This window comes from Schistocerca piceifrons, unplaced genomic scaffold, assembly GCF_021461385.2.
Source record: "Schistocerca piceifrons isolate TAMUIC-IGC-003096 unplaced genomic scaffold, iqSchPice1.1 HiC_scaffold_2340, whole genome shotgun sequence".
Lineage (NCBI taxonomy): Eukaryota > Metazoa > Arthropoda > Insecta > Orthoptera > Acrididae > Schistocerca > Schistocerca piceifrons.
In genome coordinates, this window is record NW_025728274.1 from 5,538,553 (window position 1) to 5,610,641 (window position 72,089).

The window sequence follows — 72,089 nt, forward strand, 5'->3', positions numbered from 1 at the left end:
CAAACCTACGTTTCTAGCATTTGTAGACTTAGAGAAAGCTTTTGACAACGTTAACTGGAATACTCTCTTTCAAATTCTGAAGGTGGTAGGGGTAAAATACAGTGAGCGAAAGGCTGTTTACAATTTGTACAGAAACCAGATGGCAGTTATAAGAGTCGAGGGGCATGAAAGGGAAGCAGTGGTTGGGAAGGGAGTGAGACAGGGTTGTAGCCTCTCCCCGATGTTATTCAATCTGTATATTGAGCAAGCAGTAAAGGAAACAAAAGAAAGATTCGGAGTAGGTATTAAAATTCATGGAGAAGAAGTAAAACTTTGAGGTTTCCCGATGACATTGTAATTCTGTCAGAGACAGCAAAGGACTTAGAAGAGCAGTTGAACGGAATGGACAGTGTCTTGAAAGGAGGATGTAAGATGAACATCAACAAAAGCAAAACGAGGATAATGGAATGTAGTCGAATTAAATCGGGTGATGCTGAGGGAATTAGATTAGGAAATGAGACACTTAAAGTAGTAAAGGAGTTTTGCTATTTAGGGAGTAAAATAACTGATGATGGTCAAAGTAGAGAGGATATAAAATGTAGACTGGCAAGTCGTTTCTGAAAGTATTTGTATGGAGTGTAGCCATGTATGGAAGTGAAACATTTACGATAACTAGTTTGGACAAGAAGAGAATAGAAGCTTTCGAAATGCGGTGCTACAGACGAATGCTGAAGATAAGGTGGGTAGATCACGTAACTAATGAGGAGGTATTGAATAGGATTGGGGAGAACAGAAGTTTGTGGCACAACTTGACTAGAAGAAGGGATCGGTTGGTAGGACATGTTTTGAGGCATCAAGGGATCACAAATTTAGCTTTGGAGGGCAGCGTGGAGGGTAAAAATCGTAGAGGGAGACCAAGAGATGAATACACTAAGCAGATTCAGAAGGATGTAGGTTGCAGTAGGTACTGGGAGATGAAGAAGCTTGCACAGGATAGAGTAGCATGGAGAGCTGCATCAAACCAGTCTCAGGACTGAAGACCACAACAACAACAACAACAACATGTTTCATGCGTCAAGCATCTGCCCCAATACCAGCCAGTGTGACTAGCGGCTCTCCCCAAGGGTGCTACATAGCCAAACCGAGGTCTGTCTAGCACAGCGGCCATTGGCAGGAGTTGTGATGCTCCAAGAGCACAAGCAACCACTCCTTGGCGTACATGGGGAGTGAACAACTCAGGAATCAGGAGAGTGCTTCCTGTGTTGTCAGGGGACTCAGCCCGATGGGTACATAACACCCCCATCACACAGACTGGCTATGTGTGCCGGTGACCTAGCTGGGCAGAAGGTGGCTACCCGGGGGAAGGGAGACGGAATCCTCACTGCAGACGCCAGGGAGGGAGTCATTCCCCAAATGGCTCACACTAAAAAGAGGAAATTTTGAAGTTGAGGTCAAAACTCAAGTGGGGACCTAAAACCAAACAGGATGAATGTACAGGCAGAAAGAACACAATTGCAAACAATAAAGAAAACCAGGTGGATTGCCATGTCCATTTTTTTTTTTTTTTTTTTTTGAGTGTTTAGGGCACTCACCTACGAAGGTCATTAGCGCCCAGTCACAAACGTTAGTGCAATAATACCGTAGAAAAATTCAAGGCAGCAGTAGCAGAGAGTACTTGCAAAGACGCAGATCTGTTTGGAGATGTCTGTCAATGCAATGAAACTAAGGATATGAGCTTGACCGCAGTATCAGCAGCTTCATTCCCAGGCACCACAACGTGACCAGGAATCCACAACAGAAAGGACATGGGTGCCAGTATCAGCTAGCGACTGAGGGGACCATTGAATTCATTGCATGAGAGGGTGGTCCGAATATGAGTCCCAGAGACTCTGAATGGCGCTCAAAGAATCAGAGCAGATGGCATAGGCAGAATGACAATGGCGTAAGATATACTGAACAGCCTGATAGAGAGCAGAAAGCTCAGCTGTAAGGCTTGAACACTGGTCAAGGAGCAGATACTGAAAGGTATCATCCCCAATGACAAAGGCACATCCGACGCCAGCATTAGTCTTGGAGCCATCTGTGTAAATAAAGCCGTTATTAGTGGACCTCGAACAAAGTTCAAAAAACCTCAAGTGGTATATCGAATCCGTGATGTTCTCCTTTGGGAGCGACCCGAGTTCAAAATGAACACGAACCTGAGCCTGGAGCGAAGGTGGCATCGGGCTTTCACCCACTCGAGAAGTAGTAGGGAGGGTAAAATCAAGTTGCTGAAGCAGGTGACGAAAGTGAACTCCTGGAGGTAACAGGGCAGAGACATACAGCCCATATTGGCAATCAAAAGAGTCGTCAAAGCAGCAGAAATATGATGGGTGGTTGGGCATTGACGTAAGTCGGCAGGTGTACCGACAACGCAACATATCGTGCTGGTAGTTTAGTGGTAAAGCTGCAGCTTCGGCATTCAGACTCTCAACAGGGCTGGTGTAGAATGCTCCAGTCGCCAGACGTAACCCCCAATGGTGGATAGAGTTTAGACGGTGTAAGATGGACGGCCGGGCAGAAGAGTAGACAATGCTCACATAATCTAGCTTTGATCCGACAATGGACTGATATAAGTGAAGCAGGACCATTCGACCTGCTCCCCATGATGTACCACTGAGAACACGGAGCACATTTAGGGAATGGATACAACGAGCAGCCAAATAAGGCCCATGTGGAGACCAGCAAAGTTTCCTTTCAAATGTAAGACCTAAAAATTTGTTTCTCTCCACGAATGGGAGAGCAATGGGACTGAGATCTAATGCTGGTGGAAGAAACTGTTTGGAACTCCAGAAGTTCATACAGACCATTTTCTCACCAGAAAAATGGAAACCGTTTGCGGCACTCCAGGAATATAGACGGTTTAGACAATGCCGAAGACAGCGCTCCAGGAGACATGTTCTCTGAGCGTTGCAGTAGATTGTAAAGTCATCCACGAAAAGGGAGCCTGAAACCTCAGCTGGAAGGCAATCCATTATTGAATTGATAGCTATGGCAAAAAGGGCCACGCTCAAAATGGAGCCCTGGGGCATCCCATTCTACTGGCGAAAGGCATGTGACAAAACAGAACCCACACGTATCCTGACCATATGATCCATTAAAAATGCATTAATAAAGAGAGAGGCAACTGCGAAGGCCTAAAGTGTACATGGTGTGGAGAATTCCCGCCCTCCAACAGGTGTCATAAGCCTTCTCCAAAAAGTTGTTCATAATGAAGGTCGACAAGGTAACTAGGTGGTCAACGGCAGAGCGGTGCCTACGAAAGTCACAATGGACTGTGGCAAGAAAGTATCAAGATTCAAGGAGCTAAACCAATTGAGAATTCACCATGTGCTCCATCAACTTGCAGACGCAGCTGGTGAGGGAGATGGGATGATAACTGGAAGGAAGGTGATTGTCCTTTCCTGGTTTGGGAATGGGAAAAACAATTGCTTCACGCCAGTGCGTGGGAACATGACCTTCAGTCCAGATGCGATTACAGGAGCGAAGAAGACAGCCTTTACCTGAGCAAGAAAGGTTCTTCAGCATCTGAATACGGATACCATTGGGCCCTGGAGTATTGGATCGGGTACGGACGAGTGCACTTTCGAGTTCCCGCATGGTGAAGGTGGCATTGTAACTTTCACGATTCAAAGACTGGAAAGAAGGTGGCCGTGCCTCCTCTGCTTATTTTTAAGGGGCGGAAGGCAGGGTGGAAATGGGCAGAGCTCATAACCTCTGCGAAAAAGCGGCTGAAGGCATTTGAGATATCCTCAGCATCCACAAGGACTTCATTCGCCACAGTCACGCCAAAAATCGGAGAGTGGACCTTGGTGCCAGACAGCTGGCGCAGGCCAAACCAGACTACTGAAGAAGGGGTAAAACTGTTGGATGAGCTGGTGAAAGCCACCCAGCAAGCTGATAACACAACAACATTGTGCACAGAGTCGTTTATAACTGATACAGTTTGCCAACTTAAGATGGCGCTGGAAGGTGCGTAAAGTACGTCACTGAGCACGAATAGCGTCGCTGCATGCGGTAGTCCACCAAGGGACTGGAACTCGACATGGAGAAGAGGAAGTATGAGGGCTGGAATATTCAGCAGGAGTGAGAATAACGTCCATGAAGTATGCAACCTGACTATTACAGCTGGATAATTTTGGTCATGGAAGGTCACCAGGGAGGTGAAAAGCCCCCAGTCAGCTTTGGAGATGTTCCAGCTAGTGGAACATGGAGAAGGAGTGTGATGCAGGAGATGGATTATGCAGGGGAAAAGGTCGCTCGAGTATGTATTTGGATGAATGTTGTTCAACTGTGCAACAGTAACTTAAGCTTGCAAATTGTTAATGCATCTAATGTCAGTCCCTGTAATTAATTTGATTGATAAAATTGTTTGTTGAACCTGCCCAATTCATGTGACCTTTCCTTGTTTTGTGAACTGTGTACTTCCAATATCATGCCCTTTTCATAATGGTACAATTGCCAAAATATGGATTCTAATTAATTAAGCCTGCTAATGTTTTTACTGCGCGGCTCATGACTGTTTTAATACGCTTTTAAATTGTAATAATATGAATGTTGTTAAGCATTAAATTGTATTACATACAACAACAAATGAAAAAAATATGTGAGTCCACATTCCACTTCTTTTCCTTAAAGCTGTCCAAACACTAGTTGTGTGGTATCAATGTCTTAATGATGGAAGATGAGCAGCAATGTGACTTGCACTTCATGGAACACACAACTAAAGATTCAACAGATAGGTTCATAGTTCATCTTCCATTTCAGGAAGAGCAAAGTTTGTTATGCAATTCTTTCCACAATGCAGCAAAATGCTTCTCTCAGACTGAGCAGAAACTAACAAGACAATCAAAGCTTGCGGAAAGCTACACAGAGTTTATGAGGAAGTATGAAGGTTTACGACACGGCAGTACTAGTCATGACAGAAGCCATTTCATAGTACACACCACTTCAGTTTAACTACTAAAAGAGAGCAGCATTTGATTTTCTTGCCAAATCAAACACAAATTTGTCACTAAACAGTCTTCCAATGATATGACCAACCATTCAACATTATTTGTAATCCATAACATTATGCTTTCACATACATCGCATTGCCTTCACAGTAGACATGGAGAATATGCATTGACAAGTTCTGGTAGTAGATGAAGATCGCACTTTCCAAAGAATATTGTGGAGGAGTGATAGATCTGCACCACCTCGGGAATACGAATGAAAGGCGATCACACACAGAATGACTTGTGCGCCCTTTCTTGCAGCCAGTAATATGTTACAGTGAGCTCACAAAGAGAGTGAGCAGAGTGAGGCAGCAAACATTCTCACTAATCATTTCAATATCGACCATTGTATCTCAGGATGCAATACAGTAAGGGGTGAAATCAAGCTCCAGTAAGATCTCAGGAAGATATTGATAAGAGGTGGAGCTTCACTATGGAAATGGTACAGCAACACAGACGAACTATTCAAAAATATCCCCTCAGTGGTGCAAAAAACACAACTACTTTTACTGCTTGATAATGATGAGGATGTTAGAACTTGAGGTTTATTCTAGCATCCAGCTGTTCAACATTTTGAAACTGTGAACAATTTCAAACCAGCACCTAATATCTACAGCTTCAGCTTCACAAAATGCGCTGTACTGTGTGCCACATCATACATTTTTGATCCATTTGGATTGATCAGTCCCATTGTGATCACATTTAAGATACTTTTGCAATGTCTATGGCAGCATAAGTTAATGTGGAATGGGCCCTCGTCCTCAGAGTTGTACACCTTGTGGCAGACACTATACATTGAGATTCACATGACAGACAGCATGCATGTTGATCATATGGTCACTGCAGGAGGGACAGCTACCTGTATACAGAAGTCAGTACAAGATCTGGTTGATCATCCAAAGATTGATCATTTGATTCTGTTTCATGTATCAGAGACATACCTGAATATTACTGGAAGCAAATCCCAAACAGCTAACGTAGCTACAGAACATAGCTACACAGTTACTTTTACTTCACACAGGACAACCAGTGATAGATGAGCTACCAAACATGAAGTTAGATTTATTGAATTACTAAGCAACCCAAGATAAACTTGTGATACCCAAAGACAAGAAGACCTCTCTATGAAGTGCACGAGAAATTAATTTAATGACCATAATAATATTCTAAAAAGGGTTTTTTCAAGTTTGTCTGGCTATGATAATAGCAAGAAGAGTGACTCTATTACCATTTTACAAAGGTGATTGACGTATAATTGCAATAACTAAATATTTTAGACAATTGTAGGTGGTAATTATCATGTTTAATGAATATCAAAATTGCTGTAACCTAGCTCTGGGGTAAAGTTACATATTTTGCAATGTCTATAGTATCAATGAATGATGGTTGCTGCCATAAAGTCACATTCTAGTTCAAATAATGGGTTTAAACTTTTATTCACTTCAGGAATTTTCTCTCTTGCGCATGAAATCTGCTGCAAATGTGTGAAGAGTTTCTGCAGAGTGGGACAGCAATAGTTGCTTCATCAGGCTTCACTGTACTTGCTGATTTGAGAGTTTTATTCCATGCTATCTCATTCTCATTCAGTGAAGTGCTTTGCCCTAGATCTGTAGCACTGTGACAACACCATTATATCAGGAGACAAAATATGACGTTACGATGCCATTAGCCAGTATGCGAGTATTCTTTGATATATTTTTGTAATTGTTCAGTAGGTAATTACATTGTAATATAAGACTTGAGACAACACTTCAGTTACCAGTGCAAATAAAGTTGCAAAAGTTGTGGTGTCAGGAAAGATTGGAGTGCAAAAAATAATAAGTATGAAGTGAAGATGAATAGGATATGTAGAAAGGTGTTGATTAATTAAAATCGGGTGTGCAGGGCACCCCACAGAATGGCTAAAAACCATGGGCTGATGAAATTTGTTGGCACCCTGGAAGGTGGCCAGGAAACAGGGTGGGGGGGGGGGGGGGTTCATTACATGCCACAAAGCCAAACTTCCTTTGCTGCTATGAAACTCACCATCTCTCTGTCAGTCTCAGTGGTGCTGCTTCTACTTTCACTCACCTGAGCAATAGGACGCGGGGCTTCCCCGAAAACAGGGCCTGATTGACAAAAAAGGAAATTGTGTGTTAATATAAAAAATACTTAATCTGCAAAAGTCAAACAAACAGTTGATAAATGAAGAATGTTTCAATATGACATTATAAAGAACAGAATCAATTATTTCAATCTTTTAGAGAGCCTAGTGATCAGTGAATAACTGAGAATCTAATCTAGTCAATTATGTACAACAGTGAACATTACTAACCGAGATCCACAAAGTCAGAACTTTATTCGAGTTGCAAGCTGGCAATCTGAATACTGCCAGGGGCAAATAAACTTTTATTGTCAACATTTCAAATAATTATTAACCAAATTTTATAATTTAAAATCCTGTAGTAATCTGCTTATTAAAACATACAATTTTATGTTACAGGGTTAACTCACTGTGGCAAGTTTAACGGTTAGGAACTGTGTGTATGACTGTATATGCAGCCTCACTCACTGCAAGCATATGCTGTCATTCTATTCATCCAGTATTTGACAATGAGAGCACTTTGTGACTTGCAGAATACTTCATCAAGAATTTCAAATTATCATTAACTTTTCTCAGGGATACCCCACATAAGGTAATAGCAAAAATGTTATCACGTTCCACATTTTTGCTGTTCATGCAGTAAAATTGCACATCAAACACATACAATGTAATCCTCCTTTCTTTACTTACAGATGGATACACATAGCAAGGAGACTGTGTAGCAGATGATGTGGGTTGTTTCTCAGGTGCATTCTTCGTAAAGGTGAGGCAGGAAGAAATTTGTTGGGTATGGGAACAGGATGGAGTAGAAGACATAATAGGAATGAGGTGGAAGTGTGTGGTGTACCATATGACTGGTACCTCACAATGCTGTCTTGTGACATTCAACAGAGTGCTGCCTGTTGCTAGCATGTTAATAAACCTGAAACAAACTCAGAGCAGCTCATCTTGCCCATGACACCCATTGCATAGTTTCTGTATAGGGACCACATAACACTGGACAATTTTCCAGTATTCCTGTGCTCTTCACAGCCTTCATAGACCACTGCACAACGGCTCACCAGCCAATCCAAGTCCCAGACATTACTACTTCTGAGTGCCATGACTATATTAATAAGAATGTAGCCCACAATATTGACATCACTAGTGCAACCTACTCTTTAGATACCTACAGCAGTGCCTCTCAGTTTTTACAAACAGAGTGCTGAACTGGAGCTTCAAGAATAGTTCTCATATTATCAAACATCTTTCAGTGGATCAGGGCATTCTTTACCTTGCCTTGCTCTAACATTCCCAACTATTCCTCTGAGCACAACAAAAATGGAATCTAGGAAAACACCAGTGCAGCTTGCAGTGCTCAGCTTAGCTCATATTTGTGACAACCTTACAGCATAACAGGACTATCGTTATGTTTTTAGCACTAGGAAGCCATTTCACACGCCCAACATTATAATGTGCCTTCTGTGTTGCAATGAAGTTCTAATGTTCATGACAACCTAAGCCATTTCTCACCTTGTGTATGGATCATCTGCAACAGGTGGGATAAATGACCACGAGTGGATGACAGATGGGGAAATGCAGCTCCCTACTGGACTCCATGTAGAGAGGTGAGGCAGTAAGAGAAACAATTTCGTCTGGGAACAGACTGTAGTGAACGTCTTGATGGGAAATGTTTTTTGAGCAAAGGGACAGTGGTACTGTACGTACATTATCTTCGGATACTTATCACAAATTCTCTCCAAATGTGTGTGCACATTTCTCCTATGTTTTTCAGTTGTTTCTACTACACAATTTACTCCCAGCCTCTTCATTTCAGAGGTAATCAGCTCTCATGTGTCATATGGTAAATCATAAAAAACATTATTGCTGACTGGATTCCTCATAAACCCCCTCCTCATTAAACAAAACACAGCTCCATAAATAAATGTAAACACTTAAATTATACGAAGAAACTACTAAGACAGCCAAAACAAAATAAGGAAAACAATGCAATTGTCTCCAGTACACTATCTCATAAGGAGGAAGAAAAATAGTACATCGAAAAACAGTGTCTGTACAATTGTGATGGCTAATCTCCAACTACGGTCTGGATTTTGACAGTCATGACTAATAGATACATGCATTAATTAGCAAAGTTAGTTTGTATACTCTATTACTGCAATGCCAGACATGTCATCCAGCCATAGATACTTAGCCTTAGCTGTGGTAGCTATTTTAAATGTAAAAATGTAGCTTTAAAAATAGAAGAAGTGATCAAACCAATAACTATGCTGAACACACTAGTTACAAGACACAGACATCACTTTTCTTCAAGAATAAGTTATAGGTGAAAATATATGTCTAATAGTATATACCTAGCAAATAATGTAATAAAGATAAATAATATCTTCACTGACATTGCCACCCACAAAAAAAGCAAAATCCTTGCAGTTCTTTCTACAAAAGGAGTAAAGAAGACGTCTTGTGTTGGTGATATGAGGGCTATGTAGCACTGGAATGGAGACAGGGAATGGTCTGAATGGGTGAGAAAACTGACTAATCAAGGCTGAAGCCAGGAGGGTTACAGGAACGTAGGATATACTGCAGGGGGAGTTCCTGGCCACAGTTTATTACTGGTAATTCACGCAGACAGACAGCTTGTTGCTTGTCATTCCCATGCAGAAATCAGCACATTGGTTGAAGCTCAGCCTCTATATCAGATGACTGGTTTCACATGTAGCCCTGCCTTTGGTGGGATATATGTTGTTTGTGACCAGCCTGGAGTAGATGGTGAATGAAGGATGTATGGGACAGGTCTTGCATTTAGTTCTATTACAGTGATATGAGCCATTAAGTAAGGGTTGGGAGCAGGGATTGTGCTGGGATGGACGAGTGTATTGTGTAGGTTTGGTGGACGGAGGAATACCACTGTGGGGCAGGTGTGGAGGATAGTAGGCAGGACATTTCTGATTTCAGAGCACAATGATAGTTAGTCAGAACACTGGTAGAGGATGTAATTCAGTTGTTCCAGTCCTGGGTGGTACTGAGTTACAAGGGGAATGCTCCTCTGTGGCCAGATGGTGAGATTTTGGGGGTCGTGGGAAACTGCAAAGATAAAGCACAGAAGATTTGTTTTTGTACAAGGTTTGGAGGATAATTATTGTCTGAACACTTCATTGAGACCCCCGGTATATTTCGAGGACGGCCTCTCATCACTGCATATGTGGATAGACTGTATGGGAGGGACTTCTTGGTATGGACTGGGTAGCAGTTGTCAAAATGGAGGTATTAATTGTAGTTAGTAGGTTGGATATGGACAGAGGCAGAGATGTAGTCATCTTTGAAGTGGAGATCAACACCTAGGAACTAGGCTTGCTGGCTTGAGAAGGTCCTGGTGAGACAAAGGAGGAGAAGCTGTTGAGGTTCTGGAGGAATGCGTATAGGGTGTCCTCACTCTCGATCCAGATCACAAAGATGTCTTCAATGAATCTGAATGAGGGGAGGGGTTTTAGGATTCTGGGTGTTTAGGAAGAACTTTTAACCCATACTCATATCCCTGTAATAGACCCAGATGCAGGACCTGTCCCATACATCCTACCACCACCACCACCACCACCACCACCACCACCACCACCACCACCACCACCTTCTCCAGTCTGGTCACAAATATCACCTATCCCATTGTAGGCAGTGCTACCTGTGAAACCAGTCATGTGCTATATAAGCTAAGATGCAACCATTGTGCTGCATTATATGTGGGCATGACGACAAACAAGCTGTCTGTCCACATAAATGGCCACCTACAAGCTGTGGCAAGAAACAAGTTGATACCCTGCTGCTAAGCACGCTGCCCAACACGACATCCTTCATTTAAACTCTACTCTATAGTGAGTAGCAACTTTCTGTTTCATAATATTCTTTGTTTCAATTCACTTCTTCAGTTTTATGAGTCCTTCACCCCAGCTTCATCTAATTGTATATTGTATTTAATTTTAAATGTACTATTTCTTCTTTATAATTTCATTTGATAGATTAAAAAATCTACTTGCCAAGCAGCAGCAAAAAAACAGAAAAACACACACACACACACACACACACACACACACACACACACACACACAGAAGCACACACACACACACAGAAGCACACACACACACACACACACACACACACACACACACACACACACACGTGTGGGCAAGAAAGAATGTGATTGGTGATTAGATGTTTTTATCTATCCAATTAAATTACACTGTTCGACAAGAGTTCTATTCCTGATATCAAACTGTGTGCTTCTAACCCAGTTTACCATGGGAAATTCTAATATGTAAACAAAATATCATTGTCAGGGATACGTTTTGTGTAGTATGTATGTATATACGAGGGCGGTTCAGAAAGTAACCTCCGATCGGTCACATGTCGGGTTGTGGGGGGAGTAGCGACGCCATCTGTGCGTTCACGCACTCAACAGGTCAGTCGGCATCAAGCCGTGGTCGAGTGAACGTCGTACCTGCACTAGTTTAGTTTTTGTGGCAGTTTGAAATCGTTGCTGCAATATAAAACCCTGCCAAATGTGAAGTGCGTGCTGTCATAAGGTTTTTTTACAGCCAAAGGATATTCTGCAGCAGCTATTCATCGTGAGCTTTGTGCCATGTATGGACCAAGAGTTATGAGTGAAGGAGTTGTCCGTGAATGAGTACGTTTATTTAAAAGTGGACGAGAAAATGTTCATGATGAAGAGAGGAGTGGTAGACCATCATTGGTGACTGACGAACTCGTTCAGACAGCTGATGCAAAAGTTTGTGAAAATCGACGTTTCTCAGTGTCGGAGTTGTCTCCTGGCTTTCCACAGATTTCTAAGACTCTCTTGTACGAGATAGTGACAGCAAGATTGGGTTACCGTAAGTTCTGTGCACGATGGGTGCCCAAAATTCTTACCAACCACCACAAAACTCAAAGAATGGCCTCTGCATTAGACTTTGTGTCACGTTATGAGGACGAAGGAGAACCATTGTTAAACAGAATCGTGACCGGTAATGAAACCTGGATTAAGTACATGAACCCTGAGACAAAAGAACAATCAAAGATGTGGGCACATTCAAATTCGCCTACCAAACCAAGAAAAGCCTCGCAAGATTTTTCTGCCAGAAAACTGATGGCAACGGTGTTTTGGGATGCCAAAGGGGTGTTGTTCGTTGAATTCATGGAACGTGGTACGACCATTAATCAAGACGTGTACTGCGAAACAATAAAAAAGTTACGACGGGCTATACAGAACAAACGCCGTGGTATGCTGACTTCCGGTATTGTTTTTTTGCACGATAACGCCTGTCCTCACTCTGCCCGCAGAACAACGGCCCTTCCTGAGTCCTTCAAGTGGGACGTTATCAACCATCCACCTTACAACCCAGACCTGGCGCCAAGTGATTATCACCTCTTCATGCATTTGAAGAAATGGCTCGGGTCACAGCGGTTTGATGACGACAAAGAGCTCAAAGATGCGGTCACAGGCTGGCTCCAGGCACAAGCGAATGATTTTTATGCAGAAGGAATTTCAAAGCTTGTGAAGAGATACGATAAGCGCCTCAATCGCTTTGGAGACTATGTAGAAAAACAGTGCAAAGATGTAGTTGTAAGATGTATATATTAAAATATTTTTATTTAACTTCGTGTATTTTTTTAAATCAACCGGAGGTTACTTTCTGAACGGCCCTCGTATATATATACATATCCACAATTCATGGTAAACATAGGGACATTATAGAGAGATACAGGTATGTTGCCACATCCGTTAGTGATGGAACATAACAATTTCTTGTTCAACAGCAGGTGGGAAGAATCAGATGTCATCCAGTTATCCCCTGCCATATGTATGTCACTGAGACCACCTGCAATAGCCCATTATCTCTAACAGTGACAGCCGGTTGCTGCATCAAAACTAAGTCTCAATGGTGTTTTGCTGCATAACAGAAATAAAATACCCTTCATTTCAGTAGCTTATGCCAGCTTGACCAAAGAGAATTACCAATTTGTAGAATGGGTGTTAAATTCATTACTATACCGTGAATACAAATGGAAAATATTTGCAGATTTCAAAGTAATTGCGATGGCACAGAGAATGTAACAAGGGTACGTGGAGTATGCCTGTTTTCTTTGTGAATGGGATAGTCGAGACGGAAATTGTCACTACATGAAAAAGAAATGGAAAGTGGGCGAAAAGAATGTACAACATTAATGTCAGATAGCTCCTGGGGATATACCACTTACACCACTTCACATCAAACTTGGGCTAATGAACAATGTGCAGTGTGTCTTTGAAGATACATATGATGGACCCTCATCTGGACTACTTCATAGAGAGTTGTAGTGATGTATTGAATGAACATGGTGAAAAATACCATAAGGACATTTCTACCATAGAAAGGTGTTATGAAGGGAAGTGTGTACCTTCTATATTAGCAGATTATTGCTGGAATATCATTCAAGATAAGAAAGATTCACAATACAAGAGAAGAAAGTGATGTGCATTAGAATAGAGTGGTTCATTTTCTTGTCGATTTCCTCTTATTTCTCATATCAAATAAATGCTACAAGGTGTATCCAAAAAGATTTCTGTGTTATATGTTAGAATTCACCCTCCATTAATGTGATGAAATTATAACATCATAAATATGTGAATTTCTCTATTGAATTTCACCTCATGTTTGCTGCAATATATCAGAAACAGAAGAGAAAAAGAAAATGGTGATTATTCATAAACAATTCCTGACAAAAAAAAACTAAAAACAGTTTTGAATTCAGCTATCTAAGTACAAATAGGATCACAATGTATTTTTTTCAGAAATACAAGGGTGTTTGTAGAAGAGTGTTATTTTGGCAAAGTTGATTGTATTAACTGTTATATTATTCTATTTCTTCTTTAGATATTGTGCACTAAACCCACATTGTGATGGAGTTAAAAAAAATGCTTTCTTCAAATATTCTTGTGAATTCTATCACATTTCCCCAACAAATGTACACATTGGCAGATCTAAAACAACATTACAATTTGGTAGCCTTGCCAACAACATCCAGAAGTAACACATTTCTGATTACATCTTAAGGTGATTTACATTAAAAACCAGTATATACGATATATTTTTCATCCAATGACAGACAACAAACGAAATATTTACATTTGTAAAAATATTTCACAGGAGAATCATAAAAACGAAGAAATAAAATGACATGAAAGAAGTATGCTGATGGTTGGAAGAAAAAAAAGGTAACTTTTCTGTTCATCCATGTAATAGCCAACTTGCATTTGAGCTCTCATGTTACTTAATGTGATATTATTTCTTGGTCAAAGAGGCTTGGCATTCAGAGATTCAGCTCAGAAAATTGCAGGTTCAACTAATGAAAATTTCCTGTGAATATTCGAACTCTTCCGTTTATAACAATTGAATACATAGGCAAGGTGAGAGACCAACAATAGTCTGGAAAGCATTTGCACATGCATTATCTGTCATGTGACACTCAGAATGAACTTTTTCTAGTTCTCAAGTCAGTGGTGACATATTGCAACAGAGATAAAATCAGAAGCATTATTCATTTACTGTTGCTGCAACTCCCAGTTCAAATCATACCGAACAAACAACATTCACCCTGCATTGAATTTACTATGACAAGGGGACTGATAAATCTGAAACATGACTTGTCTTTGGAATTCAGAGATTGTAATCAGGAAATGTGAAATGCTATCCCACACTCAATGTGATCAACACTTGTGAAACATTCTGCTTCTCTTAGTGAATGCCACAGACTTGGTTACAATAGGGGAAAGAATATTATAGGGTCAAATAAAGGAACACCAACATTTTCTTCAGTGAAATCATTTTCTAAAATTTCCCCTCTATTGAGTCCCTCATGCTCATTCCATCATTGTGGAACATTTGAATGCAATGGAGAAGGTTCAACAATGAAGCATATGAGATACACAAGCCAAATGAGAAAAATTACTGGTTGGCCATATGTGCATTATCCACTTGCTTGTCATCGATTTGTGTGTGAACACCACCTATCATTCCTATCCTGCACCATTACTGATGACTAGAAAATTTGTCTTTGTGCTAATGCAAGGGAAAGAAAAGAAAGGAATGGTTTAGTCCAAACAAAGCAGTAATGCCACATAAAAAGACTTGCATGCATCCACATAAGATAGTGTTATGCATCTGGTGGAACAGTGGCCATGTGGTGTACAAAGAGTTGCTTGCATGAGGTAACTCTCCTGTTGGCATTTATTGTCATCAACAGACATCTTCCAGACGAAATCCCAGAACAACAACTAGGAAGGCTGTGTGAAGTGATGCTATTCCACAATAACAGCAACCGGAATCCTGCGACACTGGCCAGTAACACTATACAACAACTGGGTTGGGAAGTCAATCTGCAACCACCTTTTCACCTGACATTGCACCCACAGATTTCACCTTTTCTGCTCTCTGTTCAATGATCTTCACAAACTTCCCTTTGGGGTGAAAATACACTTTGAACATGGCTCTACAAGTTCTTTGCTACAAAACCACATGATTTTTACAGTTATGGATTCAGAAAGTTACCCCAACATTGGCAGACTTCAGTGATCAGTGAAGCAGATTATATTATTTTCAATGATTTAAGTCTCCATTACGTGTAGTGTGTGTTTTTGGAACTTATAGAAAATATTTGAGTCTTACGCACTAGCCTAAGATGTTTTGTTGGTCATGAAACTGTTAATGTAGAAATAAACAATCAAAGGCTAAGTCTGGAATAACATTTGTCACAGTCTGTCCCTCTGTCAGTCAGATAAATTTTCTTAAACCTGCTGGCCAACTGTATGAGGAGTTGTGGTGAACTGATTGATTGCGAATGTCACTGAGGGGATGAGTTGGAACAGGGTGTAATACACTCCTGGAAATTGAAATAAGAACACCGTGAATTCATTGTCCCAGGAAGGGGAAACTTTATTGACACATTCCTGGGGTCAGATACATCACATGATCACACTGACAGAACCACAGGCACATAGACACAGGCAACAGAGCATGCACAATGTCGGCACTAGTACAGTGTATATCCACCTTTCGCAGCAATGCAGGCTGCTATTCTCCCATGGAGATGATCGTAGAGATGCTGGATGTAGTCCTGTGGAACGGCTTGCCATGATATTTCCACCTGGCGCCTCAGTTGGACCAGCGTTCGTGCTGGACGTGCAGACCGCGTGAGACGACGCTTCATCCAGTCCCAAACATGCTCAATGGGGGACAGATCCAGAGATCTTGCTGGCCAGGGTAGTTGACTTACACCTTCTAGAGCACGTTGGGTGGCACGGGATACATGCGGACGTGCATTGTCCTGTTGGAACAGCAAGTTCCCTTGCCGGTCTAGGAATGGTAGAACGATGGGTTCGATGACAGTTTGGATGTACCGTGCACTATTCAGTGTCCCCTCGACGATCACCAGTGGTGTACGGCCAGTGTAGGAGATCGCTCCCCACACCATGATGCCGGGTGTTGGCCCTGTGTGCCTCGGTCGTATGCAGTCCTGATTGTGGCGCTCACCTGCACGGCGCCAAACACGCATACGACCATCATTGGCACCAAGGCAGAAGCGACTCTCATCGCTGAAGACGACATGTCTCCATTCGTCCCTCCATTCACGCCTGTCGCGACACCACTGGAGGCGGGCTGCACGATGTTGGGGCGTTAGCGGAAGACGGCCTAACGGTGTGCGGGACCGTAGCCCAGCTTCATGGAGACGGTTGCGAATGGTCCTCGCCGATACCCCAGGAGCAACAGTGTCCCTAATTTGCTGGGAAGTGGCGGTGCGGTCCCCTACGGCACTGCTTAGGATCCTACGGTCTTGGCGTGCATCCGTGTGTCGCTGCGGTCCGGTCCCAGGTCGACGGGCACATGCACCTTCCACCGACCACTGGTGACAACATCGATGTACTGTGGAGACCTCACGCCCCACGTGTTGAGCAATTCGGCGGTATGTCCACCCGGCCTCCCGCATGCCCACTATACGCCCACGCTCAAAGTCCGTCAACTGCACATACGGTTCACGTCCACGCTGTCGCGGCATGCTACCAGTGTTAAAGACTGCGATGGAGCTCCTTATGCCACGGCAAACTGGCTGACACTGACGGCGGCGGTGCACAAATGCTGCGCAGCTAGCGCCATTCGACGGCCAACACCGCGGTTCCTGGTGTGTCCGCTGTGCAGTTCGTGTGATCATTGCTTGTACAGCCCTCTCGCAGTGTCCGGAGCAAGTATGGTGGGTCTGACACACCGGTGTCAATGTGTTCTTTTAGCCATTTCCAGGAGTGTATAAGAGGCACAGGGACACATACAGGTACTGAGGGAAGGAGGATTGTGGAACTCAAGGATGAGCTAAGGGGAACTCCTATATGTTTAAATCAGGGAAGCTGATATGGGAGTGGAAGGGGTGACAGAATTGGAGATGGGTCTCGAGAATGTAGTACACAGGTTGTGAAGCTACGACCAAGTCAGGCATCTTGTACTCACAAGGGAACCTCCCCATCGCACCCCCCTCAGATTTAGTTATAAGTTGGCACAGTGGATAGGCCTTGATAAACTGAACACAGATCAATTGAGAAAACAGGAAGACGTTGTGTGGAACTGTGAAAAAATAAGCAAAATAAATGAACTGAGTAGTCCATGAGCCACATAAGCAACATAAAGGACTACGTAAGCTTAGGAGCGCCATGGTCCCGTGGTAGCGTGAGCAGCTGCTGAACGGGAGGTCCTTGGTTCAAGTCTTCCCTCGAATGAAAATTTTACTTTCTTTATTTTTGCATAGTTATTATCTGTCCGTTCGTTCATTGATGTCTCTGTTCACTGTAGTAAGTTTAGTGTCTGTTTTGCGACCGCACCGCAAAACCGTGCGATTAGTAGACGAAAGGACGCGCCTCACCAATGGGATCAGAAAACATTTGATCGCAAGGTCATAGGTCAGCCGATTCCTCCACAGGAAAACACATCTGATATTTTCTATATGACACTGGTGACGGCATGTGCGTCACATGACAGGAATATGTTGTCGACCCACCTAACTTGTACACTTGGCGAATGGGTAAAAAGATTCTTCTACCTTGCCCGATTTAGGTTTTCTTGTGGATGTGATAATCACTCCCAAAAATGTGATGAAAACATAAGAGTTTGTCACATAAACTGAAAATAAAAAATTAAACTTTTCACTCGATGGAAGATTTCAACCAAGGACCTTTCATTCCGCAGCTGCTCACGTTACCACGAGACCACGGCGCTCCTGCGTTCCCATCATCCTTAATGTTGCCTATCTTCCCATGAACTACTCAGTTTGTATATTTTGCTTATTTTTTCACAGTTCCACACAACTTCTTCCTGTTTTCTCAATTGATCTGTGTTCAGTTTTTCAAGGCCTATCCACTGTGCCAACTTATAACTAAATCTGAGGGGGGTGCGATGGGGAGGTCCCCTTGTCAATAGCAAGTTGTCATTGCATAGTTAATTACCCTCTTGGCAGGCGAGGGATAACGGTGGCACCAGTGTGCCCCCCCCCCCACCCTCCCCCCCCCCCCACCCTCCCCCCCCCCCCCCCCCTGCATCAGACCATCCCCTCCTCTGGTTTTAGTTTTTCATCCCAACCTGGGATGTTTATTTACCACGCACTGGAGTAAAACTTTACATATAAATTTGTGCAGCCAAATACTGAATGTTATGAATAAGTCTTCCTATTAATACTATTAATATGTTACAGTTTTCTATCATTAGAGTAAGTAAAACTTTTCACTAATGTGCCTCTACTTTTCGAATTCCCCTTGTGTATCTGTACCCGTACGTAGATGATTTTGTAAATAAGCTTTACCTATAATGTACTTTTAAAGATATAACAAGAGATGGCTTTTCTGATAGTGCATACGTGTCAATAGTGAGTTTCGGCATTAACATCTATTCATAAATAGCTGTTTAACCATGCGTAACGCCACGGTCCAAACTAGTAACATATATAATTCTACTAACCCCCTAAGACACCCCTCCCCCCCCCCCCCCATCCCACTGGTAAAAGCACAAATTGCACTCTGGGTGGCACCCAGGGTATTTCACACATCAGTCAGGTAGCAAAATACAGCTTTGGGAGAGAAGCAGGATTACAGGGACAATACTCTTCGTTTCAAAACATGATGATAAGGTTTCAAATCACTGGCCATGAATGTGGTTAACTTCATCCAGTCCCCAATAACATTGGCAATTTTCCTCTTTAAGAAGCTCAACAGTGCTGTGTGATAGTTGTATACATAAATATATTTATCTCAAGATGATGATTTTAATATGAGCCATGACTACAGAATAAGGGGACTGTGATCTAACCATTACTACTTATAGTAGTGGGCCTATTTGTAATGTTAGCTCACCTTTACAATGACTTATTTTAAAATGTCAATTTGGTAGTTAAAAATCGGCTTCTTTCTCTTTCATCACGTTTCCCTCACAATCTACCACTGTATAATTTTAAACACAACTGCATATTTGTGACCAATCCTTTGTAGTTACAAAGGCACTGCCAATTTTCAGTATGAATTATGTACCATGTAATTAACATCCAGTGTCAAATTCAAGTATAAAATTTTGAACAACTGTTTCACTGAAATAATTTAGCAAGAAAAATATGGAAAAAATACCACATAAGAAAATATTAAAGCAATAACTTTAGCATGTAATTAAGCTACTGAAGAAAGCAAAAATCTCACCTGCCAATACCTCCTCTGGGTGTACCTCTTCCTGCTCCTGCAAAAAAAATTAAAAAGCTGAATAACTTTACATGAACTGAATTTAAGCATAAATCAAACACCTTCAAATGTGTCAGTGGTATGTTATCTCACTCCACATGCTCATCTCAGTGTTAGTTAGTTGGAAAATTATATAATGACAGATTACGAATCAGGTGCAGTGACAAGTAGATACATGCGAAATTTTATTAAAGTGCAATCGAAGAAAACTGCATAATAATTCAAATTAAGAATCACAAAATATTTCTATTTCAATTGAGCTTAACTGTATGAATTCACTAGAGCTGCCAGCTGCCACATACAGCAACTGTCACAGTGCAGGACAAAAGTGCCCACAAAACACAAGTCAACATGGTGCGAATTTAGACTACACTGCTAGATCCATGAAGGCTGGTGCAAGGATAATGCCAGTGACTGAAATAGAAGTACAGAATAGTTTGCTGGAAAGAACACCCCTCAAATATGACCTGGTGGAGTAGTCTGAAGGATCATGGAAGGGGAAGTGAATAACAGACCATTATAAAATTACAGATCATAGAGATAGTGATAGGGTTTATTATGCCTATATCTGCTGCTACCACGACAGAAATTTGAAATTGATTCTTGGTCTCAGAGAGCCATCTGAGGTTGGCCCACACAACAGAAGAGGGTGTGGAACAGTTAAGAGAACTAGTAAATGGACATTTGAAAATTTGTGTCTGATGCAGCTGAATCATGTCCACACTTGCTTAGAGGCCTGTGGGAGCCACATTGGACAGGTTCTCTAACGGTTGTCTTGTCTCAGCATGTTGAGTGCTGTAATGTACTGTACAGGATTTCCGGCCTTGAGTCTGTATGATCCTTTTTGCTCATTATTCTCTTAGGGGTAGTTTGCTGCAGTTTCTTCCTTTCTTCTTCTTCTTCTTCTTCATTTTCATTTTATGAGTCAGGGATTCTTGCCCGCTCTGGTTTTACAGTTGTCTCCACAATCTCCTGGGCTGTCCTCCAACTCTTCTGCCGCTCAGTGTGTACTCCTACATTACCTGTGTAAAGTCTGGTTTTGTATCTTTTTAAATGTTTTATTACATATTGATCCTATATTTAGTCTTCCCTAATATCTTCATTTCGGATTGTATCCACCCTCACACCATCTTTAATACTCCTTTAAGACCTCATTTCCGCCGCCTGTATTTTCCTCAGTTGGTTTTGCATTTTTTTTTGTTTTGTTTTAGGGCGAAAAACTGCTATGGTCATTAGCGCCCAATCTGTGACTTAGGTAAAAGTAAAATACGAAAATGGAACCAGCAGCTAAGGGAGCGAAACTCAAAAAATTGGAGAAACTAAAAGCAGGAGTACAGCATGAAAAACCACTAGAGAAAGGGTTTGGTTGTCCCCAAAAAGGGCTTCAAATGACCGACGTCATCTCACTGGCACTAATAAACTCAAGAACGCGATCAGCTGAGCACGTTATCTGCTAAAATTGACGATATTTCAGGCGACAGCTGTAGATGGGTGCGTAACAGAGTAAAATAGGGGCACTTGAGTAAAAGGTGTCTTACTGTCCACAGCTGAGAGCAGTGGGGACAGAGTGGGGGAGGATCACCGCTTAAAAGATGTCGATGGCTAAAAACACAGTGCCCTATCCGGAGTCTAGTTAATATAACCTCCTCCTGACGACGCATTCGGGAGGAAGAGGTTTAAGCACAGGGAAAAGCTTTCATGTCCCGCAATTATGGGGAAGTGTTGACCAATGTGCATGCCATTAAAGAACAACATGATGACATAAAACACTCCATAGATCGGTGAAGGGAATCGTGTGAATAGCTGGCCGAAGAAGAGAGACTGCAGCCTTGGCTGCTATATCGGCCGCCTCATTTCCACAGATACCAACGTGTCCTGGGATCCAGAGGAACACCACCGAGACGCCCCAAAAGGGAGCAAGTGGAGGCAGTCCTGAATCCGGTGGACCAGTGGGTGGACAGGGTAGAGAGCTTGGAGACTGAGGAGAGAGCTGAGAGAATCTGTACACATAACATACTGTATCCGCTGATGGTGACGGATTTATTGGACAGCCTGGAGAACAGTGTAAAGCTCCGCAGTATAAACGGAACACTGATCGGGAAGCCGAAATCGATTTGGGGTGTCGCCAACAATATAGGCACTCCCTACACAAAATGATGTATTTGATCCATCAGTGTAAATAAATGTGGCATCCTTCATTTGTGCACATTGAGCAGAAAATGCCCGACAATAAACAAGTGAAGGGGTACCATCCTTCAGAAAATGGCCCCGGAGCTGAGCAACGGGACAGTGCAAGTGCACGTTCGAGTTCCCGCATAGTAAAGGGGGCACTATAAGTTTCCAGATTCAGCGAGTGAAAGGAAGGTCGCCGAGCCTCTTCTGCCTCTTTCCTGGGAAGGAAGGCAGGGTGGTAATGGGCGGAGCTTGAAACCTCCGCGAAAAAGCAGCCAAAAGTGTTGGAGACAGCCACAGGATCAACAAGGACCTCATTACCTGAGGTCAGGCCAGGTACCGAGGAGTGGGCCTTAATGCCCGACAGCCGGCGCAGGCCACCACAGACGATAGAAGAGGGAGTAAAACTGTTAAAGGAGCTGATGAAAGAGGCCCAACAAGCTTTTTTGCTGTCTTTGATGACTCTATTGCATTGCGCTCGGAGTCGTTAGTATCCAATACAATTCGCCAACATAGGATGGCGGCGAAAGGTGCGTAAAACACGTCGTCCAGCATGTGACGTGAAGAAGAGGTAGTACGAGGATTGGAACGTTCGGCAGCATTGATGATAACAGCCGTGAAGTATTCAACCTGACTGTCAGAACTGAGAAAATCGTGGTCCGGAAAGGTCGCCAGGGAGGAGTAAAGTCCCCAGTCAGCTTTCGGTATGTTCCTGCTCTAAGGACGTGGGGATGGGGTGTGGTGCAGGAGACGAACGACACAGGGGAAGTGGTCGCTCAAATAGGTGTCAGAAAGGACATACCACTCGAATCGACGGGCAAGAGTGGTAGAACAGATCTAGAGGTCCAAGTGGGAGTAGGTATGAGTAGAGTCCGAGAGGAAAGTCGGGGCGCCAGTATTGAGGCAGACAAGATTGAGATGGTTGAAGACATCCGCCAAGAGGGAGGTTCTCTGACAGGATGCAGGAGAGCCCCAAAGGGGACGATGGGCATTGAAGTCGCCAAACAATAAAAACGGCGGAGGAAGCTGAACAATCAGGTGCATCATGTCAGCCCGACTAACTGCGGATGACGACGAAGTGTAGACGGTACAAACAGAAAAAGTAAAGGCAGAAAGAGTAATACGGACAGCTATTGCTTGGAGTGGGGTGGTCAATGGGATGGGATGGTAATAGACATCGTCCCAAACGAGCAACATGACCCCACCATGAGCTGGAATACCGTCCACAGGGGTGAGGTCATACCACTCCGAGGTATAGTGGGTAAAAGCAATACGGTCAGTTGGGCGCAACTTGGTTTCCAGGAGACCAAGGACGAGCGGACAGTGCAGGCGGAAGAGCAGTTGTAATTCCTCCCGATTAGATCGAATACCTCTTGTGTTCCAATGTAACAAAGCCATCGCTAGTCAGAAAAAAGGGGGAATGAAACGGGGGAAGAGATGGTCACCTCGACAGCCGCAGAGGGCCAGGTTATGAGGGAACAACGCTACAACCGGCGGGAGGCGGATCCTGTTCCATCGAGTCGTCGCCAGCTGCGGCCGCTGTCCTGGGTTGCGTAGGAGGGGCAGTATCATTCGCCGACGAGAGGCCAGCTGAGCGCCTGGCAGCAGAGCGTCCCGGCCAAACTGAGGACGGCCGGGAGCAGCGACTCATGGATGGAGCGTCAGACGAAACGCGCCGGGGTGGAGAGGGGGATAAAGACTTCTTCTTGGAGGCCTTCTTGGAAGTCTGATGGGGCACGGGGATGGTATGCTGGACCCGAAGAAGGTCCTCACGCGCGGGCTCCATTTTGGAATGCCGGACCTTGGAAGCCGGGGTCTGGAACATTTGCCTGATGGGCGCCTGAGAAGAGGATCGCTTCTCAGGTGGTGGAGGGGGAGGAGGAGGAGGAAGGGTGGCCCCTGGGGCAGAGGGGGCAGGGGCCACGAGGGAGGAGGATTTGGAAGGGAGGGATTTGGGAGGCGGAGGCATAAACCCCAGATGGGGTGAGGAGGTGGAGGGGGGACAGGATAGGGGTGAGGATACTGTGCAAGGAGGCAACACGACTGAGGCCAACGATATTGCCAACGTCACGGGATGGAGGTGGTCATACTTCTTCCTGGCCTCAGAAAAAGAGAGATGATCCAAAGTTTTTAATTCTTGAATCTTCTTCTCCATCTGATACGCGGGGCAGTCTATAGATCTAGGTGAGTGGATGCCAGGACAATTGATGCACCGAGGTGGTGGAGTGCATGTATGTTCCTCACGAAGAGGACGTCCACAATCGCCACAAAGGGGCTCAGCCTCACACCGTGACGACATGTGCCCAAAGCGCAAACACCGAAAGCAGTGCATAGGAGGTGGGACGTAAGGTGGCACGTTGCACCGGTAGCACATCACCTTTACCTTCTCCGGGAGAATGTCCCCCTCGAATACGAGGATAAAGGCCCCGGTGTCAATGCAACAGTCTTTGGGGCCGCGCTGGACTCGCCGCACGAAATGCACGCCTCAGCACTCCAGGTTGGCCCTGAGCTACTCATCAGATTGCAGCAGGAGGTCCTCATGAAAAATAACCCCCTGCATCCTATTCAGTGCCAGATGCGGGACAATGGATACTGGGATGTCCCCTAGTCAGTCACATGCTGGAGTGCCGCCGACTGTGTGGCGGAGGTGGTCTTTATATGAACGGACCCCGAACGCATTTTACTGAGAGCCTCGATTTCCCCAAAGATGTCCTAGATGTGCTGGACAAAGAATATCGGCTTGGAGGTGGCGAACGTCCCCCCCCCATCTGTCCGAGAACAGACTAAATAGCGGGGGAAGTATATCGCCCCAAGCCGGCGAGCCTGTCCTTCCTCCCAGGGAGGGGCGAAGGGGGAAAGGGCACGAGTACCAGAACCAGAGACAGTACATTTCTTTTCAAAATAGTTGGCCGCAGATCGACCTGATACATTTTGACATTTCATCTACAAAACATCCGCCCCAATACCACCCACTCCAACCAGGGGCTCTCCCCACGGGCGCCACCCAGCCTCAACAAGGGCCACCTGGCAGGATGACCATTGCTGGGAGTCCTGATGCCCCAAGGAGACGGGCATCTACTCCTTGGCCGACGTGGGGAGGGTGCAGTTCAGGTATCGGCAGTACGATCCCTGTGTTGTCAGGGGGCTACAACCTAGAGGGTACATGACGACCCCACCACAATGGGCTGGCTACCGTGCTGGATTTCGGGTGCCATGGAAAGTCCATCATGATCGTAGGTGCAAATGGGGACGTGCTATGGGCATAACTTGTGCAACCCATCAGGTGTTTAGGCCAAATTTGAGGAATAGTGGGTGTGGTTACAATGCAGTTACAATGCTGAGTGCCAAGGTCTTAGTGCACTGAGGACCAGTGATACACCACGTAAGGTGTCCTTCCCCAAAAGGCTCGTACTTCTGTAGAATTTGGAAAATGGAGGTCAAACCCCAAGGGGGACCATCACATGGAAGGCCGAAATGGTTGAAACTCCTTTTAGTCGCCTCTTACGACAGGCAGGAATACCTCGGGCCTATTCTTACCGCACACCCACAGGGGGAAGACTACTTGATTGTGGGGAGTTATTACTATGTGCAGTAGCACACCAGATGTCATTCAGATTTTGGGTAAAGAGAGATTTTGCATAGATCTGCATATCCACAGTTGGAATAATGGAAGGTAATGGCAGTAAGTATCTGCTTCTCTAGCCAAACGGTCAGCCAGTCCATTCCCTGGGTTGCTCAAATGACTTGGAACCCAGAGAAAGACATCTGAACAGGTGGCACACTCATGGGCCAAGAGAAGGGCACGTATAGCAGAGACCGAAGGATGAGGTCGATGGCCAGCAGGCTGCTCGTTGGATCTGAACAGATTAAAACACTGTGGAGGGAGGCCTGAGATAAAAAAGGAGGGCTCTGTGAATTTCCAGAAACTCTGCTGTGAACACACTAATTGATCCTGACAAAAAATGGTGTTCTAAGGCAGTAGGAGACATGAAAGTGTATCCCACCTTATCTACTGCCTTAGAACTATCAGTGTGAAAAATTGTGGCACCCTAGAACACTCCAAGGATGGCACATACAAGACGGTGGAGAATTAAAGAGTTGACACGAATCTTAGGACCCTGGAATAGATCAGTCATAATTCATGGTCTAGTTACCATCCATGGGTGGGAGGGGTATGGGAGGAAAGATGTGAAGTACATTACAGCGAGTGGAGACGGGGATCCCGACATAAGGAAGTGATACGCATGCCAACCGGCAATCCCACACAAGAACGGGTGTCAGGAGGGAGACAGTCCTCAATGGCGAAGAATACAGGATACATCGGATGGTCACGGAATTGGCGAATGATGACTGATTAAGAAAGTAGTAGTTTGCTCAGTCATGTGTGTAGAGGGGGAATCCCCACTTCTGTGAGGAGACTATCAATGGGACTACTGAGAAAGCCAGCAATAGCCAGATGAACCCCACAATGGTGAAGAGGGTCAAGCAGTTTCAAAGTGGAAGGAGCTGCTGAGCCATAAACCTGACCACCACAACAGTCTGGAGAAGACCAGGCCACAGTAAAGATGGAGAAAAGTGACACAGTCTGCACCCCAAGATGCAAGGGCCAGGAGGTGGAGAGCATTAAGCTTCCATATACATACAGTATTTAGGTGGCAAATGAAGGGCAGCCATGTAAGCTGGTTATCAAAAGTAAGGCCCAAGAAACAGGACTGTGCTACAACATCGAGAAGCTGTTCACCTAAATAAAATTCTGAGTTGGGGTGTACTGTGAATCAGCGATAAAAATGCATTACCCACATTTTTTTGGGAGAATCCAGGAACCAATAGGAGGTGGCCCATGCAGAGGCCCATGGGATGGCATCTTAGAGCAGACACTCACCAGATGCTACTTAGTGGGAGCTGCATCATATGCAAAAATCATCGACGTACAATGCCAGAGTAACCAGAGGCCCAATAGGGGTCACAAGCCCGTGGACTGCTAGGAGGAAGAGTGTGACACTTACCACAGAACCATGTGGGATACCATTCTGCAGAATTCCAGGGGTGCTGAGGGAAGTTCCAACTTGGAACCGGAAGAGCCGCTCAGAGGAAAACTCATGGATAAAAATCATGGATAAAAAAAAGGGGCACATGGAAGCCTCAGAAATGGTTGGTAACTAAAATGTGATGGCACCAAGCCATGTTGTGTGCCACATGTAGGTAAAAAGAAGACCACAACTAGGCACTGGTGGTGAGTAAAAGCCTGTTGCGTAACTTTTTCCAACCCAAGTAAATGATCAGTTGGAGATCATTTCACTTGGAAGCCACAGAGATATAGGGACAAAAGGTCTGGAGATTCTAGTACACAACATAATGTGTAGCTAACTATCCTCTCGAGAAGTTTACGTAGTACATTTGTCTGGTTAATTGGGTGGTAGCTGTCGAGGCCATTGGGTTCTTTGTGGCCTTAAGGACAGGGAGAACTATACTGTTTCATGATTGTGACAGAAAAGCAGCTGTGAACCTAATGCAGTTGAAGATAATATACCATCTGGTTGCGGACAGAATATGGGCCAGCTGCCATGTCCCATGAAGAGGTAAGAGCCTGCTTGACTATAGCACTCACTTAGTGTTGTGTGTTATGAACAGATTGGTTTGGCGGGGGGGGGGGGGGGGGCATAGTGAACACTGCATTTCTGCTGGAGAAATGTAGGAGGACAGGAAGATGATGCCAATACCGTCCCAAAGTGTCGTGTAGCAAGGTGTTCTGCGAGGACCGATGGATCAGTGCACAAATCACCGTTAAGGTTAAGGCAATGGAATACTGACTGTCACTGGCAGCCAAGAACAGTACGGAGCTTGGACTGAACCTGCAATGAAGAGGCGTATGTCCCCGGAGGGGCACATATTTCTCCCAGCATTCCTTTTTACACTACTTAATAAGGTAATGAGCCTTCGCATGAACACACTTAAAAGCGAAGAGGTTCGTCTTTGAAATGTGTTGCTTAAAATGCTGCAGTGCATGTCAGCAGTTATAGACAGTGACTGTGACATCCTTGGCCCACCAAAGTACCCATCAACGATGAGGGGACATGTTGATGGGGGGGGGGGGGGCGGCAGCAGTGTGAAGAACAGTGGCAGAGATGCCTTGCAGACTGCATCAATGCAATTCGACAGGGAGGTGTAGAGGTGCACAGCAGATGTATACAAAGGGCAATTGGCCCTGCGGAATTCGTAACTTGGGGGCCTGTCTGCCTGGCGGCAGCAGGGGAACAATAGAACCACTGGAAAGTGGTCACTGTCACAAACATCATCATGGGCTGACAAATGTAGGGAAGCAATGAGAGCAGGAGAGGTGATCGTGAGATTGATAGTGGTAAAGGTGCCATTAAGAGCATTGAATTGGGTAGGGGATCCCTCATTGAGGAGACACAAATTCAGGTCCGTAATAAGCTGGTCAATTAGGAGACCCCTACCCATTGAAGTGTCACTCTCCCACACTGGGTGGTGGCTATTGAAGTCCCAAGGATGAGAAACGGGGTGTGAATTGCTGGATTAAGGTAGACAGTGCAAAGTAAGGAATTATTGTACCTGGAGGGAGGTCGACACTGCAAATGGTGATTGCCAGAGACATATGCACTCTAAACACTATAGCTTCCAGGTAGGTACTTAGTGGGATCCGGTGACTACGACATTGGAGTGAACCAAAGTGCAGATCCCACCAGATGCTTCCCTGGGGCCAGTACAGTTCCGACAGAAGGTTGCATTTCTGGTAGGTGAGGATAGTAACTTTGGCTATTTCAGTGGATGACTGTGTGGCCAGAATCCCGATTACACAAAAAAAAAAAAATGAGGATACCATGTCACTTGGTCAGTGGCCTTCACCTACAAGGGTGAGGTGACATCCGTAAATAAGATAAGATCTCAGGCACAGGTTGCAAGGCAGGAGGTGGCATTACTGGGGACAGCGGTTGAGGGGGGGGGGGGGGCACCTTGTCTTAGGATTTATGTTTCTTCCTGTCCGTTTTCTCCTCCTCCTATTCCTATTTCAGAGCTGGAGGAGGGTAGAGCACAGTGGGAGTACAGGTGACTGAAAGAGAGCGGGTGACCTTTGGATGAACAAACGCACTGTGAGTGATGGTAGGAGTCTTCCAGCCTGAACTGACCTGGGCAAAGGGGCCTTGTAAGGGAGCCCAATCACTGACAGGTGCCAGAGAAGGGGCACACTTCTTCAGCTGGAGAGAGGGAGCAGACCCAGACAGGAGGTTGTGGCAACTGCATGGGTAAGGGGAGGGAGAGGGGATAGGTGGATGGGGCTGGGCAAGGGAGAGGTAGGAGGAGGAAATGAAGTAAAAGAGAGATAAGTTGAAGATAGTGACACTGGATGGAGTATCTCATACTTTTGGTAACCCTCAGTATAAGACAAGCGATTCGATGACTTGTATTCTTGGATCTCCTTCCTCTCTTATACGCCTGGCAAATTTGGCGAGTGAGGAGAGTGACTTTCAGTACATTTGTCACACACAGGTGTCAGAACACAGGGGCTTCCCTCATGGAATGGTTGTCCACAGTGAGTGTACAGAGGGTCTACCATTCACCAGGAAAACATATGCCCAAATTGCAGCCACCAGAAGCACCGCGTAGGTGGTTGGGTGTATGGCTTCACATCACAACTTCGGCACATAACCTTGACTTTCTCTGGGAGGGTATCCCCCAAAAAAGCTAGAATGAAGGCACCAGTATGGATGCGGTTGTCTTTGTGGCCCTTCTCCACATGCCAAACCAAATTCACACCTCTCCAGATTAGCCCAGAGTTCCTAATCCTTTTGCAGGGTGAGATCCCAATGAAAAATCACTCTCTACACCATATTCAGAGATTAGTGAGGGATAAAAGAAACTGGGACATTGCCAATATGATCACAGGTGCAAAGAGCTGCCGATTGGGTGGCAGAAGATGCTCTGATCAAGAAAGTTTTCCTCAATATTTTCCACAAAAACAATGGCATTGTGGCAATGAATGTGTCCCCGTCTGTCCTCGTACAGATGAGGTAATGGGGGAAGTGTATCATACAAAGATGGCTAGCCTGGCCATCCTCCCATGGTGTATCCAGGGAAGCAGAGGTTGCTGGGTAACATGAAGCACCATTCAATGATTGTTCACCATTCAAAGAAGCAGCCGTTTGAGATCGGCCAGATCTTTGCAGCTCCATACGCTTCATGCATCAAGCATCCCCCAAATACCAGCCATTCTGACCATGGGCTCTCCCGAAGGGTGCCACCCACCCAAACCAAGGGCCATCTAGCACGGTGGCTATAGGTGGGAGTTCTGATGCTCCAAGAAGACAAGCAACCACTCCTTGGCATACATGGGGAGTGAACAATTCAGGAATCAGGAGAGTGATTCCTGTGTTGTCAGGGATCTCAGCCAGATGGGTACATAACAGACCCATCACACAGACTGGCTATGTGTGCTGGTGACCTAGCTGGGTTGAAGGGGGCAACAGGGGGAAGGCAAGAGGAATCCACACCGCAGATGCCAGGGAGCGAGTTGTTCCCCAAACGGCTCACATTAAACAAAAACAGGAAATTTTGAAGTGGAGGTAAAACTCAATTGGGGACGTAAAAACCAAAAAACATGAATGAACAGGCAGAGGAAAGCAAATTGTAAACAATAAAGGAAACCAGGTGGATAGCCATGTCAAGATGAATCAGAGCACCAAGAAAGGGGTAGGAGAGGGTAACTGGGAGTGAGCAAGGATAGGGAGGGAGGGCAGGGTGACAAATGCGGACAGTAAGGAAGAATAGGCTGCATTAGCTCAGAGCCACATGTGCACCACGCATGAACTAACACGAAGGAACCGTAACCCCCTTGGGAAGGGGGTGGGGGGGGGGGGGGCTATTGTCTGCCTAGAGGGAATCAGAATGTAAAGTAGTGCAGGCATTTTAGTGACATTTTTGAGTCTTGTGGTAAATAATTATGAATTACAGGACACTGCTAAATAACCATTTGATACAGTTTGCAACACAAACAATAACCCTAGACTGATTGCATCAGCACATCTGAAGAAGCTGTTAACATTTCTGTCAGCAACTGGGGAAGGTGCAAGTGAACTTAATGCACTACTTCAAGCAATATTCATGTGCTGATGGCATTACAACTAAATGTATCCTTTCAAGATGTAATTACATCACTGCTCTTTATAGAAAAACGTTGACCAGTCTGTAACAACAAAATTTAAAACCCGCCTGAGTTTCAATAGCTTTCTGACATTAGAATGGAGATGTGCTTTTCTCAAAAATAAATGCAAATCAGAAATTATCAAGGCTACAGTACTACCATGACACAGCACATATGGGAACAAACAGCGGACCACCTGCAATGTCAAGCACTTAGGGTGTTTGAGATGAATCTAGTCGCTGCTAGTGTTGCGTATGTCATGCGTCACTTGACTCAAGCTTTGCAGAAGTGCAGCAAATTCAGGCAAGCCACGTCTAGTGAACACAAACCTATAGAGATGCCGAACAAATTGTTCAACAATTGTTCAAAGGGTGATTGTAGGGCTTCTAGTTGCACTTATGTATGCCGTCATGCTTGTCAAAAAGGGCACCACACATTGCTACACACAGAAATAAAACACACAAGATGGAACAAGGAAGGATTGTCCTAGTGACATGAAACACAAAAAATGGTATACATCCATCAAGTACATTGCATTACTGCTCACTTATAATCATCCGAGACAAACAAGTGCTGCTTACAACAGTGACAACATGGTTGATAGATAGTAGTGCCTCTGACTTCACGGATGACACAGTAGAGTATACATTCAAGGAACAGGTGGAATCATATCAGAAACAAAGCAGCACGTCTCTGTTTAAGTTGACTTCTGTATAAACCTCTTCATTTCACCTTCTGTCTGGGATCAAGACAAGATGTCAGTTACCTTCAGCAAAATTAAACAGTGTGTTGGATTTGACACATATAAAACTTATCGATCTAGAATTTTGGTCACCTGGCAAAATCGACAAGTTGCTGGGAGCAAAAGTTTCTCTGTACATTCAGAAGGCGAGGACTATCTCCATAAGAACTGATCATCCAGTGCTTTAAGAGACAGAACTGTGTTGGATTATGTATGTGAAGGAGTATCAAATGGTAGAACACAAAATGTTTTCAAGGTGGCCATTCATATTACGCTTTGTGAAAACTGACACCGACTTTCTTGAACAAACTGTGGAAGACAGAAGGATTAAATCATGTCCGAGTCGTAGCAACACTTGCACATGTGTGTTGGTTTGGTGGGTCCTGAAGAACGATTGGCGTGTGGACATGTGGCTGGCAAGTTGTTGCTTTTGGCAGACTCCCACTGTCCGGTGCAGGTCCCGAGATGCTGCTGAAGGTTGAATCAGTCATAAGGCCAGATAGCGGTGAGCTGCATGAAGACATACGGACATTGCATGCAACCAGATTGGCAAGTAACTGGCTTACTCTACAAGCTTAAATTTTATGGCTCCTCAATGATCACCTGAGTGTGTAGGATGCAATAATACCCTGGCTGGAATCCTGCAATGTATGGCTCCTTCACAACTGAGTGGAGTAAAGTGTTGTTCTTTTATATTTGTGTTATCTAAAATTGCATCTGTTACATTAATGCACCTATGAGTGACTGAGTGCATGATCATCAGTCAGTGTTATTAATTACAATTTGTGTTCCAGGTAATATGTCATGCAAGTGTAAGAGTATTCCCTGTTGTAAGTCTCATGAAGGGAATCAATTGTAACGTGATCTATGTCAGAGGCAAAGTGATCTTGGTACATGTGTACACTTGAGTTATCTTATCAGCAGGTGCTGATATTTTCAATTCTGAATAACAGAAATTTTAAACAATGTCAGTTACATTGCTAGTCACTTGTGCGTTTTGTTCACATTTTCTACTTCCTGCCCCTTCTTGTGTGAAGCTTTATTTGTGCAGAATTCCATTCCCATTGGTGTGTGTTGGCAGGGTAGCTTTGGCAGGAAATGATGTGTTCTTGTTCCCTGTGTCCAGAGCAGAGGCATGTTTGCCTTTTGCTATGGTGGCACCTCTGTTGTCGCACGGCGTCTGAGTTGACTGGCAGTCTGCTGCCCCTACCAGTCACTCGAGTGAAGCGAAGTTGCTCATCTGACATGCTCGATGTAAGAGTGCCACAATTTGGGCAGGAACCAGTAGTCTGTTCAATTCGGTGAATTTATTGAGCTCAGGAGGATAAGGTACATTTATAGAGTCTGAGGTTCCTGCTCATTATAACTAACTACTCGCTTAAATGTTGCATCCTTATTACCAATTCTAAATACATTAAGTTTAAAACCTGTTAGTTACCAGTGTAAACTGTCGACATTTACCTTGGTGCACAGTCATTAGCTAACTCCACTTGGGGAATTTGGCTGCTCATTCCTAGTTGACTGTGATAGCTCTCTGCTCTAGCTCTCAGCCTGCTCTGAATTTTTGACAAATGTATGTTTATTAAATGTCTTTCACTTCTCCCAGCACAACCTGTCATATATGAGCTATCAAATATGATGTTAGGTTTATTGAATTACCAAGCGACACAAGTTAAACATATGATAACCAAAGAAAAGAAGACCTCTCTATGAAGTGCACGAAAAATCTATTTAATGGTTCAGATAGTATTCTAATAAGATTTTTTTCAAGTTCATCTGGCTATGATAATAGCAAGAAGAGTGACTCCATTATCAGTTTAAAAAGGTAATTGGCATGTAACTGCAATAACTAAATATTTTAGACAACTGTAGGTGGTAATTATCATGTTTACTGAATATCAACTGTGGTGTAACCAATCTCTTGGTTAATGTTACATATTTCTCAATGTCTATAGTACCAATGAATGATGATTACTGCCAGAAAGTCATATTCCAGGTCAAATAGTGGGTTTAAACTTTTATTCACGTTCAGAATTTTTTCTCTTGCATGAAATCTGCTGCAAATACATGAACAATTTCTGCAGAGTGTGACAATGATAGTTCCTTCATCAGGCTTCAATGTACCTGTTGATTTGAGTGGTTCATTCCATGCTATCTCATTCTTGCTCAGTGAAGTGCCATGCCCCAGATCTGTTGCACCCATTACTGTCATTAGCCAGTATGCGAGTATTCTTTGAAAAATTTTTGTGACTGTTCAGTAGGTAATTACATTGTAATAATAGACCTGGGTTACCAGTGCAAATGGAGTTGCGAAGGTTGTGGTGTCAGGAAAGATTGGAGTGAAAAAAATAATAAGTATGAAGTGAAGATATATAGGATATGTAGAAAGGAGTTGATTAATTAAAATGGGGTGTGCAGGGCAGCCCACAGAAGGGCTAAAACCCATGGGCTAATGAAAACTGTGAGCACCCTGGAATGAGGCCAGGAAACATAGGGGAGGGGGGGTTCATTACATGCCAAAAAGCTAAACTTCTTTGCTGCTGGTGAAACTCACCCTTTGTCTGACAGTCTCAGTTGTGCTTCCTCTACTTTCACTCACCTGAGCTATAGGACGTAGGGCTTCGTCGGCAACAGGGCCTGATTGACAAAAAAGGAAATTGTGTGTTAATATAAAAAATACTTAATCTGCAAAAGTCAAACAAACAGTTAATAAATGAAGACTGTTTCAACATGGCATTACAAAGAACAGAATCAATTATTTCTATCTTTTAGAATGCCTAGTGATCAGCGAATAACTGAGCATCTAATCTAGTCAATTATGTACGACAGTGAAAATTACTAACCGAGTTCCACAAAGCCGGAACTTTATTCCAGTTGCAAGCTGGCTATCTGAATACTGCCAGGGGCAAATAAACTTTTATTGTCAACATTTCAAATAATTATTGACGAAATTTTATGATGTAAAATCCTGTAGTACTCTGCTTATTAAAATATACAATTTTATGTTACAGGGTTAACTCACTGTGGCAAGTTTAATGGTTAGGAACTGTGTGTATGACTATATATGCAGCCTCACTCACTGCAAGCGTATGCTGACAGTCTATTCATCCAGTATTTGACTATGAGAGCACTTGGTGACTTGCAGAAAACTTCACCAAGAATTTCAAATTATCATTAACTTTTCTCAGGGATACCCCACATAAGGTAACAGCAAAAATGTTATCACCTACCACATTTTTGCTGTTCATGCAGTAAAATTGCACATCTAACACATACAATGTAATCCTCCTTTCTTTACTTACAGATGGATACACATAGCCAGGAGACTGTGTAGCAGATGATGTGGGTTGTTTCTCAGGTTCATTCTTCGTAAAGGTGAGGCAGGAAGAAATTTTATGAGTATGGGAACAGGATGGAGTAGAAGACATCATAGGAATGAGGTGGAAGTGTACCATTTGACTGGTACTTCACAATGCTGTCTTGAGACATTCAACAGAGCGCTGCCTGTTGCTGGCATGTTAATAAACCTGAAACAAACTCGGAGCAGATCATCTTGCCCGTGACAGCCATTGCATAGTTTCTGTATAGGGACCACATGACACTGGACAATTTTCCAGTATTCCTGTGCTCTTCACAGCCTTCATAGACCACTGCACAATGGCTCACCAGCCAACCCAAGTCCCAGACTTGACATCGTCTATCTAATTCTGAGTGCCATGTCTATATTAGTAAGAATGCAGCCCACAATATTGGCATCATTAGTGCAACCTACTCTTTAGATACCTACAACAGTGCCTATCAGTTGTTACAAACAGAGTGCTGAACTAGAGTTTCAAGAAATGTTCTCATATTATCAAACATCTTTCATTGGATCAGGGCATTCTTTACCTTGCCTTGCTTTAACATCACAACTATTCCTCTGAGCACAGCAACATTGGAATCTAGGACATCATCAGTGCAGCTTGCAGTGCTCAGCTTAGCTCATATTAGTGACAACCTTACAGCATAACAGGACTATTGTGATGTTTTTTTGCACTAGGAAGCCATTTAAGATGCCCAACATTATAATGTGCCTTCTGTGTTGCAATGAAGTTCTGATGTTCATGACAACCTGAGCACATTTCTCACCTTGTGCATGGATCATCCACAATAGGTGGGATGAATGACCATGAGAGTGGGTGGCAGATGGGGCAATGCAGTTCCCTACTGGACTCCCTGTAGAGAGGTGAGGCAGGAAGACAAACACATCGGTCTGGGAAAAGACTGTAGTGAAAGTCTTAATGGGAAATATATTAAGAGCAAAGGGACAGTGATACTGTACGTACATTATCTTCGGGTACTTATTAGAAATTCTCTCCAAATGTGTGTGCACATTTCTCCTATGTGTTTCAGTTGTTTCTACTACACTATTTTCTCCTAGCCTCTTAATTTCAGAGGTAATCAGCTCTCATATGTCATAAAGTAAAGCATAGAAACCTTATTCTTGCTCACTATTCCTCATAAATCCCCCTCTCTCCCAGTATTCAAAACACAGCTCCATAAATAATTGTAAACACTTAAATTATGCCAAGAAACTACTAAGACAGCGAAGACAAAATAAGGAAAACAATGCAATTGTCTCCAGTACACTATCTCATGAGGAGGAAGAAAAATAGTACATCGAAAAATGGTATCTGTACATTTGTGATGGCAAATTTCCAACTACAGTCAGGATTTTGACAGAGTCAGGTTTAATAGATACTTGCATTAATTAGCAAAGTTGTTTTGTAAGCTCTATTACTGCAATGCCAGTCATGTCGTCCAGCCATAGATACTTAGCCTTAGCTGTAGTAGCTATTATAAATGTAAAAACGTAGCTCTGAATATAAAAGGAGTGATCAAAACACTAATTTTTCTGAACACACTAGTTACAAGACACAGACATCACTTCTCTTCAAGAATAAGTTATAAGTGAAAATATATGTCTAATAGTATATACCTAGCAAATAATGTCATAAAGATAAGTAATATCTTCACTGACTTTGCCACCCACAAAAAAGCAAAATCCTGGAAGTTATTTCTACAAAAGGAGTTCAGAAGACTTCTTGTGTTGGTGATATGAGGGCTATGTAGCACTGGAATGGAGACAAGGAGGGGTCTGAATGGGTGAGAAATTTGACTAATGAAGGTTAAAGCAAGGAGGGTTACAGGAATGTTGGATATAATGCAGGGAGAGTTCCTGGCCACAGTTTATCACTGGTCATTCTTGCAGAAAAACAGCTTGTTTCTTGTCATTCCCATGCTGAAATCAGCAAATTGGTTGCAGCTCAGCTTGTATATCACATGACTGGTTTCCCACATATTACTGCCTTTGGTGGGATATAAGATGTTTGTGACCAGACTGGAGTGGTGGTGGTGGAAAGATGTATGGGACAGGTCTTGCATTTACTTCTATTACAGTGATATGAGCCGTGAAGTAAGAGTTTGTGAGCAGGGATTGTGCTGGGATGGACGACTATATTGTGTAGGTTTGGTGGACAGAGGAATACCACTGTGGGACGGGTGTGAAGAATAGTAGGCAGGACATTTCTGATTTCAGAGCACAATGACAGTTTGTAGGAACCCTGGCAGAGGATGTAATTCAGTTGTTCCAGTCCTGGGTGGTACTGAGTTACGAGGGGAATAATCCTCTGTGGCCAGATTGTGTGACTTTGGGGGTCATGGGAAACTGCAAAGATAAGACACAGAAGATTTGTTTTTGTACAAGGTTTGGAGGATAATTATTGTCTGAACACTTCATTGAGTCCCCCGGTATATTTCGAGGGGGGCCCCTCATCACTGCAGATGTGGCAACCATGGGTGGATAGGCTGTATGGGAGGGACTTCTTGGTATGGACTGGGTGGTAGTTGTCAAAATGAAGGTATTACTTGTAGTTAGTTAGTTTGATATAGGCACAAACAGTGATGTAGCCGTCTTTGAAGTGTACATCAACACCTACGAAAGTGGCTTGTTGGCTTGAGAAGGTCCTGGTGAAGCAAAGGAGGAGAAGCTGTTGAGGTTCTGGAGGAATGCGTATAGGGTGTCCTCACTCTCGCTCCAGATCACAAAGATGTCTTCAATGAATCTGAATGAGGAGAGGGGTTTTAGGATTCTGGGTGTTTAGGAAGAACTTTTAACCCATACTTAATCACTCATATCCCTGTAATAGACCTAGATGCAAGACCTGTCCCATACATCCCACCACCACCACCACCACCACCACCTACGCCAGCCTGGTCACAAAGGTCACTTACCACATTGAAGGCAGCGCTACCTGTGAAACCAGTCATGTGCTATATAAGCTAAGATGCAGCCATTGTGCTGCATTATATGTGGGCATGACAACAAACAAACTGTCTGTCCACATAAATGGCCACATACAAACTGTGGCAAGAAACAAGTTGATACCCTGCTGCTAAGCATGCTGCCCAACTTGACATCCTTCATTTCAACTCTACTATATAGTGAGTAGCGACTCTGTTTCATAATATTCTTTGTTTCAATTCACTTCTTCAGTTTTATGAGTCATTCACCTCAGTTGCGTCTAATTCTATTTCGTGTTTAATTTTAAATGAGCTATTTCTTCTTTACAATTTAATTATTTGATAGATTAAAAAATCTACTTGCCAAGCAGCAGCAGAAAAACACACACACACACACACACACACACACACACGCACACGAAAGAATGTGATGGGTGATTAGATGTTTTTATCTATCCAATTAACTTACACTGTTTGACAAGAGTGTGAACTTAGCAAGGGCTCATCACATGAGCATGCTACTGTTTTCTTTCTGTGAAATTATCATAATTAATTACAGTGGAAATTGCAAATACATTTTTAAATGTTATTCAAATCTGTAGATAATAGCAAAATCTAATTCTGACTGAAAATGTGTGTTGGTACCAGTAGCATGGATTCAGAAAATGTGCTTTGAAAAAAAGAAAAAAATACCTATTGGAGGTAGCAAATTTAGTTTTCAGTGTCAGTTCTGTAATTAGGAAGCCTGTCTTTCCATACTATGAAAAGGAATGTTGCTACTCACCATGTAGCGGAGATGCTGAGTCGCAGATAGACGCAACAGAGAGACTATTGTTGATGAAGGTCTTAATGGCAGTCTATTTGTTGTGCCTATCTGCAACTCAGCATCTCTGCTATATAGTGAGTAGCAACCTCCCTTCCCATAATACTGTTACATTCCATCCTGAATTTTTCTCTTTCCACACTCTCATAGAAAAACACTTATGTATTTTTATGCCTGACATGAAATAAGAAAATTTTACACAAGATACTAATTTAGCTGATGCTTTGTTCCTGTGGGAAGAAATACAGATGAAGCAAAAGCATCTAAAATCAGAGTGATGAACATTACCTTTTGTACAGAAAATGAAGCATTAGCAGACACTGTATTATTGATAAGTAATGTTTATTACATCCCTGTCCTCTACTCAATGAGAAGATTATGCACTTCAGTGTCCACATGTTCCACAATACAGGTTAACTTTCCATGCAACATGCAACCGAAGGTAGTGCACTCAATAGTGTCTCAACAATACGCTTTTTTAAACTACCACATTCTCTGATTCAACCTACTACATCACCAACAACAAAAAAACAAACTCTAGTTCCACCAGCGGTATCTCATGCAACACATAGTACCATAGGGCAAACAACTGGTAAAATGCCCCTATTGGAGCACATGAAAGATGAATATTTTCCTCTTTAAAATACTGACAGTAGAGTGAGGAACCAGCTGCCCCAGTCTACATTTTGCCTTCCTCACCAAACGTTTTTGCAATGTGAACATATTCCCACTGTTTTAACACGCAATTACCTAAATTCATTCATCCGGTCTCTCCCTCTAGTGAAGCCTTCATGCTCACCACCTCCCCCTCACTGTCACTGTCACTGTCTATGTATATGGCTCTCCCCCACTGTCTCATTTTTCTCCCACTGATTTACAGTATATCCCACTGACAATGTCACCTCTCTCAATTACACTGTCTGTTTTTGTCTTTATTTGATAAGTTCACTGACTCCACAACGCCTTAACAGCTCAAAAATAATTCTGGGGCATCCAAGTTAGTTGTTTTTCCTTATACACTAGAGTGTAAGACCTCAGACCAAAATTTTCTCTCTCCCACACTTATGTGTTCATGTATACCAAGAAGCTGATTTATGGTGTCCCTAAGTCTTCCTTTTTGTCTACACAGGCTCCTATCTCTTTTCCTCCCACTGATTCTATCTTCACAAATCTCTCCTCCTCTTTTACTGACACTGTCTCACTGACTACCAGTATCTCATTTACCTTTATTTTTAAAGAAATTTCCATGATTTGAATATTACTTGTTCATTTGTTTACACAGTCATGATTTCAACTTTATACCCATTCTGAAGATCATGTTGAAAACTTAAGATTGTTTGACCAGTCTGTGAGTTACTGAAAAAATATACTTTTGGTCTTGTAAGGTGTGTTCTATTGCAGGATATGAGTATGTGTCAAAGATATGTGATGTGGCTGATATTGTGCACAGTTGAAAACTATAAATGGGTCTATAAAGTTAGAAACATGTTTTATTTTCAATAACAGAACAACACAGCATGACATACATATTAACATTTCAACAGGCATTCGAGAATGGCTATGAAGCCAATGGCATTATTGTGCAAAATAAAAGCACACTCTTAAGTCTATTGATGGAAATCGCTTTTAAAACATCCCCCACCCCCACAATTGTGTCCCTCATGCTCATTCCCTCATTGTGGAGCATTTGAATGCAATGGAGAAGGTTCAACAATGAAGAATATGAGAACCACAAGCCAAATCAGAAAAATTACTGGTTGGCCTTATGTGCATCATCCACTTGCTTGTCATCGATTAGTGTGTGAACACCACTGATCATTCCTATCCTGCACCATTACTGATGACTAGAAAATGTGTCTTTGTGCTAATTTAAGGGAAGGAATAGAATGGAATGGAATGCTTTTGTCTAAACAAGGCAGCAATGCTACAAAACCACGTGATTTCTACTGTTGTGGATTCAGAAAGTTACCCCAACATTGGCAGACTGCAGTGATTAGTGGAGCAGATTATATTATTTATGATGACTTAAGTCTCCATTATGTATAGTGTGTGTTTTTTGAACTTGCAGAAAACATTACAGTCTTATGCACCAGCCTAAGATGTTCTGTTTGTCATGAAAGAGTTACTATGGAAATAAGCAGTGAAAGGCTAAACCTTGAATAACATTTGCCACACTCCGTCCCTTTCTCAATCAGATAGATTTTCTTAAACCTGCAGGACAACTCTGTGCGGAGTTGTGGTGGACACATTGAGTGAGAATGTCAGTGAGGGGATGGGGTAGGGTGGCACAGGATGTAATATAGAAGGCACAGGGACAGATACGGGGATATGGACGGAGCTATGCTTGAGGAAGGCAGCACACGGGTAATGAGTAATGAGGGAGGGAGGATTGTGGAACTTAAGGATGAGTTAAGGGGAACTCCCATATGTTTAAATTAGGGAAGTTGATATGGGAGTGGACGGGGTGACAGAATTGGAGATGGGTATCGAGTATGCAGTACACAGTTTGTGAAGCTACAACCAAGTCAGGCATTTTGTACTCAGTAGCATATTGTCAATGCGTAGTCAATAACCCTCTTGGCAGGTGAGGGATAACTGGGGCACCCACGCTATTTCACACGTCACGTCAGTGAGGTTGCAAAATACTGATTCAGGAGAGAAGAAGGATTACAGGGACAATATTCTTCATTTCGAGACATGATGATGAGGTTTCAAATCACTGGACATGAATGTGGTTAACTTGATCCAGTCCCCAATAAGATTGGCAATTTTTCTCTTTAAGAAGCTCAACTACGCTGAGTGATTGTTTTATTCATAAATATATTTATCTCAAGGTGATAATTTTAATATGAGCCACGACTACGGAATAAGGGGACTGTGATCTTAACATTGCTAATTATTGTAGTGTGCCAATTTGTAATGCTAGCTCACCTTTACAATGAGTTATTTTAAAATGTCAATTTGGTACTTAGAAATTTGTCTTCTTTCTCTTTCATCACATTTCCCTCACAATCTACCACCGCATACATTTTAAACACAACTGCACATTTGTGACCAATCTTTTGTAGTTACAAAGGCACTGCCAATTTTCAGTATGAATTATGTCCCATGTAATTAACATCCAGTGTCAAATTCAAGTATAAAATTTTGAACAACTGTTTCACTGAAATAATTTAGCAAGAAAAATATGGAAAAAAATACCACATAAGAAAATATTAAAGCGATAACTTTAGCATGTAATTAAGCTACTGAATAAAGCAAAAATCTCACCTGCCAGTACCTCCTCTGGGTGTACCTCTTCCTGTTCCTGCAAAAAAAAAAAAAAATTAAAAAGCTGAATAACTTTACATGAACTGAATTTAAGCATAAATGAAACACCTTCAAATGTGTCAGTGGTATGTTATCTCACTGCACATGCTCATCTCAGTGTTAGTAAGTTGGTAAATTATATAATGACAGATTACGAATCAGGTGCAGTGACAAGTAGATACATGTGAAATTTTATTAAAGTGCAATTGACAAAAACTGCATAATAATACAAATGAAGAATCACAAAATATTTCTATTTCAATTGAGCATAACTGTCTGAATTCACTAGAGCTGCCAGCTGCCACTTACAGCCACTGCCACAGTGCAGGACTAAGGAGCCCACAAAACACAAGTGAACATGGTGGGAATGTAGACTACACTGCTAGATCCATGAAGGCTGGTGCAAGGATAATGCCAGTGACTGAAATAGAAGTACAGAATAGTTTGCTGGAAAGAACACCCCTCAAATATGACCTGGTGGAGTAGTCTGAAGGATCATGGAAGGGGAAGTGAATAACAGACCATTATAAAATTACAGATCATAGAGATAGTGATAGGGTTTATTATGCCTATATCTGCTGCTACCACGACAAATTTGAAATTGATTCTTGGTCTCAGAGAGCCATCTGAGGTTGGCCCACACAACAGAAGAGGGTGTGGAACAGTTAAGAGAACTAGTAAATGGACATTTGAAAATTTGTGACTGATGCAGCTGAATCATGTCCACACTTGCTTAGAGGCCTGTGGGAGCCACATTGGACAGGTTCTCTAACGGTTGTCTTGTCTCAGCATGTTGAGTGCTGTAATGTACTGTACAGGATTTCCGGCCTTGAGTCTGTATGATCCTTTTTGCTCATTATTCTCTTAGGGGTAGTTTGCTGCAGTTTCTTCTTTTCTTCTTCTTCTTCTTCTTCTTCTTCTTCTTCATTTTCATTTTATGAGTCAGGGATTCTTGCCCGCTCTGGTTTTACAGTTGTCTCCACAATCTCCTGGGCTGTCCTCCAACTCTTCTGCCGCTCAGCGTGTATTCCTACATTACCTGTGTAAAGTCTGGTTTTGTATCTTTTTAAATGTTTTATTACATATTGATCCTATATTTAGTCTTTCCTAATATCTTCATTTCGGATTGTATCCACCCTCACACCATCTTTAATACTCCTTTAAGATCTCATTTCCGCCGCCTGTATTTTCAACAGTTGGTTTTGCATTTTTTTTTGTTTTGTTTTAGGGCGCAAAACTGCTATGGTCATTAGCGCCCAATCTGTGACTTAGGTAAAAGTAAAATACGAAAATGGAACCAGCAGCTAAGGGAGCGAAACTCAAAAAATTGGAGAAACTAAAAGCAGGAGTACAGCATGAAAAACCACTAGAGAAAGGGTTTGGTTGTCCCCAAAAAGGGCTTCAAATGACCGACGTCATCTCACTGGCACTAATAAACTCAAGAACGCGATCAGCTGAGCATGTTATCTGCTAAAATTGACGATATTTCAGGCGACAGCTGTAGACGGGCGCGTAACAGAGTAAAATAGGGGCACTTGAGTAAAAGGTGTCTTACTGTCCACAGCTGAGAGCAGTGGGGACAGAGTGGGGGAGGATCACCGCTTAAAAGATGTCGATGGCTAAAAACACAGTGCCCTATCCAGAGTCTAGTTAATATTACCTCCTCCTGACGACGCATTCGGGAGGAAGAGGTTTAAGCACAGGGAAGAGCTTTCATGTCCCGCAATTATGGGGAAGTGTTGACCAATGTGCATGCCATAAAAGAACAACACGATGACATAAAACACTCCATAGATCGGTGAAGGGAATCATGTGAACAGCTGGCCAAAGAAGAGAGACTGCAGCCTTGGCTGCTATATCGGCCGCCTCATTTCCACAGATACCAATGTGTCCTGGGATCCAGAGGAACACCACCGAGACGCCCCCAAAGGGAGCAAGTGGAAGCAGTCCTGAATCCGGTGGACCAGTGGGTGGACAGGGTAGAGAGCTTGGAGACTGAGGAGAGAGCTGAGAGAATCTGTACACACAACATACTGTATCCGCTGATGGTGACGGATTTATTGGACAGCCTGGAGAACAGTGTAAAGCTCCGCAGTATAAACGGAACACTGATCGGGAAGCCGAAATCGATTTGTGGTGTCGCCAACAATATAGGCACTCCCTACACAAAATGATGTATTTGATCCATCAGTGTAAATAAATGTGGCATCCTTCATTTGTGCACATTGAGCAGAAAATGCCCGACAATAAACAAGTGAAGGGGTACCATCCTTCAGAAACTGACAAAGATCACGGAGCAAGCAGGTCTGGGGATGGAGCCAAGGTGGTGCTGTACCCCCAGTTCTCAAGAAAGTTTTAGGAAAGCGGAAGGAAAGAGAATGGAGCAGTTGACGGAAGCGGACTCCCGGTGGTAGTATGGAGGAAGGGTGGCCTGCATACCCTACATCAAAGGAGGCGTCGAAGAAAATGTCATGGACTGGATTAGCAGGCATGGAAGACAAATGGCTAGCATAAAGACTCAGAAGGACTGCTCGCCAATTGGACAGCGGAGGTTCAGCAGTCTCAGCATAAAGGCTTTCCACAGGGCAGGTGTAAAAAGCTGTAGATACTAAACGTAATCCACGTGTTTTTTTTTTTTTTTTGGTGGGGTTTAAGGGCGCTCAACTACTTAGGTCATTAGCGCCCAGTCACAGTTGTTAGAGCACATGGAATCTAGTAAAACTCAAGGGGACGGGGGGGGGGGGGGGGGGGGGGGGGGACACCAGAAAGTCCTGACAAAGATGAAGATAAAAGACGTATAAAAGTTAGATGTCTTTGGACAAGCCAGTCAAAGTTATAAAAAGCAGAACACGAGCAGCTGCTCGAGCGTTATCAGCTAAATATCCGGTAAAGTAGATGGCAGGGACAGGACAACACAAGATTGACAAAATCGGGGACACGACAATAAAACATGGCGCACTGTTAATGCTTGACCACAAGGGCACTGCGGGGCTGGGTCACCGGAGATCAGGTAGCGGTGGCTAAGCCGGCAATGCCCAATCCACAACCTAGTCAGAAGGACCTCTTCTCGCCGAGATGGTCGGGAGGAGGATGTCCAAGCAGTTGGGAGCGGTTTTACTGCCCGGAGCTTGTTTCGTTGGAGGAATGACCAAGCATCCCACCACAACGACACAAGCCTCTTACAAACAACCCCATGAACGTCAGATAACGGGACGCAATGGGAGGCTGGCCGAGGCAGGAGGACTGCAGCCTCATTCCCAGGCACTCCTACATGTCTGGGAACCCACAGAAAACTGACAGGAAACCCTCATCAGCGAAAGAATGGAGGGACTGCTGGATCCGTTGCACCAAAGGATGGACCGCATAGGGAGCTCCAAGGCTCTTAAGAGCACTGAGGAAATCAGAGCAGAGTGTATACGATGAATGGTGGTGGTGGCGGGCATACTGAACGGCCTGATGGAGAGCAACAAGCTCGGCCGTAAAGCTGGAACATTGGTCGAGGAGCCAGTATTTAAAGGTGGCGGCCCCAACGACAAAGGCACAGCCGACACCATCGTCAGTTTTGGAGCCATCGGTGTAAATAAAGGTGTGACCAGCAAGTCGTGCACGAAGTTCGACAAACTGTGAGCAATACACATCAGCCGGGGTACCCTCCTTCAGGACTGAGCTGAGGTCGAGATAAATATGAACCAGAGCCTGGAGCCAAGGTGGTGTCGGGCTCTCACCCTCTCTGATGGTGGTAGGGAGGGCAAAACCCAATTGTCGAAGCAGGTGATGGATGCGGACTCCAGGGGGCAGCAGGGCAGACAGATACAACCCATACTGACGGTCGAGAGAATCGGCGAAGGAGGACTGATAAGAGGGCTGGTCGGGCATTGACAACAGCTGGCAGGGATAACGACAAAGCAGTACGTCGCGCCGGTAGGTCAATAAAAATTTGGCAGCTTCAGCATAAACACTCTCGACGGGACTAGTGTAGAAGGCTCCGGTCGCAAGACGTAACCCCCGATGGTGGATGGAGTTGAGACGGCGTAAGAGGGATGGCCGAGCAGACAAGTAGACGAGGCTCCCATAATCCAGCTTTGATCGGACTATGGGCCAATACAAGTGAAGCAGGACAGTGCGATCCACTCCCCAAGATGAATCACTAAGCACTCTGAGGACATTAAGGAACGTGTACAATGGGCAGCCAAATAAGAGACGTGTGGAGACCAACGAAGTTTCCTGTCCAATGTGAGCCCTAGAAACTTAGTTGTTTCCACGAAAGGGAGAACAACGGGACCGAGATGTAAGGACAGCAGAAGGAACGCTTTATATCGCCAAAAGTTGATACAAACCGTCTTCTCTTCAGAGAAACGGAAGCCATTTGCCACACTCCATGACTATAGGCTGTCTAGACAACGCTGAAGGCAGCGCTCCAGGAGGCATGTTCTCTGGGCACTGCAGTAGATAGCGAAGTCATCGACAAAGAGAGAGCCTGAGACATTAGGTGCAATGCAATCCATAATTGGATTGATCGCGATGGCAAAAAGGGCTACACTCAAGATGGAGCCCTGAGGCACTCCGTTCTCCTGGAGGAAGACGTCGGACAGTACGGAACCCACACGTACACTTAACTTTCGATCTGTTAAAAAGGAATCAATAAAAAGGGGCAGGCGACCGTGTAGACCCCACCTGTGCATAGTGCAGAGGATACCTCCTCTCCAACAGGTATCATAAGCCTTCTCCAAATCGAAGAACACAGCTACCGTTTGGCGCTTTCGCAACAAGTTGTTCATGATGAATGTCGACAAGGTCAACAGCGGAGCGGCGGTGACGAAAGCCGCATTGAACATTGGTAAGTAGCAGTCGAGATTCAAGAATCCAAACTAACCGAGCGTTAACCATGCGCTCCATCACGTTACAGACACAGCTTGTAAGAGAAATGGGGCGGTAACTAGAAGGAAGGTGTCTATCCTTCCCAGGTTTGGGTATAGGAACAACGATGGTGTCACGTCAACGCATGGGGACTTGACCTTCGGTCCAGACGCGATTGTAGGTACGAAGAAGGAAGCTTTTGCCTGCCGGAGAAAGGTGTGCCAGACTCTGAACGTGAATGGCATCTGGCCCCGGAGCTGAGCAACGGGACAGTGCAAGTGCACGTTCGAGTTCCCGCGTAGTAAAGGGGGCACTATAAGTTTCCAGATTCAGCGAATGAAAGGAAGGTCACCGAGCCTCTTCTGCCTCTTTCCTGGGAAGGAAGGCAGGCTGGTAATGGGCGGAGCTTGAAACCTCCGCGAAAAAGCGGCCGATGGCGTTGGAGACAGCCACAGGATCAACAAGGACCTCATTACCTGAGGTCAGGCCAGGTACCGAGGAGTGGGCCTTAATGCCCGACAGCCGGCGCAGGCCACCCCAGACGATAGAAGAGGGAGTAAAACTGTTAAAGGAGCTGATGAAAGAGGCCCAACAAGCTTTTTTGCTGTCTTTGATGACTCTACGGCATTGCGCTCGGAGTCGTTAGTATCCAATACAATTCGCCAACGTAGGATGGCGGCGAAAGGTGCGTAAAACACGTCGTCCAGCACGTGACGTGAAGAAGAGGTAGTACGAGGATTGGAACGTTCGGCAGCATTGATGATAACAGCCGTGAAGTATTTAACCTGACTGTCACAACTGAGAAAATCGTGGTCCGGAAAGGTCGCCAGGGAGGAGTAAAGTCCCCAGTCAGCTTTCGGTATGTTCCTGCTCTAAGGACGTGGGGATGGGATGTGGTGCAGGAGACGAACGACACAGGGGAAGTGGTCGCTCAAATAGGTGTCAGAAAGGACATACCACTCGAATCGACGGGCAAGAGTGGCAGAACAGATCGAGAGGTCCAAGTGGGAGTAGGTATGAGTAGAGTCCGAGAGGAAAGTCGGGGCGCCAGTATTGAGGCAGACAAGATTGAGATGGTTGAAGACATCCGCCAAGAGGGAGCTTCTCTGACAGGATGCAGGAGAGCCCCAAAGGGGACGATGGGCATTGAAGTCGCCAAACAATAAAAACGGCGGAGGAAGCTGAACAATCAGGTGCATCATGTCAGCCCGACTAACTGCGGATGACGATGAAGTGTAGACGGTACAAACAGAAAAAGTATAGGCAGAAAGAGTAATACGGACAGCTATTGCTTGGAGTGGGGTGGTCAATGGGATGGGATGGTGATAGACATTGTCCCGAATGAGCAACATGACCCCACCATGAGCTGGAATACCGTCCACAGGGGTGAGGTCATACCACTTCGAGGTATAGTGGGTAAAAGCAATACGGTCAGTTGGGCGCAACTTGGTTTCCAGGAGACCAAGGACGAGCGGACAGTGCAGGCAGAGGAGCAGTTGTAATTCCTCCCGATTAGATCGAATACCTCTTATGTTCCAATGTAACAAAGCCATCGCTAGTCAGAAAAAAGGGGGAATGAAACAGGGGAAGAGCTGGTCACCTCGACGGCCGCAGAGGGCCAGGTTATGAGGGAACAACGCTACAACCGGCGGGAGGCGGATCCTGTTCCATCGAGTCGTCGCCAGCTGCGGCCGCTGTCCTGGGTTGCGTAGGAGGGGCAGTATCATTCGCCGACGAGAGGCCAGCTGAGCGCCTGGCAGCAGAGCGTCCCGGCCAAACTGAGGACGGCCGGGAGCAGCGACTCATGGATGGAGCGTCAGACGAAACGCGCCGGGGTGGAGAGGGGGATAAAGACTTCTTCTTGGAGGCCTTCTTGGAAGTCTGATGAGGCACGGGGATGGTATGCTGGACCCGAAGAAGGTCCTCACGCGCGGGCTCCATTTTGGAATGCCGGACCTTGGAAGCCGGGGTCTGGAACATTTGCCCGATGGACGCCTGAGAAGAGGATCGCTTCTCAGGTGGTGGAGGGAGGGGGGGAGGAGGAGGAGGAGGAGGAGGAGGAGGAGGAAGGGTGGCCCCTGGGGCAGAGGGTGCAGGGGCCACGAGGGAGGAGGATTTGGGAGGCGGAGGCATAAACCCCAGATGGGGTGAGGAGGTGGAGGGGGGACAGGATAGGGGTAGGATACTGTGCAAGGAGGCAACACGACTGAGGCCAACGATATTGCCAACGTCACGGGATGGAGGTGGTCATACTTCTTCCTGGCCTCAGAAAAAGAGAGATGATTCAAAGTTTTTAATTCTTGAATCTTCTTCTCCATCTGATACGCAGGGCAGTCTATAGATCTAGGTGAGTGGATGCCAGGACAATTGATGCACCGAGGTGGTGGAGTGCATGTATGTTCCTCACGAAGAGGACGTCCACAATCGCCACAAAGGGGCTCAGCCTCACACCGTGACGACATGTGCCCAAAGCGCAAACACCGAAAGCAGCGCATAGGAGGTGGGACGTAAGGTGGCACGTCGCACCGGTAGTACATCACCTTTACCTTCTCCGGGAGAATGTCCCCCTCGAATGTGAGGATAAAGGCCCCGGTGTCGATGCAACAGTCTTTGGGGCCGCGCTGGACTCGCCGCACGAAATGCACGCCTCAGCACTCCAGGTTGGCCCTGAGCTCCTCATCAGATTGCAGCAGGAGGTCCTCATGAAAAATAACCCCCTGCATCCTATTCAGTGCCAGATGCGGGACAATGGATACTGGGATGTCCCCTAGTCAGTCGCATGCTGGAGTGGCGCCGACTGTGTGGCGGAGGTGGTCTTTATATGAACGGACCCCGAACGCATTTTACTGAGAGCCTTGATTTCCCCAAAGATGTCCTAGATGTGCTGGACAAAGAATATGGGCTTGGAGGTGTCGAACGTCCCCCCCATCGGTCCGAGAACAGACTAAATAGCGGGGGAAGTATATCGCCCCAAGCCGGCGAGCCTGTCCTTCCTCCCAGGGAGTGGCCAAGGGGGAAAGGGCAGGAGTACCAGAACCAGAGACAGTACATTTCTTTTCAAAAGACTCTGCCGCAGATCGACCTGATACATTTTGACATTTCATCTACAAAACATCCGCCCCAATACCACCCACTCCAACCAGGGGCTCTCCCCACGGGCGCCACCCAGCCTCAACAAGGGCCACCTGGCAGGATGACCATTGCTGGGAGTCCTGATGACCCAAGGAGACGGGCATCTACTCCTTGGCCGACGTGGGGAGGGTGCAGTTCAGGTATCGGCAGTACGATCCCTGTGTTGTCAGGGGGCTACAACCTAGAGGGTACATGACGACCCCACCACAATGGGCTGGCTACCGTGCTGGATTTCGGGTGCCATGGAAAGTCCATCATGATCGTAGGTGCAAATGGGGACGCGCTATGGGCATAACTTGTGCAACCCATCAGGTGTTTAGGCCAAATTTGAGGAATAGTGGGTGTGGTTACAATGCAGTTACAATGCTGAGTGCCAAGGCCTTAGTGCACTGAGGACCAGTGATACACCACGTAAGGTGTCCTTCCCCAAAAGGCTCGTACTTCTGTAGAATTTGGAAAATGGAGGTCAAACCCCAAGGGGGACCATCACATGGAAGGCCGAAATGGTTGAAACTCCTTTTAGTCGCCTCTTACGGCAGGCAGGAATACCTCGGGCCTATTCTTACCGCACACCCACAGGGGGAAGACTACTTGATTGTGGGGAGTTATTACTATGTGCAGTAGCACACCAGATGTCATTCAGATTTTGGGTAAAGAGAGATTTTGCATAGATCTGCATATCCACAGTTGGAATAATGGAAGGAAATGGCAGTAAGTATCTGCTTCTCTAGCCAAACGGTCAGCCAGTCCATTCCCTGGGTTGCTCAAATGACTTGGAACCCAGAGAAAGACATCTAAACAGGTGGCACACTCGTGGGCCAAGAGAAGGGCACGTATAGCAGAGACCGAAGGATGAGGTCGATGGCCAACAGGCTGCTCGTTGGATCTGAACAGATTAAAACACTGTGGAGGCAGGCCTGAGATAAAAAAGGAGGGCTCTGTGAATTTCCAGAAACTTTGCTGTGAACACACTAATTGATCCTGACAAAAAAAGGTGTTCTAAGGCAGTAGGAGACATGAAAGTGTATCCCACCTTATCTACTGCCTTAGAACTATCAGTGTGAAAAATTGTGGCACCCTAGAACACTCCAAGGATGGCACATACAAGACGGTGGAGAATTAAAGAGTTGACACGAATCTTAGGACCCTGGAATAGATCAGTCATAATTCATGGTCTAGTTACCATCCATGGGTGGGAGGGGTATGGGAGGAAAGATGTGAAGTACATTACAGCGAGTGGAGACGGGGATCCCGACATAAGGAAGTGATACGCATGCCAACCGGCAATCCCACACAAGAACGGGTGTCAGGAGGGAGACAGTCCTCAATGGCAAAGAATACAGGATACATCGGATGGTCAGGGAATTGGCGAATGATGACTGATTAAGAAAGTAGTAGTTTGCTCAGTCATGTGTGTAGAGGGGGAATCCCCACTTCTGTGAGGAGACTATCAATGGGACTACTGAGAAAGCCAGCAATAGCCAGATGAACCCCACAATGGTGAAGAGGGTCAAGCAGTTTCAAAGTGGAAGGAGCTGCTGAGCCATAAACCTGACCACCATGACAGTCTGGAGAAGACCAGGCCACAGTAAAGATGGAGAAAAGTGACACAGTCTGCACCCCAAGATGCAAGGGCCAGGAGGTGGAGAGCATTAAGCTTCCATATACATACAGTATTTAGGTGGCAAATGAAGGGCAGCCATGTCAGCTGGTTATCAAAAGTAAGGCCCAAGAAACAGGACTGTGCTACAACATTGAGAAGCTGTTCACCTAAATAAAATTCTGAGTTGGGGTGTACTGTGAATCAGCGATAAAAATGCATTACCCACATTTTTTTGGGAGAATCCTGGAACCAATAGGAGGTGGCCCATGCAGAGGCCCATGGGATGGCATCTTAGAGCAGACACTCACCAGATGCTACTTAGTGGGAGCTGCATCACATGCAAAAATCATCGACGTACAATGCCAGAGTAACCAGAGGCCCAATAGGGGTCACAAGCCCGTGGACTGCTAGGAGGAAGAGTGTGACACTTACCACAGAACCATGTGGGATACCATTCTGCAGAATTCCAGGGGTGCTGAGGGAAGTTCCAACTTGGAACCGGAAGAGCCGCTCAGAGGAAAACTCATGGATAAAAATCTGAAGGGGCACATGGAAGCCTCAGTCATGATTGGAAACTAAAATGTGATGGCACCAAGCCATGTTGTGTGCCACATGTAGGTAAAAAGAAGACCACAACTAGGCACTGGTGGTGAGTAAAAGCCTGTTGCGTAACTTTTTCCAACCCAAGTAAATGATCAGTTGGAGATCATTTCACTTGGAAGCCACAGAGATATAGGGACAAAAGGCCCGGAGATTCTAGTACACAACATAATGTGTAGCTAACTATCCTCTCGAGAAGTTTACGTAGTACATTGTCTGGTTACTTGGGTGGTAGCTGTTGAGGCCATTGGGTTCTTTCTGGCCTTAAGGACAGGGAGAACTATACTGTTTCATCATTGTGACAGAAAAGCAGCTGTGAACCTGATGCAGTTGAAGATAATAGACCATCTGGTTGCGGACAGAATATGGGCCAGCTGCCATGTCCCATGAAGAGGTAAGAGCCTGCTTGACTATAGCACTCACTTAGCGTTGTGTGTTATGAACAGATTGGTTTGGCGGGGGGGGAAATTGAACACTGCATTTCTGCTGGAGAAATGTAGGAGGACAGGAAGATGATGCCAATACCGTCCCAAAGTGTCGTGTAGCAAGGTGTTCTGCGAGGACCGATGGATCAGTGCACAAATCACCGTTAAGGTTAAGGCAATGAAATACTGACTGTCGCTGGCAGCCAAGAACAGTACGGAGCTTGGACTGAACCTGCAATGAAGAGGCGTATGTCCCCGGAGGGGCACATATTTCTCCCAGCATTCCTTTTTACACTACTTAATAAGGTAATGAGCCTTCGCATGAACACACTTAAAAGCGAAGAGGTTCGTCTTTGAAATGTGTTGCTTAAAATGCTGCAGTGCATGTCAGCAGTTATAGACAGTGACTGTGACATCCTTGGCCCACCAAAGTACCCATCAACGATGAGGGGACAAGTTGATGAGGGGGGGGGGGGGGGCGGCAGCAGTGTGAAGAACAGTGGCAGAGATGCCTTGCAGACCGCATCAATGCAATTCGACAGGGAGGTGTAGAGGTTCACAGCAGATGTATACAAAGGGCAATTGGCCCTGCGGAATTCGTAACTTGGGGGCCTGTCTGCCTGGCGGCGCCAGGGGAACAATAGAACCACTGGAAAGTGGTCACTGTCACAAACATCATCATGGGCTGACAAATGTAGGGAAGCAATGAGAGCAGGAGAGGTGATCGTGAGATTGATAGTGGTAAAGGTGCCATTAAGAGCATTGAATTGGGTAGGGGATCCCTCATTGAGGAGACACAAATTCAGGTCCGTAATAAGCTGGTCAATTAGGAGACCCCTACCCATTGAAGTGTCACTCTCCCACACTGGGTGGTGGCTATTGAAGTCCCAAGGATGAGAAACGGGGTGTGAATTGCTGGATTAAGGTAGACAGTGCAAAGTAAGGAATTATTGTACCTGGAGGGAGGTCGACACTGCAAATGGTGATTGCCAGAGACATATGCACTCCAAACACTATAGCTTCCAGGTAGGTACTTAGTGGGATCCGGTGACTACGACATTGGAGTGAACCAAAGTGCAGATCCCACCAGATGCTTCCCTGGGGCCAGTACAGTTCCGACAGAAGGTTGCATTTCTGGTAGGTGAGGATAGTAACTTTGGCAATTTCAGTGGATGACTGTGTGGCCAGAATCCAGATTACACACACAAAAAAAAAAAATGAGGATACCATGTCACTTGGTCAGTGGCCTTCACCTACAAGGGTGAGGTGACATCCGTAAATAAGATAAGATCTCAGGCACAGGTTGCAAGGCAGGAGGTGGCATTACTGGGGACAGTGGTTGAGGGGGGGGGGGGCACCTTGTCTTAGGATTTATGTTTCTTCCTGTCCGTTTTCTCCTCCTCCTATTCCTATTTCAGAGCTGGAGGAGGGTAGAGCACAGAGGGAGTACAGGTGACTGAAAGATAGCGGGTGACCTTTGGATGAACAAACGCACTGTGAGTGATGGTAGGAGTCTTCCAGCCTGAACTGACCTGGGCAAAGGGGCCTTGTAAGGGAGCCCAATCACTGGCAGGTGCCAGAGAAGGGGCGCACTTCTTCAGCTGGAGAGAGGGAGCAGACCCAGACAGGAGGTTGTGGCAACTGCATGGGTACGGGGAGGGAGAGGGGATAGGTGGATGGGGCTGGGCAAGGGAGAGGTAGGAGGAGGAAATGAAGTAAAAGAGAGATAAGTTGAAGATAGTGACACTGGATGGAGTATCTCATACTTTTGGTAACCCTCAGTATAAGACAGGTGATTCGATGACTTGTATTCTTGGATCTCCTTCCTCTCTTATACGCCGGGCAAATTTGGCGAGTGAGGGGAGTGGCTTTCAGTACATTTGTCACACACAGGTGTCAGAACACAGGGGCTTCCCTCATGGAATGGTTGTCCACAGTGAGTGTACAGAGGGTCTACCATTCACCAGGAAAACATATGCCCAAATTGCAGCCACCAGAAGCACCACATAGGTGGTGGGGTGTATGGCTTCACATCACAACTTCGGCACATAACCTTGACTTTCTCTGGGAGGGTATCCCCCAAAAAAGCTAGAATGAAGGCACCAGTATGGATGCGGTTGTCTTTGTGGCCCTTCTCCACATGCCAAACCAAATTCACACCTCTCCAGATTAGCCCAGAGTTCCTAATCCTTTTGCAGGGTGAGATCCCAATGAAAAATCACTCTCTACACCATATTCAGAGATTAGTGAGGGATAAAAGAAACTGGGACATTGCCAATATGATCACAGGTGCAAAGAGCTGCCGATTGGGTGGCAGAAGATGCTCTGATCAAGAAAGTTTTCCTCAATATTTTCCACAAAAACAATGGCATTGTGGCAATGAATGTGTCCCCGTCTGTCCTCGTACAGATGAGGTAATGGGGGAAGTGTATCATACAAAGATGGCTAGCCTGGCCATCCTCCCATGGTGTATCCAGGGAAGCAGAGGTTGCTGGGTAACATGAAGCACCATTCAATGATTGTTCACCATTCAAAGAAGCAGCCGTTTGAGATCGGCCAGATCTTTGCAGCTCCATACGCTTCATGCATCAAGCATCCCCCAAATACCAGCCATTCTGACCATGGGCTCTCCCGAAGGGTGCCACCCACCCAAACCAAGGGTCATCTAGCACGGTGGCTATAGGTGGGAGTTCTGATGCTCCAAGAAGACAAGCAACCACTCCTTGGCATACATGGGGAGTGAACAATTCAGGATCAGGAGAGTGATTCCTGTGTTGTCAGGGATCTCAGCCAGATGGGTACATAACAGACCCATCACAAAGACTGGCTATGTGTGCTGGTGACCTAGCTGGGTTGAAGGGGGCAACAGGGGGAAGGCAAGAGGAATCCACACCGCAGATGCCAGGGAGCGAGTTGTTCCCCAAACGGCTCACATTAAACAAAAACAGGAAATTTTGAAGTGGAGGTAAAACTCAATTGGGGACGTAAAAACCAAAGGACATGAATGAACAGGCAGAGGAAAGCAAATTGTAAACAATAAAGGAAACCAGGTGAATAGCCATGTCAAGATGAATCAGAGCACCAAGAAAGGGGTAGGAGAGGGTAACTGGGAGTGAGCAAGGATAGGGAGGAGGGCAGGGTGACAAATGCGGACAGTAAGGAAGAATAGGCTGCATTAGCTCAGAGCCACATGTGCACCACGCATGAACTAACACGAAGGAACCGTAACCCCCTTGGGAAGGGGGGGGGGGGGGTGGCTATTGTCTGCCTAGAGGGAATCAGAATGTAAAGTAGTGCAGGCATTTTAGTGACATTTTTGAGTCTTGTGGTAAATAATTATGAATTACAGGACACTGCTAAATAACCATTTGATACAGTTTGCAACACATACAATAACCCTAGACTGACTGCATCAGCACATCTGAAGAAGCTGTTAACATTTCTGTCAGCAACTGGGGAAGGTGCAAGTGAACTTAATGCACTACTTCAAGCAATATTCATGTGCTGATGGCATTACAACTAAATGTATCCTTTCAAGATGTAATTACATCACTGCTCTTTATAGAAAAAAGTTGACCAGTCTGTAACAACAAAATTTAAAACCCGCCTGAGTTTCAATAGCTTTCTGACATTAGAATGGAGATGTGCTTTTCTCAAAAATAAATGCAAATCTGAAATTATCAAGGCTACAGTACTACCATGACACAGCACATATGGGAACAAACAGCGGACCACCTGCAATGTCAAGCACTTAGGGTGTTTGAGATGAATCTAGTCGCTGCTAGTGTTGCGTATGTCATGCGTCACTTGACTCAAGCTTTGCAGAAGTGCAGCAAATTCAGGCAAGCCACGTCTAGTGAACACAAACCTATAGAGATGCCGAACAAATTGTTCAACAATTGTTCAAAGGGTGATTGTAGGGCTTCTAGTTGCACTTATGTATGCCGTCATGCTTGTCAAAAAGGGCACCACACATTGCTACACACAGAAATAAAACACACAAGATGGAACAAGGAAGGATGGTCCTAGTGACATGAAACACAAAAAATGGTATACATCCATCAAGTACATTGCATTACTGCTCACTTATAATCATCCGAGACAAACAAGTGCTGCTTACAACAGTGACAACATGGTTGATAGATAGTAGTGCCTCTGACTTCACGGATGACACAGTAGAGTATACATTCAAGGAACAGGTGGAATCATATCAGAAACAAAGCAGCACGTCTCTGTTTAAGTTGACTTCTGTATAAACCTCTTCATTTCACCTTCTGTCTGGGATCAAGACAAGATGTCAGTTACCTTCAGCAAAATTAAACAGTGTGTTGGATTTGACACATATAAAACTTATCAATCTAGAATTTTGGTCACCTGGCAAGATCGACAAGTTGCTGGGAGCAAAAGTTTCTCTGTACATTCAGAAGGCGAGGACTATCTCCATAAGAACTGATCATCCAGTGCTTTAAGAGACAGAACTGTGTTGGATTATGTATGTGAAGGAGTATCAAATGGTAGAGCACAAAATGTTTTCAAGGTGGCCATTCATATTACGCTTTGTGAAAACTGACACCGACTTTCTTGAACAAACTGTGGAAGACAGAAGGATTAAATCATGTCTGAGTCGTAGCAACACTTGCACATGTGTGTTGGTTTGGTGGGTCCTGAAGAACGATTGGCGTGTGGACATGTGGCTGGCAAGTTGTTGCTTTTGGCAGACTCCCACTGTCCGGTGCAGGTCCCGAGATGCTGCTGAAGGTTGAATCAGTCATAAGGCCAGATAGCGGTGAGCTGCATGAAGACATACGGACATTGCAAGCAACCAGATTGGCAAGTAACTGGCTTACTCTACAAGCTTAAATTTTATGGCTCCTCAATGATCACCTGAGTGTGTAGGATGCAATAATACCCTGGCTGGAATCCTGCAATGTATGGCTCCTTCACAACTGAGTGGAGTAAAGTGTTGTTCTTTTATATTTGTGTTATCTAAAATTGCATCTGTTACATTAATGCACCTATGAGTGACTGAGTGCATGATCATCAGTCAGTGTTATTAATTACAATTTGTGTTCCAGGTAATATGTCATGCAAGTGTAAGAGTATTCCCTGTTGTAAGTCTCATGAAGGGAATCAATTGTAACGTGATCTATGTCAGAGGCAAAGTGATCTTGGTACATGTGTACACTTGAGTTATCTTATCAGCAGGTGCTGATATTTTCAATTCTGAATAACAGAAATTTTAAACAATGTCAGTTACATTGCTAGTCACTTGTGCGTTTTGTTCACATTTTCTACTTCCTGCCCCTTCTTGTGTGAAGCTTTATTTGTGCAGAATTCCGTTCCCATTGGTGTGTGTTAGCAGGGTAGCTTTGGCAGGAAATGATGTGTTCTTGTTCCCTGTGTCCAGAGCAGAGGCATGTTTGCCTTTTGCTATGGTGGCACCTCTGTTGTCGCACGGCGTCTGAGTTGACTGGCAGTCTGCTGCCCCTACCAGTCACTCGAGTGAAGCGAAGTTGCTCATCTGACATGCTCGATGTCAGAGTGCCACAATTTGGGCAGGAACCAGTAGTCTGTTCAATTCGGTGAATTTGTTGAGCTCAGGAGGATAAGGTACATTTATAGAGTCTGAGGTTCCTGCTCATTATAACTAACTACTCGCTTAAATGTTGCATCCTTATTACCAATTCTAAATACATTAAGTTTAAAACCTGTTAGTTACCAGTGTAAACTGTCAACATTTACTTTGGTGCATAGTCATTAGCTAACTCCACTTGGGGAATTTGGCTGCTCATTCCTAGTTGACTGTGATAGCTCTCTGCTCTAGCTCTCAGCCTGCTCTGAATTTTTGACAAATGTATGTTTATTAAATGTCTTTTACTTCTCCCAGCACAACCTGTCATATATGAGCTATCAAATATGATGTTAGGTTTATTGAATTACTAAGCGACACAAGTTAAACATATGATACCCAAAGAAAAGAAGACCTCTCTATGAAGTGCACGAAAAATCTATTTAATGGTTCAGATAGTATTCTAATAAGATTTTTTTCAAGTTCATCTGGCTATGATAATAGCAAGAAGAGTGACTCCATTATCAGTTTAAAAAGGTAATTGGCATGTAACTGCAATAACTAAATATTTTAGACAACTGTAGGTGGTAATTATCATGTTTACTGAATATCAACTGTGGTGTAACCGATCTCTTGGTTAATGTTACATATTTCTCAATGTCTATAGTACCAATGAATGATGATTACTGCCAGAAAGTCATATTCCAGGTCAAATAGTGGGTTTAAACTTTTATTCACTTTCAGAATTTTTTCTCTTGCATGAAATCTGCTGCAAATACATGAACAATTTCTGCAGAGTGTGACAATGATAGTTCCTTCATCAGGCTTCAATGTACCTGTTGATTTGAGTGGTTCATTCCATGCTATCTCATTCTTGCTCAGTGAAGTGCCATGCCCCAGATCTGTTGCACCCATTACTGTCATTAGCCAGTATGCGAGTATTCTTTGAAAAATTTTTGTGACTGTTCAGTAGGTAATTACATTGTAATAATAGACCTGGGTTACCAGTGCAAATGGAGTTGCGAAGGTTGTGGTGTCAGGAAAGATTGGAGTGAAAAAAATAATAAGTATGAAGTGAAGATATATAGGATATGTAGAAAGGAGTTGATTAATTAAAATGGGGTGTGCAGGGCAGCCCACAGAAGGGCTAAAACCCATGGGCTAATGAAAACTGTGAGCACCCTGGAATGAGGCCAGGAAACATAGGGGAGGGGGGGTTCATTACATGCCAAAAAGCTAAACTTCTTTGCTGCTGGTGAAACTCACCCTTTGTCTGACAGTCTCAGTTGTGCTTCCTCTACTTTCACTCACCTGAGCTATAGGACGTAGGGCTTCGTCGGCTACAGGGCCTGATTGACAAAAAAGGAAATTGTGTGTTAATATAAAAAATACTTAATCTGCAAAAGTCAAACAAACAGTTAATAAATGAAGACTGTTTCAACATGGCATTACAAAGAACAGAATCAATTATTTCTATCTTTTAGAATGCCTAGTGATCAGCGAATAACTGAGCATCTAATCTAGTCAATTATGTACGACAGTGAAAATTACTAACCGAGTTCCACAAAGCCGGAACTTTATTCCAGTTGCAAGCTGGCTATCTGAATACTGCCAGGGGCAAATAAACTTTTATTGTCAACATTTCAAATAATTATTGACGAAATTTTATGATGTAAAATCCTGTAGTACTCTGCTTATTAAAATATACAATTTTATGTTACAGGGTTAACTCACTGTGGCAAGTTTAATGGTTAGGAACTGTGTGTATGACTATATATGCAGCCTCACTCACTGCAAGCGTATGCTGACAGTCTATTCATCCAGTATTTGACTATGAGAGCACTTGGTGACTTGCAGAAAACTTCACCAAGAATTTCAAATTATCATTAACTTTTCTCAGGGATACCCCACATAAGGTAACAGCAAAAATGTTATCACCTACCACATTTTTGCTGTTCATGCAGTAAAATTGCACATCAAACACATACAATGTAATCCTCCTTTCTTTACTTACAGATGGATACACATAGCCAGGAGACTGTGTAGCAGATGATGTGGGTTGTTTCTCAGGTTCATTCTTCGTAAAGGTGAGGCAGGAAGAAATTTTATGAGTATGGGAACAGGATGGAGTAGAAGACATCATAGGAATGAGGTGGAAGTGTACCATTTGACTGGTACTTCACAATGCTGTCTTGAGACATTCAACAGAGCGCTGCCTGTTGCTGGCATGTTAATAAACCTGAAACAAACTCGGAGCAGATCATCTTGCCCGTGACAGCCATTGCATAGTTTCTGTATAGGGACCACATGACACTGGACAATTTTCCAGTATTCCTGTGCTCTTCACAGCCTTCATAGACCACTGCACAATGGCTCACCAGCCAACCCAAGTCCCAGACTTGACATCGCCTATCTAATTCTGAGTGCCATGTCTATATTAGTAAGAATGCAGCCCACAATATTGGCATCATTAGTGCAACCTACTCTTTAGATACCTACAACAGTGCCTACCAGTTGTTACAAACAGAGTGCTGAACTAGAGTTTCAAGAAATGTTCTCATATTATCAAACATCTTTCATTGGATCAGGGCATTCTTTACCTTGCCTTGCTTTAACATTCACAACTATTCCTCTGAGCACAGCAACATTGGAATCTAGGACATCATCAGTGCAGCTTGCACTGCTCAGCTTAGCTCATATTAGTGACAACCTTACAGCATAACAGGACTATTGTGATGTTTTTTTGCACTAGGAAGCCATTTAAGATGCCCAACATTATAATGTGCCTTCTGTGTTGCAATGAAGTTCTGATGTTCATGACAACCTGAGCACATTTCTCACCTTGTGCATGGATCATCCACAATAGGTGGGATGAATGACCATGAGAGTGGGTGGCAGATGGGGCAATGCAGTTCCCTACTGGACTCCCTGTAGACAGGTGAGGCAGGAAGACAAACACATCAGTCTGGGAAAAGACTGTAGTGAAAGTCTTAATGGGAAATATATTAAGAGCAAAGGGACAGTGATACTGTACGTACATTATCTTCGGATACTTAATTCTCTCCAAATGTGTGTGCACATTTCTTCTATGTGTTTCAGTTGTTTCTACTACACTATTTTCTCCTAGCCTCTTAATTTCAGAGGTAATCAGCTCTCATATGTCATAAAGTAAAGCATAGAAACCTTATTCTTGCTCACTATTCTTCATAAATCCCCCTCTCTCCCAGTATTCAAAACACAGCTCCATAAATAATTGTAAACACTTAAATTATGCCAAGAAACTACTAAGACAGCCAAGACAAAATAAGGAAAACAGTGCAATTGTCTCCAGTACACTATCTCATGAGGAGGAAGAAAAATAGTACATCGAAAAATGGTATCTGTACATTTGTGATGGCAAATCTCCAACTACAGTCAGGATTTTGACAGAGTCAGGTTTAATAGATACTTGCATTAATTAGCAAAGTTGTTTTGTAAGCTCTATTACTGCAATGCCAGTCATGTCATCCAGCCATAGATACTTAGCCTTAGCTGTAGTAGCTATTATAAATGTAAAAACATAGCTTTGAATATAAAAGGAGTGATCAAAACACTAATTTTTCTGAACACACTAGTTACAAGACACAGACATCACTTCTCTTCAAGAATAAGTTATCAGTGAAAATATATGTCTAATAGTATATACCTAGCAAATAATGTCATAAAGATAAGTAATATCTTCACTGACTTTGCCACCCACAAAAAAGCAAAATCCTGGAAGTTATTTCTACAAAAGGAGTTCAGAAGACTTCTTGTGTTGGTGATATGAGGGCTATGTAGCACTGGAATGGAGACAAGGAAGGGTCTGAATGGGTGAGAAATTTGACTAATGAAGGTTAAAGCAAGGAGGGTTACAGGAACGTTGGACATACTGCAGGGAGAGTTCCTGGCCACAGTTTATCACTGGTCATTCTTGCAGAAAAACAGCTTGTTTCTTGTCATTCCCATGCTGAAATCAGCAAATTGGTTGCAGCTCAGCTTGTATATCACATGACTGGTTTCCCACATATCCCTGCCTTTGGTGGGATATAAGATGTTTGTGACCAGACTGGAGTTGTGGTGGTGGAAAGATGTATGGGACAGGTCTTGCATTTGTTTCTATTACAGTGATATGAGCCGTGAAGTAAGGGTTTGTGAGCAGGGATTGTGCTGGGATGGACGAGTATATTGTGTAGGTTTGGTAGACAGAGGAATACCACTGTGGGACGGGTGTGAAGGATAGTAGGCAGGACATTTCTGATTTCAGAGCACAATGACAGTTTGTAGGAACCCTGGCAGAGGATGTAATTCAGTTGTTCCAGTTCTGGGTGGTACTGAGTTACGAGGGGAATAATCCTCTGTGGCCAGATTGTGTGACTTTGGGGGTCATGGGAAACTGCAAAGATAAGACACAGAAGATTTGTTTTTGTACAAGGTTTGGAGGATAATTATTGTCTGAACACTTCATTGAGTCCCCCGGTATATTTCGAGGGGGGCCCCTCATCACTGCAGATGTGGCAACCATGGGTGGATAGGCTGTATGGGAGGGACTTCTTGGTATGGACTGGGTGGTAGTTGTCAAAATGAAGGAATTACTTGTAGTTAGTTAGTTTGATATAGGCACAAACAGTGATGTAGCCGTCTTTGAAGTGTACATCAACACCTACGAAAGTGGCTTGTTGGCTTGAGAAGGTCCTGGTGAAGCAAAGGAGGAGAAGCTGTTGAGGTTCTGGAGGAATGCGTATAGGGTGTCCTCACTCTCGCTCCAGATCACAAAGATGTCTTCAATGAATCTGAATGAGGGGAGGGGTTTTAGGATTCTGGGTGTTTAGGAAGAACTTTTAACCCATACTTAATCACTCATATCCCTGTAATAGACCTAGATGCAAGACCTGTCCCATACATCCCACCACCACCACCACCACCACCACCACCACCACCAACACCTACGGCAGCCTGGTCACAAAGGTCACTTACCCCATTGAAGGCAGCGCTACCTGTGAAACCAGTCATGTGCTATATAAGCTAAGATGCAGCCATTGTGCTGCATTATATGTGGGCATGACAACAAACAAACTGTCTGTCCACATAAATGGCCACATACAAACTGTGGCAAGAAACAAGTTGATACCCTGCTGCTAAGCATGCTGCCCAACTTGACATCCTTCATTTCAACTCTACTATATAGTGAGTAGTGACTCTGTTTCATAATATTCTTTGTTTCAATTCACTTCTTCAGTTTTATGAGTCATTCACCTCAGTTGCGTCTAATTCTATTTCGTGTTTAATTTTAAATGAGCTATTTCTTCTTTACAATTTAATTATTTGATAGATTAAAAAATCTACTTGCCAAGCAGCAGCAGAAAACACACACACACACACACACACACACACACACACACACACACACACACACACACACACGAAAGAATGTGATGGGTGATTAGATGTTTTTATCTATCCAATTAACTTACACTGTTTGACAAGAGTGTGAACTTAGCAAGGGCTCATCACATGAGCATGCTACTGTTTTCTTTCTGTGAAATTATCATAATTAATTACAGTGGAAATTGCAAATACATTTTTAAATGTTATTCAAATCTGTAGATAATAGCAAAATCTAATTCTGACTGAAAATGTGTGTTGGTACCAGTAGCATGGATTCAGAAAATGTGCTTTGAAAAAAAGAAAAAAATACCTATTGGAGGTAGCAAATTTAGTTTTCAGTGTCAGTTCTGTAATTAGGAAGCCTGTCTTTCCATACTATGAAAAGGAATGTTGCTACTCACCATGTAGCGGAGATGCTGAGTCGCAGATAGACGCAACAGAGAGACTATTGTTGATGAAGGTCTTAATGGCAGTCTATTTGTTGTGCCTATCTGCAACTCAGCATCTCTGCTATATGGTGAGTAGCAACCTCCCTTCCCATAATACTGTTACATTCCATCCTGAATTTTTCTCTTTCCACACTCTCATAGAAAAACACTTATGTATTTTTATGCCTGACATGAAATAAGAAAATTTTACACAAGATACTAATTTAGCTGATGCTTTGTTCCTGTGGGAAGAAATACAGATGAAGCAAAAGCATCTAAAATCAGAGTGATGAACATTACCTTTTGTACAGAAAATGAAGCATTAGCAGACACTGTATTATTGATAAGTAATGTTTATTACATCCCTGTCCTCTACTCAATGAGAAGATTATGCACTTCAGTGTCCACATGTTCCACAATACAGGTTAACTTTCCATGCAACATGCAACCGAAGGTAGTGCACTCAATAGTGTCTCAACAATACGCTTTTTTAAACTACCACATTCTCTGATTCAACCTACTACATCACCAACAACAAAAAAACAAACTCTAGTTCCACCAGCGGTATCTCATGCAACACATAGTACCATAGGGCAAACAACTGGTAAAATGCCCCTATTGGAGCACATGAAAGATGAATATTTTCCTCTTTAAAATACTGACAGTAGAGTGAGGAACCAGCTGCCCCAGTCTACATTTTGCCTTCCTCACCAAACGTTTTTGCAATGTGAACATATTCCCACTGTTTTAACACGCAATTACCTAAATTCATTCATCCGGTCTCTCCCTCTAGTGAAGCCTTCATGCTCACCACCTCCCCCTCACTGTCACTGTCACTGTCTATGTATATGGCTCTCCCCCACTGTCTCATTTTTCTCCCACTGATTTACAGTATATCCCACTGACAATGTCACCTCTCTCAATTACACTGTCTGTTTTTGTCTTTCTTTGATAAGTTCACTGACTCCACAACTCCTTAACAGCTCAAAAATAATTCTGGGGCATCCAAGTTAGTTGTTTTTCCTTATACACTAGAGTGTAAGACCTCAGACCAAAATTTTCTCTCTCCCACACTTATGTGTTCATGTATACCAAGAAGCTGATTTATGGTGTCCCTAAGTCTTCCTTTTTGTCTACACAGGCTCCTATCTCTTTTCCTCCCACTGATTCTATCTTCACAAATCTCTCCTCCTCTTTTACTGACACTGTCTCACTGACTACCAGTATCTCATTTACCTTTCTTTTTAAAGAAATTTCCATGATTTGAATATTACTTGTTCATTTGTTTACACAGTCATGATTTCAACTTTATACCCATTCTGAAGATCATGTTGAAAACTTAAGATTGTTTGACCAGTCTGTGAGTTACTGAAAAAATATACTTTTGGTCTTGTAAGGTGTGTTCTATTGCAGGATATGAGTATGTGTCAAAGATATGTGATGTGGCTGATATTGTGCACAGTTGAAAACTATAAATGGGTCTATAAAGTTAGAAACATGTTTTATTTTCAATAACAGAACAACACAGCATGACATACATATTAACATTTCAACAGGCATTCGAGAATGGCTATGAAGCCAATGGCATTATTGTGCAAAATAAAAGCACACTCTTAAGTCTATTGATGGAAATCGCTTTTAAAACATCCCCCACCCCCACAATTGTGTCCCTCATGCTCATTCCCTCATTGTGGAGCATTTGAATGCAATGGAGAAGGTTCAACAATGAAGAATATGAGAACCACAAGCCAAATCAGAAAAATTACTGGTTGGCCTTATGTGCATCATCCACTTGCTTGTCATCGATTAGTGTGTGAACACCACTGATCATTCCTATCCTGCACCATTACTGATGACTAGAAAATGTGTCTTTGTGCTAATTTAAGGGAAGGAATAGAATGGAATGGAATGCTTTTGTCTAAACAAGGCAGCAATGCTACAAAACCACGTGATTTCTACTGTTGTGGATTCAGAAAGTTACCCCAACATTGGCAGACTGCAGTGATTAGTGGAGCAGATTATATTATTTATGATGACTTAAGTCTCCATTATGTATAGTGTGTGTTTTTTGAACTTGCAGAAAACATTACAGTCTTATGCACCAGCCTAAGATGTTCTGTTTGTCATGAAAGAGTTACTATGGAAATAAGCAGTGAAAGGCTAAGCCTTGAATAACATTTGCCACACTCCGTCCCTTTCTCAATCAGATAGATTTTCTTAAACCTGCAGGACAACTCTGTGCGGAGTTGTGGTGGACACATTGAGTGAGAATGTCAGTGAGGGGATGGGGTGGGGTGGCACAGGATGTAATATAGAAGGCACAGGGACAGATACGGGGATATGGACGGAGCTATGCTTGAGGAAGGCAGCACACGGGTAATGAGTAATGAGGGAGGGAGGATTGTGGAACTTAAGGATGAGTTAAGGGGAACTCCCATATGTTTAAATTAGGGAAGTTGATATGGGAGTGGACGGGGTGACAGAATTGGAGATGGGTATCGAGTATGCAGTACACAGTTTGTGAAGCTACAACCAAGTCAGGCATTTTGTACTCAGTAGCATATTGTCAATGCGTAGTCAATAACCCTCTTGGCAGGTGAGGGATAACTGAGGCACCCAGGCTATTTCACACGTCACGTCAGTGAGGTTGCAAAATACTGATTCAGGAGAGAAGAAGGATTACAGGGACAATATTCTTCATTTCGAGACATGATGATGAGGTTTAAAATCACTGGACATGAATGTGGTTAACTTGATCCAGTCCCCAATAAGACTGGCAATTTTTCTCTTTAAGAAGCTCAACTATGCTGAGTGATTGTTTTATACTTAAATATATTTATCTCAAGGTGATAATTTTAATATGAGCCACGACTACGGAATAAGGGGACTGTGATCTTAACATTGCTAATTATTGTAGTGGGCCAATTTGTAATGTTAGCTCACCTTTACAATGACTTATTTTAAAATGTCAATTTGGTACTTAGAAATTTGTCTTCTTTCTCTTTCATCACATTTCCCTCACAATCTACCACCGCATACATTTTAAACACAACTGCACATTTGTGACCAATCTTTTGTAGTTACAAAGGCACTGCCAATTTTCAGTATGAATTATGTACCATGTAATTAACATCCAGTGTCAAATTCAAGTATAAAATTTTGAACAACTGTTTCACTGAAATAATTTAGCAAGAAAAATATGGAAAAAAATACCACATAAGAAAATATTAAAGCAATAACTTTAGCATGTAATGAAGCTACTGAATAAAGCAAAAATCTCACCTGCCAGTACCTCCTCTGGGTGTACCTCTTCCTGTTCCTGCAAAAAAAAAAAAAAAATTAAAAAGCTGAATAACTTTACATGAACTGAATTTAAGCATAAATGAAACACCTTCAAATGTGTCAGTGGTATGTTATCTCACTGCACATGCTCATCTCAGTGTTAGTAAGTTGGTAAATTATATAATGACAGATTACGAATCAGGTGCAGTGACAAGTAGATACATGTGAAATTTTATTAAAGTGCAATTGACAAAAACTGCATAATAATACAAATGAAGAATCACAAAATATTTCTATTTCAACTGAGCATAACTGTCTGAATTCACTAGAGCTGCCAGCTGCCACTTACAGCCACTGCCACAGTGCAGGACTAAGGAGCCCACAAAACACAAGTGAACATGGTGGGAATGTAGACTACACTGCTAGATCCATGAAGGCTGGTGCAAGGATAATGCCAGTGACTGAAATAGAAGTACAGAATAGTTTGCTGGAAAGAACACCCCTCAAATATGACCTGGTGGAGTAGTCTGAAGGATCATGGAAGGGGAAGTGAATAACAGACCATTATAAAATTACAGATCATAGAGATAGTGATAGGGTTTATTATGCCTATATCTGCTGCTACCACGACAGAAATTTGAAATTGATTCTTGGTCTCAGGGAGCCATCTGAGGTTGGCCCACACAACAGAAGAGGGTGTGGAACAGTTAAGAGAACTAGTAAATGGACATTTGAAAATTTGTGTCTGATGCAGCTGAATCATGTCCATACTTGCTTAGAGGCCTGTGGGAGCCACATTGGACAGGTTCTCTAACGGTTGTCTTGTCTCAGCATGTTGAGTGCTGTAATGTACTGTACAGGATTTCCGGCCTTGAGTCTGTATGATCCTTTTTGCTCATTATTCTCTTAGGGGTAGTTTGCTGCAGTTTCTTCTTTTCTTCTTCTTCTTCTTCTTCTTCTTCTTCTTCATTTTCATTTTATGAGTCAGGGATTCTTGCACGCTCTGGTTTTACAGTTGTCTCCACAATCTCCTGGGCTGTCCTCCAACTCTTCTGCCGCTCAGCGTGTACTCCTACATTACCTGTGTAAAGTCTGGTTTTGTATCTTTTTAAATGTTTTATTACATATTGATCCTATATTTAGTCTTTCCTAATATCTTCATTTCGGATTGTATCCACCCTCACACCATCTTTAATACTCCTTTAAGAACTCATTTCCGCTGCCTGTATTTTCCTCAGTTGGTTTTGCGTTTTTTTTTGTTTTGTTTTAGGGCGCAAAACTGCTATGGTCATTAGCACCCAATCTGTGACTTAGGTAAAAGTAAAATACGAAAATGGAACCAGCAGCTAAGGGAGCGAAACTCAAAAAATTGGAGAAACTAAAAGCAGGAGTACAGCATGAAAAACCACTAGAGAAAGGGTTTGGTTGTCCCCAAAAAGGGCTTCAAATGACCGATGTCATCTCACTGGCACTAATAAACTCAAGAACGCGATCAGCTGAGCGTGTTATCTGCTAAAATTGACGATATTTCAGGCGACAGCTGTAGACGGGCGCGTAACAGAGTAAAATAGGGGCACTTGAGTAAAAGGTGTCTTACTGTCCACAGCTGAGAGCAGTGGGGACAGAGTGGGGGAGGATCACCGCTTAAAAGATGTCGATGGCTAAAAACACAGTGCCCTATCCAGAGTCTAGTTAATATTACCTCCTCCTGACGACGCATTCGGGAGGAAGAGGTTTAAGCACAGGGAAGAGCTTTCATGTCCCGCAATTATGGGGAAGTGTTGACCAATGTGCATGCCATAAAAGAACAACACGATGACATAAAACACTCCATAGATCGGTGAAGGGAATCGTGTGAATAGCTGGCCAAAGAAGAGAGACTGCAGCCTTGGCTGCTATATCGGCCGCCTCATTTCCACAGATACCAACGTGTCCTGGGATCCAGAGGAACACCACCGAGACGCCCCCAAAGGGAGCAAGTGGAGGCAGTCCTGAATCCGGTGGATCAGTGGGTGGACAGGGTAGAGAGCTTGGAGACTGAGGAGAGAGCTGAGAGAATCTGTACACATAACATACTGTATCCGCTGATGGTGACGGATTTATTGGACAGCCTGGAGAACAGTGTAAAGCTCCGCAGTATAAACGGAACACTGATCGGGAAGCCGAAATCGATTTGGGGTGTCGCCAACAATATAGGCACTCCCTACACAAAATGATGTATTTGATCCATCAGTGTAAATAAATGTGGCATCCTTCATTTGTGCACATTGAGCAGAAAATGCCCGACAATAAACAAGTGAAGGGGTACCATCCTTCAGAAACTGACAAAGATCACGGAGCAAGCAGGTCTGGGGATGGAGCCAAGGTGGTGCTGTACCCCCAGTTCTCAAGAAAGTTTTAGGAAAGCGGAAGGAAAGAGAATGGAGCAGTTGACGGAAGCGGACTCCCGGTGGTAGTATGGAGGAAGGGTGGCCTGCATACCCTACATCGAAGGAGGCGTCGGAGAAAATGTCATGGACTGGATTAGCAGGCATGGAAGACAAATGGCTAGCATAAAGACTCAGAAGGACTGCTCGCCAATTGGACAGCGGAGGTTCAGCAGTCTCAGCATAAAGGCTTTCCACAGGGCAGGTGTAAAAATCTGTAGATAATTAACGTAATACACGTTTTTTTTTTTTGGTGGGGTTTAAGGGCGCTTAACTCCTTAGGTCATTAGCGCCCAGTCACAGTTGTTAGAGCACATGGAATCTAGTAAAACTCAAGGGGAGGGGGGGGACACCAAAAAGTCCTGACAAAGATGAAGATAAAAGACGTATAAAAGTTAGATGTCTTTGGACAAGCCAGTCAAAGTTATAAAAAGCAGAACACGAGCAGCTGCTCGAGCGTTATCAGCTAAATATCCGGTAAAGTAGATGGCAGGGACAGGACAACACAAGATTGACAAAATCGGGGACACGACAATAAAACATGGCGCACTGTTAATGCTTGACCACAAGGGCACTGAGGGGCTGGGTCACCGGAGATCAGGTAGCGGTGGCTAAGCCGGCAATGCCCAATCCACAACCTAGTCAGAAGGACCTCTTCTCGCCGAGATGGTCGGGAGGAGGATGTCCAAGCAGTTGGGAGTGGTTTTACTGCCCGGAGCTTGTTTCCTTGGAGGAATGACCAAGCATCCCACCACAACGACACAAGCCTCTTACAAACAACCCCATGAACGTCAGATAACGGGACGCAATGGGAGGCTGGCCGAGGCAGGAGGACTGCAGCCTCATTCCCAGCCACTCCTACATGTCCGGGAACCCACAGAAAACTGACAGGAGACCCTCATCAGTGAAAGAATGGAGGGACTGCTGGATCCGTTGCACCAAAGGATGGACCGGATAGGGAGCTCGAAGGCTCTTAAGAGCACTGAGGAAATCAGAGCAGAGTGTATACGATGAATGGTGGTGGCGGCGGGCATACTGAACGGCCTGATGGAGAGCAAAAAGCTCGGCCATAAAGCTGGAACATTGGTCGAGGAGCCAGTATTTAAAGGTGGCGGCCCCAACGACAAAGGCACAGCCGACACCATCGTCAGTTTTGGAGCCATCGGTGTAAATAAAGGTGTGACCAGCAAGTCGTGCACGAAGTTCGACAAACTGTGAGCAATACACATCAGCCGGAGTACCCTCCTTCAGGACTGAGCTGAGGTCGAGATAAATATGAACCAGAGCCTGGAGCCAAGGTGGTGTCGGGCTCTCACCCTCTCTGATGGTGGTAGGGAGGGCAAAACCCAATTGTCGAAGCAGGTGATGGAAGCAGACTCCAGGGGGCAGCAGGGCAGACAGATACAACCCATACTGACGGTCGAGAGAATCGGCGAAGGAGGACTGATAAGAGGGCTGGTCGGCCATTGACAACAGCTGGCAGGGATACCGACAAAGCAGTACGTCGCGCCAGTAGGTCAATGGTAATTCGGCAGCTTCAGCATAAACACTCTCGACGGGACTAGTGTAGAAGGCTCCGGTCACAAGACGTAACCCCCGATGGTGGATGGAGTTGAGACGGCGTAAGAGGGATGGCCGAGCAGAAAAGTAGACGAGGCTCCCATAATCCAGCTTTGATCGGACTATGGGCCAATACAAGTGAAGCAGGACAGTGCGATCCGCTCCCCAAGATGAATCACTAAGCACTCTGAGGACATTAAGGAACGTGTACAATGGGCAGCCAAATAAGAGACGTGTGGAGACCAACGAAGTTTCCTGTCCAATGTGAGCCCTAGAAACTTAGTTGTTTCCACGAAAGGGAGAACAACGGGACCGAGATGTAAGGACGGCAGAAGGAACGCTTTATATCGCCAAAAGTTGATACAAACCGTCTTCTCTTCAGAGAAACGGAAGCCATTTGCCACACTCCATGAGTATAGGCTGTCTA